Raw genomic sequence first — 72,089 nt, forward strand, 5'->3', positions numbered from 1 at the left:
TATTAAATATATGTCTACTGTTAGAAGGTTGATGAACAATAAATGATTAACCCTATTAGCATCTAAAATGGCCCCAAATCAGCTTCATCTTCTAGATTTCATAAGCTGGGCAGTCCTCTTCCTTTGTCTGAAAGCTAGACCTAGTAGCTCACTTCTAATGCACAGAGTATGACAGAAGTGATAGATATCCATTCTCTTGCTATATACCTTTTTAGTCTTATCGGCTGTCCTCTGGAGAGGTTCATGGGGCAAGTGAGTGTCCAACAGCCAGTGAGAACCTAAGGCCTCGAGTTTGCCTGGAAGTAGATGCTGTCCCAGTCAGCCTTGAGATGACTGCAGTCCCAGCCAGAACCTTGGACTGTAGCCTCATGGGATATCCTACACCAAAAGATCAAGTTCACCTATGTCTGAATCCCTGATCCACGGAAATTGGAAGGTCATATTCACCTTTTTTTTAATGTGGTATTTACAGACAATTTGTGATGCAGTAATAAATTAATAATGTATTAACTGAAATACATGAATAGTAAATGCTATATCACTTAGAAATTCAGGTGGGATTTGGAACCCCAATATTTTGATTCTCTTATATTAAAAAGTTTTGGCTCTGTAGGGTAGAACTGGAACCAAACTATCATTGTCTAATATTTTATATTAAAGAGTCTAAATATATTATTTGCTTTATTTTATTTCCAAGTTCTATTTTCCAGTCTTTATGGATTCTGAGTAAGATTTGATCCCAGTAGGAAATGGCAGAGAAGGGAAGAAATGAAGGATGTGGAGGTACCAATTATTAGACTAAATTGTGTGGGGAATGTCCCAAGAATAGTTTTAATCCTATCATACCTTGATAAATTCAGAGCCAAACTGAATATATTTGGGTGTAGTTATTTGAATAAGCAATTTAGAGATAATTTTGTACTGGTCAGCATGACCCAGCCACTGAAATGTTTTGATCCCCAGCATTACTTAATTTCATCTTCTTAAGAAAAAAAAAAGTAATAGGTTTGTAATAATAATGATACTCTGCTTTTTCTGAGTTCTTTGAAGCCAAAAGTGCCAATGAGCAATAGCCCCTCTTCAAATATAGAAACTTTGGGAGAGTGGTGCCACTTTGAGGAGTAAGGATATGCAGCACAAGGTGTGAGATCTGGTCAGAAAGGGGGTCTGCAGAATAGTGGAAGTGGGATAAAGATACGTGAATTCTCCCATGGGTCACATGTGGACCCCAGCAGAAAGTCCAAGTATGTCATTTTGAGAAGAACCATAAGACAAGATGATTTCTCTTCCCAGGTTATTTAATTTCAGCATAAGGATCTAGAGATGTACCGTTAGATTCAAAAAGTACCAAAAAAATAAATTAATAAATGAAGTGAGCCAATCTAAAGGAAGCATTATCTGTCAAAGAAGAAGATTCTTTAACAATTGAAATGAAACTTTGTTGGGGAGTCTGTATTATCTGTAACTGACCAAAACAACCCTTTGAAATATCAATATAATCAAGAATTTGGTACAAATATATTACCATTGAATTTGTTAGTATGATTTGAGAGTACTTTCTTGTTAAATCTTAACGTTTTAGTCATTCCCAATTTTATTTTGTCAGTTTTGATACCTTAACTCTTTTAGCTGATATAGATATGGTTAAGGTCACAGAGATTATTTTTAATAGCATAATGTAAAGCTTATTGAACCTCAGGCTTATTTTGTGTAAGAGTTCATAACCGAAGTGGAAAATTCATAAATTGATTATTTCCTGTAAATAAATGTTTACAGGAATAAGCCATCTGCAGACCAAAATAAATAAATAAATAAATAAAGCTTCAAACTACAAAGGGTCAATATCTGACCTTTTCTATACTAACATGGCTTTGAAGAATCAATATTTTTCATTTTCTTTACCTAAAAGAAAGCACTACGAAGCACCATGTTAGTACCCAGAGACATGCTGTCTGGATCTATTACTGTGGTTGTATTCCTAAAGTACACTTTCATATTAATAATTTAAAAAGCATTCTCAATATTTTTTTAGAAATACTTCTCTTTTAAGCAAGAAAAATAAAATCATGAAAATAATTAGATTTTCAGATAAAATAAGAACTCTGCCACAGCTGTAGAATATGAAACATTTGTTTAACAATTATAACAAGGAAATGTATAGGAATAGTGTACTCAGTTGCTACTGAATGATTGATGGACATTGCTTGAAAATATACTATTAGATATTCAGGAACAATTAGATTTAACCCACAAATTGAATCATCTTTGGAAAGAAACTGCTCCCAGTTTTAGGGAAACTTATCTGTCTTATCAAATGTCGTTCTTCTCACAGAGTCATCTTTCCAAAGTAAACAGGAATGGAAGGCTATGTGAACATTTTTCCTATTATGTAAGTCAATTCACTAGCATTGGAGAACCACTTGACACAATGTGATGATTAATTTAGAGTACAAAATGGTGTAGACACTATGATCCCATTTGTTAAATATTTGTATATAAATTTATATGTGTGTATTTTGGATAGGTGTGCACAAAATATTTACTCTTTGTGTCTGGTTTGCAACGCAGAATTTTATTTTACATTTTATGATTTTCGTTATAGTCTAAATTTTATACAATGAGTATATGTGTACACACACATACATAATTTTATTATAAAAGCCAATATGTTTTCAAGAATAAAAAAATAGCTTTCAGAAAGAGGCAGATTTAAAGCCAATTATAATTATCATGATAATCAAATGAAAAATATTATAATTTGTATTTTGACCATATTTTTCCAATATGTAATATTTAGTAATTTTAGTAAAATTTAGTAAATTTTCTGGATTTGGCAGAAGTCACAGATACATGACCTCTTCTATATTCTGCCTACAGTCTAGGTACTAATCAGATGATTAGCATTTCAATGGTATAGCAAAAGCAAGTTGATTAGATTTATCTCATATATATGAAACTAAGAAAACTAGGGAGATGCAATTTAATAACAAATACTACTTAAATGTGTGTAGTAATGTGGTTAACACAGATTCATTGTCTTTATTTACCACGCCTAAGCCATGAAATGTCCCAGAAGAAACAAAATTCTTTTTAAATAACATTTTTGAATATTTTTGATGCCTCCTAAATTATACATTCTTTATGAGGGCTTTGCTAAATTTTTAACATCTGGGAAATACTGATCATTTTACTTATTAACCATTATCTTGTTTTTTTCTTAGGTAGCATTTGAGCACATATTGAACACTGTAATTTATCAATTTTTAATATGTCCCCAAATGGTTTCAAAACAATAAATTATCCTGGCACAAACCAAATGGCTCCCTTATATCTCACTTTTCATCAGACTCTAAACTTCAGCAGCTCCTTTTCTTTCCCTTTCCCATTCTCGCAGTAGTGATGATAATAAAGGGAGAAGGAGACGAGAAAGGAAAAAGGCAGAAAAGGAAGAGGAAAAATATGGACAAGGAGGTGGAGGAGGAGAAATGGGAAGGAAAAGAGGAAGAAAAAGGAGGAAAAAGAATGAAGAGAAAAAGAGAAAGGAAAATAAAAAAATATTTAATGAAATATGCCTGACCTGATATCAGGCTATTTATAGAAAACATGTTGTTCAGTCCACATAATAGCCATGTGCAGATTGCATTCATTTTTGCATTTACCCGTGAGAAAATCAACATTCACAGAGAAGCTAAGTAACTTGGTAAAGTTCACACATATTAGCTAAAACTGCAATCAGAGCCTAGGTTTTCTGACTCCCAAATACTTAGCACTTTATTGCCTTGAATTTTGCCTTCTCTCCCCTCCACCCCTCCCTTACTTTCTGAACACCAACTTTCACTAATGTGAGCTACCCTCCGGGAGTAACACAGTCACAGGCTCACTCTCTATAAAATGACTCTTTCCTTCTATTCTGAATTTCCATTTTACACAGATGCTGGAAATATTTTGTTGTTTAAACTATAAAATATTTGTGCATTTTTGGACATATTTTAAGCAAAATAAATATTAAAACATATTCACTTTCAAATTCATTTTTACATTTTTCATGTTTACAAATAAACCTGACAATGTTTAACAGAGAATTTAATCTCCAATTAATGATGCAAGATAAAACGGTCAATTGAGGTAATTAATTCCCTGTGTAATTTATGTGAAAATTATTTTACTCTTCTGGGGGTCAAGTTTAAGGGAAACTTGATTAAATTCATTACCCATTCACTTAATTCTCTGAATTTCATATTTTAATGTGTAGTTTTTTTAAATTTTAGACAATTATGAAAAAGACAAATGTTGAATATAAAATCAATGCAAAATGAAGTCATAGAGGTAATTTAGCTGAAATGTTTTTGGTTTGAATTATCTCAATATTCATTTGAATAATGAATGTCTATATCAGACACTCAAACTGTGATAAATTTTTAATTTTGTATTTTATATTTTAAATGTTTAAGAAAAAATAGGCACATACATAGCTTGAGTTAATGTAATTAAATGTTAAATTTATTGTCTATAAAAGTTATTGATTTTTCACTGCATATATTAAAGTATTTCATTTTCTCACACTAACCATACCCTTTTATGGTATTTAACCAAGCTAATCCAAGAAACTAGAAGTAAAATGATTAAGTCAGTGGTATGCCATCAGCTTATTATATTTCAAGTCATCAAGTTCCTTTGAAGGAAAGAAACATCTATACTTTATAATAACAATATCTTACTTACATAGAGAATTCTACACTGAATTCTGACCTGTAATTATATTGATAATGTAACTATTACAGTTGTTGGCATATCCTTCTCCTAAGTGTTAGATTCATTTATTAACTTTGACATATCATATGTTATCTGACCTGCTTTTTATAAAATTTAATCTCCATAATTATTTATTAAATAAAACTAAAATTTATATTAAAATTCCATCAAGGCATTTTAGTTATTAATTAACAATAAAATAAAACTTGAAACAAAACTTATTTTAGCATGCTAGAATTTTAATTGTAGTTTACAATAAGTATAGAAAATAAATAATTATTTGCTTTCCAAATATGCCAGACTTGTTACTTAGACCTGATGCTATATTGAATAAAATAAATGGAAACCTTGAACCAAATCTATAATTAGCTGACGTCATGAAGTACTACATAATTATTTAACCATCATGAAACTATGCTTTGATTGCTTTTTTATTAAATCAATGTTCAGAATTTTGAAAATCAATGTGTTTAAAGTACATATCAATAATCAAAATCAAAGACAGTAATTCAGGGAAGAAAAACATTTGATCAAAGACTCAAACAATTTTCTTTTTTATTTTTTTTTTTATTTTTATTTATTTTTTTTTTTAATTTTTTTTTCAACGTTTTTTATTTATTTTTGGGACAGAGAGAGACAGAGCATGAACGGGGGAGGGGCAGAGAGAGAGGGAGACACAGAATTGGAAACAGGCTCCAGGCTCCGAGCCATCAGCCCAGAGCCTGACGCGGGGCTCGAACTCACGGACCGCGAGATCGTGACCTGGCTGAAGTCGGACGCTTAACCGACTGCGCCACCCAGGCGCCCCACAATTTTCTTTTTTATAAGCATTAGGTGCAAAAATTACAAACTAAAGCATTTCTTAAATTATATAAATGATCTTTTTCAGTTAGGTTCTCTGATACTTTTTATTGCTTTTTGTTGTGGTTTGGGCTACAAAATAATTACCTTCACAAATTTAACACAAATGACGTAAAATATATACATATGTGTTCCTATGACAAAATATATACATATGTGTTCCTATTTCTATATATATAAGTACTCAAACATGCTAATTGTTTGTTCAGATTTAGTAAGAACACAGTTTCATCTGATAAAAAATGCCACTTAGTTTTGGATAACATCATATCATTAACAAATTATTAAGAAAAGTCAATGATTTCACAATTTAATATTGCCAAAAATAGAAAAATCTCTAATAAATCAATGAATTTAAGTCTGAGACAGGCAACAACCAAGTTATTTTGGTTGTTTGAATTGGCTGCTGAAAACAGAGAGCCTTCTTTAGGTACTACCAGACAAATAAAAGCTTCTGTAATGCCATTAAAGCTTCACTTGGGAAGAGCTGAGCAGTGGGAGTGTAGGAATCACAGCAGGAAATTCAAAGCAGTCCAATTTATCCTGGTGCTTTAAAAATGGCATTGATCTGATGTAGCAGATGTGTTTCTTGGTTATTCTGGGCTCCTCCACTGTCAAAAGCTTCCCAAACTTAAATGAAAACTTTACCTTTCACATCAGGAGCCTTACTGTGATTGACCTTACCTACCTTTCCAGCACCTTTACTGGCACCAGAGTTTCTGGCCTTCCCTACTTTTGCTGCTTCTACTCCTCCTATGTGTTTTGAATTTCTTGCTCAAGGCTTTCAGAGTCTTCAGTGTTGTCTTTTTGTTATGCATTGAAGCTATCATGCCTATTTCCCCTGGTACTTCTAGAGATTCCTTAAGCATAGACTGCTACATCTAGCATTTGGAAGTGAAGGATGAAGCAAGGCAATAAGATCTAAGATTCACTGGTACACAGTTTCAAGTTGATAAGGTTCATCTCAAAGAAACTGCAAAGAGGATATATGTGTCTGGTGTTTTCCTTCTACTATGAAGAATGTTATCTAACCTCTGCTGTCCACTCCTCTTCCTGCCTCTTTCTCTCTAGAGCAACCTGACAGATTCACACTCTTCTCTTAACTCTCTGCTTGACTCAAATGTTATAAAACCACAGGTGCATCATAAGTGTTATTTTGGCCTTTTGTATTTATTTGTATTAGCATGTATATCACTCTTTAACAATTGCTAGTATATACTTCTGCCACCAGAAATATACCACCACATGATTTTGAGCTCTTAAAACAGGAAGTTTTCTCACTGGCACAAGTAATTATTAAAACACTATTAAATGAATGAATGGTCAAGTGAACAAGTAGGGGTAGAAATTTGTTTTGAAAATAAAAATCTATAAAAGTGATTGTGTCATTACCTTCTGCATTCCTTCATGTGTTTGTTATATATGATCAGTACATTTTATCCCTATAGAAGATTTATTTTAGTCAACAGTTATACTCATATGCTTTTATTATTGAGTCTTAAACAGATATTTTGAGTCTTTATTTTAGCAGAAATCACATAGTCCTGTTAATGTATATATATATATATATATATATATATATATATTCCATAATCATTCATTTACCACCCAACACAACTTTGCAGTTGGACCAGATTTAATTTTTACAAAATAAGAATTCAAAGAGTCAATATTTATTACTGCATTTATGAAGTACAACCCCATGTCCAGTGAAAAGAAATACAACCTCATTTTAAACCACTTCAGATTTGCAAAGGTCCTAAAGCAGCTCATGGTTCTACATCTCTTTTGTTTTACATAAGTACATGGAGCATGACAGTAAGCTAGACATCTGCAAAGATCAAAACAGCTAAATATGTAACAATACCACTTTGTTATTTGTATCAAATTATTAAGTTGATTGTTTAGCCTTTTAATGTCAATATCACCAGCTGTTAAAATGGACATTAACAAATCTACATTCTATGATTAATGTATCAAATGTGATTACATATATAAAGGCTAAAGTAAAGTAAAAAGCAAAATATAAATTATTTTTATTTCGCATCCAATTCTCACAGCAGTTATTTAGCTATTATTCATATTGTATGTTTTTCAGGTTTTACTTTCATTATTTATTGTGGCAGATTTTATTGTTGCTCCCCACTCTTATACCCACTTTCTTTGTAGAGACATTATACCTGGCGATTTATTACTCTGTGACAAGTAGTACCTTCTTTGTCATCCTACCCCTGATAGCAGTCTTGGGCATGTGACTTGCCTTGGCCACTTGAGCAAAAGTGACAGTGTGCCCTTCTCTAGCAGAAGCTTTAAGAGCCAATATGTTCATTTGTTGCCTTCTTGTTCTTTCCTCTTTGTCATAGGAACAGCATATCCTATTGGGAGCTGTTCCTGCAGTCTAGATCTTAGAATAAAGAAAACACAAGGAGCAGTAGTGCAACCCTTACATTTAACACGAGCAAGAAATAAGCCCTTTTGCTCTAAATCGTGGTGACACTATAATTTATCATCCAGACCAGGAATCGTTTGAGAATGAATGGTGTGCTATTGATGATTATACCAAGACTACAGATGTACTCATGGGCAATCCCGGGTGAACAGGAGGAATCTGTATCTTACCTACATGAATGGAATTTAAGGAGTTAAAAGTTCGACAGGGCATATAACAAAAATAATTAAGTATCATTCCCTATCTTCCTTACCATCCCATCCATTCCCTTATCATCTTTTGGTTCCCTCAACAGTATTTGTTAATATTATGTTAATACTGTAAATACTTTTCTGCCTTGTGTATATATATAAATGCAATTAATATGTACATTTATATTGTTGATTTTCATTTCTTGCATATTCTTCTCCCTCTGAAGTTCACTCTCATTTTTAACTTTTTGCAGATTTTTCTATGAAAACAGCACTAATTCAACTCCCAACTTTCATTCAGTTCTTTAAGTCCCCTCTCAGTATTCCAGTGCATCAAGAATTTGTTGATTTAATTTTCTTGAAGAACTTGAAAACTCTTGAAGAACTCCCAGAGGCTTCTGACTTTCTCTAGACCAACCTACGCCTGCTCTAAGTCTGGTATGCATTTGTCATCAATCATTTATCCCTTCACCAGTGTCGCATATATTCCTCAGTTTATTTCTTTCCGGGAGTGAAATCCTGTTTTCTGTAGGCTTGTATTTTTTTTTTTTTTTTTGCGGGGGGGGGGGAAGGTCTAGGTTTACTCTCTTGTTTTCGTTGAAGCATATCAAATAACTTCCAGGAAAATATAATGGGAGATAATTTTTGACATTTTACATTTCTGAAAATATCTTCATTCTGTCTTTAATCATTTGTTAGGTATCATTTTCTGTAAAAATGTTTTCAAAGTATTTTTTCACCGTGTTTGCTAGAAGTGTTATATTAATAACTTTAAAGCCATTATTTTTCCTTACATTTTGTATGTGGACCATCTCTTTCTTCCCTTCAGACGTTTGCAGAATCTTTGTCCCCAGGAATATAAAATTGCACAGGGCTCTGTGTCTGCGGATGTGTTTTCACTCATTGTACTGGCCTGCTGTTGTCCCTTTTAAATATTTATTTGATTTTTTTTCTCTCATCCACTTTTTCTCTTTTCTTTGGCTCAGTAAGTCCAAGTATAAGGCTTGCTCTGAAAGCTAGCTTGAGAATGAGGCTTGGATCCACAGTCAAACTCTGATGATTAATTGTCAACTATGCCTACACCAAAGAACTGCTATTCCCTAATAGGGGAGCCAGAACAGAGAGAGAGTATCTATTCACCTCATTGTTGGAAGAAGACAATCTGTGCCATGGCCTGTAGTTAGGTTTAGGCAACTTATGGAACGAATATCAAACTCCCAACACTAGCCCAGAGGATGTTTGACTCTGTCCATTAAGGTGAGCTATTACTCCATCTCTTCAGATGATTTATTAATGAAGAAGAGATCAGTATTATTTAATCCAATAATTTTCTCTTATGGGGAGAAATATGATGGTCCACATCCTTTAAAAGATGGTTATTATAAAAATCCATTCCATACAACTGATTTGAAGTTTGAAAAACACCACCAAAACAAAGAAATGTTTGTTAGGGATAGAAGATAAAAAAATAATTTGGTGAATAGGAAATAATAATTCCCTATAAAATAGGGATAGAAAATTAAAAAAATCATTTGAGGAATGGGGAATAATAATTAAACCAGAAATCTAGAGTAAAATGGATGCTGAATTTAATAACTAAGTTAACTACAAGGGGATATTTTTATAATATCATTCTCTGGTTTAAATAAAATATACTTTATGTTAGGGAAGATATAAGGAGAAACATATTTCCTGGTAGTCTAAGAGAATTTATCATTTGGCTTTTATATAATGGGAATTGACCCTCCTAATATAGTTCTTTGTCAGGTTGGAAAGGATATTAAGTGCATTTTTATGTGTTTTATCCTTATATAGGACCTTTATACAAGTTCCTTTGATGACAATTCCAACTGATCTCTTGCCATTGTAAAATGGTTCATGGAGTGAATAGCTTATTGAATTTATACAGAGACCATTTAAACTTTCACATGCTCACATGCACATCTTATGAATTAAAAAAAAGATGTGTTTATTTTTATTATGTGGATAGATAAATCAAAGGTAAAAATTTCCATCCCATTCTTCTATTCTTTTGGTCTTAGTCACTATGTAAGAATCTATAATTCCCCAGATGTTGTTCTCAATGTCTCAATGTACTTAGCAAGTATTTAGTTTACCCTCCAATTGTGCCAAACATTTTCCTAGGTAATAAAGATATAGCAGTAGAAAACAAATAAACGTAGATGTCATGAGGCTTATATACTATGGTTAGTTAGATAACAGGGAAATAAATTTTAAGTATTTGTGTATCTATGTGGAAGAAAATTAAAGCAGAGTAAAGGTAATAATTATGCAGGAGGAGTGAGTTAATATGGGATTACTATTTACATTATTTGGTCAGAGTTCCTTTTCACCAATACAGTTATGAAAACAATGTAGGATGGAGCTATATGGATAAAAGAGAAGAATATTTAAGTCAGATTCGACAGTAAGTGTAACCCCCCCCCCCCAAGTGGGGCATTGCTTGTCACAGGCAAAGATCAACAAGAAAGATGATGCCCCTGAAACTCAGAGAGGATATGAGTGGTGGGGATGAGGTGAGAAGTCAAAGGGCTCAACCATTTGATATCATCTAATCCTCTTTTGAGACTCTGCCTTTTACTGCTCGTGATGTGAGAAGTATACTGAAGATCTTTGAGAAGAGTCATAAAATGATCTGCTTTAACAACTTTATGGAACCACTCAGAATGATATGTTGAGAATAGAGTGTAGAAAAAGCAAGCACTGAGACAGGGAGATCAATTAGGTAGATACTGCAATAATCCAAATTCAGAATGATGGTAGCTAAGATCATGGTGGCAACTGTTAAAGAGTGAGAAATGGACATATGTGTGTGTGTGTATCTATGAAACGTGATGTGGCAGGATATGTTCATTGACTGGATGTGAGGTGTGTGAGAAACAGGTATCCCCAAGTTTGTGATGTAAGCAGTTGCAACAATAGAATGCTATTCGCTGCTTTAGAAAATACTGTGGGACGGTTGCAGGGGGATGGGGGGAGGAAATTAAGATTCTGAATTAACGTCTAAGATGCCTTTTAAATGTCCAGATGGAAATGTAAGGGAAACAGTGTGATATATGTGTCCTGAATGCAGGGGAAAAGTGAATGGGCTTTCAGAAATCAACTTTATGAAGAATTCCAAAAGATAACCACAAAAAGAATACAAGATGCCCTGGAGTGTCAAAACTGACAGTGTCTCCACTGTGGTTGTGCAGGTGAGTTATTAGTAGTCATGTCAAAGCATAGCAGATAACAAGGCCAAAAAAGGGGAAAATAAGTGACAAAGCAGGACTACTAGGTTCAGTAGGGACATAGAAAGATGAGGGCCAAGATCTTGTCACTTGGCAAGTGGGAAGGGACTAATTGGAAACGTGACCTTTCCAAAGACTTCCATTCTAGATGATTGGTATTCGGTCTAACAGCACTTTGACACAATTTATAATTTAAAAAATGTAAAATAACCCCAAATATTCCAGACTATGTGATAGACAAGATAAATTTAGTATAACCCAGGAACGCAAGCGTTTTATGATATGTAAAGAAGTGTCTGTGTCTCCATGCCATCACAGAATAATCAGGCTTGATTCGGAACAGGTGTAAGAACCTGTAGGCAATTACTGGAAATGTTAAGGAAGAGTGATATTAAATACTGGACTTTTTGAGTAGCTAATCTGCTCAGAGCAGTTGAGCTTTGCCTAGTTAATATCACTACATGAATAATCATGACGATAGGACATAATGAGTTACCATTTAAATAGGAAATCACTGTTTAGTCATGATGGCATAAACCTATAGATCATATGTTTTTGGGCCATGGAATCAGCAGGAATGTTTCTCCTAAAGACCAGATTAAAAGTAAAATTTCTTCTTCAAGCCATATGAGATTTTGGAATTGAGGAGGTCAGCACAGAAGCTTCTACAAGCATTCTCTTATTACAAAAGAATTTTTTCTGAAAGGTTGCCTGGCCAGAGGAAGAAAGAAGTTTTCGGCTATTGGGAATCTCGGAAACACAATAAATATACAATTAATTGTATTCAATACTACTATTGTTCTGGTTGCTGTTCTATAATGATAGAAAAGACTTTCATTGGTTTAAAGGACTTATGGGAAAATTTAGATAGTTGATATAATTTTTGATGGAAGTGCTATACGGACACATGATATAAGAAATCTGGTTTGACCATTCCAAGAACTCTGGAGAGCTTAGTGGGAGAGTAAAACTTTCCTTTCCTTCTTCAGGATGAGCTTGCTCTACATTCAATCATATACTCAATCATTCACATATTCAAAAGATGTTTATTACACAGCAGCTAAGTGGCAATTACTAAGTTAAACAATTAGATTTTTAGAGATCCTGAGGTTGAAACATATTAGAATGTAATTCCCCCAGGGGACTCTGGACAGTGAACAAAGGAGAGTTAGTAATCTTGTGCAGAAACATGTATGATGACATAATTCTACCAGAGAAGATGCTTTAGTTCCTTCACAAGACTCATGGGCTTTCGACAACATAAGCAACAGTCAGCTGCATCCAAATACCACCACCCCCAACGTCTAGCCTTGATAATAAACAATGTCAATCAGATGATATTCAGATGAGCACAAATGTTTGTTTAACATTGCTAATAAAATAGCAAATATAAGACATTTTATTTTACTACTTTTCCAGGTCCTTTCCTTGGGAATAATATTTACATCCCAAATTTTATTTTCCCCTATGCTATAAATTCCCTTTACCTTCTTACTACATAGTAAACTCGGTATCTTAAAGTGCCCATCTTAGTGGTACATCCCTTGGCTCTCCCTTTCAGAATTTTGCTCTTGCATTATTATTTGTTTCTCCCTGAAAAACATGTTTTCTTCCTCAGAATGACTGCTTCAAATATTAGATCATGTAACTAAATTAAATCATTGTAAATGAAGTAATTTACTAATCTAGCTGATCACTAAGTCAGATGGAAACTTTAAAACGAATAAAATTATTATATATTCACAGCACCAATCCCAGAAGCTGTTAGTATGAACTTCTGGAGGAGGGGCTTAGGAAATTAGAACTAAAAAAGACATTCCCTAATGCAGCCTGTTCAATGAATTGATTTTAGTAAGCATGCACTTTACCACTGATGCCAAAGCAAGAGTGCCAGAGTGAAGCCGAAGGGCTTATGCTAAAGTGACTGGCTGGTTCAAACTAATTATGGGGAGCTAATTTCTCCAAATAAGTGAGGCATAATTCTCCCTCATGCTTCTGTTATTCCTTATGACTTCCTGCCAAGAATTTCTTTCTGATTCTTCTCATTTTTCTCTGTACTTCAGTTTCCAGTTCAAGCCTAACCCTTCCATGAAGTCTTTGAGAATTATACAGGCCATGGGAAATATGGCTGGCTTAACTTCTATTTGAGTTTTTTTTTTCTTTTTTACCTCCGTGAACCTTAGAAGAATTAATATACGAGTTGAAGAAATAGAGAAGAGATCATTAAACCTCTATAGACAAGAAAGAAGTAGTAATTATGGTGCAAAAGAAAGCAGAGGAGTGAGAGAGAGTGTGTGTAGAATAGAGCAGAGGAGTGTGAAACAGAATGTTAAATGTGTCAGAGAGCAGAGGAGGAATAAGAAAAGAATTTGTGAACAGCAGAATGAGAGAGGGTCAGGGGGCTTAGATCTCCACGAAAATGTTGTTGAAGATAAGGATGAAGAATACTCGATTTAAGTTTTTTGTTACATTTTCATGTTTTCCCTCTGTCTTCTCAAATATTGGTAAAGTTTCCTATGTACACGCACACATGTTTCCAGACATTCCTTTGAAGAAATCAAGGAGAATAGAGGACCGTGTTTTACTTCTGGGGCCACAGACTTGAGGAATAGTTATTATGGACATGCTGACAGACTCCCTTTTCTGTGATAGGATACCTATCAATTATTAAACCTTAGTTTACTACCAGTATAGGCACTTGGCTCATTAATGAAATATAAACCCCTATAATCTGCTTACAAGATCTCTCCATGCAACATGGAAAATGTTGGAATAATTGTGAACACATGTGTATGGAGGTGGGGGGGAGGGGGGGTTAGGGATTTCCCAGAATGCATAGGACTCTGTTGGCACCACACTTTCCATGATACAATGGATTATACCACCAGTTTCTGGAAATTTTCCAAGCCCTGGATGAGGACAGCTTACTGGGGCAAAATCCACGACTGGAAGCAATTTAAAAATACTCATATTTTCGCCATGGTTATAGGGAAGCAAGATTTTCTTTTTTTTTTTTTTTTTTTTTTAAACGTTTTTTTTTTTTTTTTTTAATTTTTATTTTTGGGACAGAGAGAGACAAAGCATGAACCAGGGAGGGGCAGAGAGAAAGGGAGACACAGAATCGGAAACAGGCTCCAGGCTCCGAGCCATCAGCCCAGAGCCTGACGCGGGGCTGGAACTCACGGACCGCGAGATCGTGACCTGGCTGAAGTCGGACCGACTGCGCCACCCAGGCGCCCCTAGAGGGAAGCAAGATTTTCTACACAAAATGCATCCTTGTGCTACCAAGAACTCAATAATACATGGATTTTTTTTTTTTTTTTTTGACTACTGAAAATGTGCCACTGCAGAGTCTGGAGTGTTTATGGGGGATGAGTCCTAGATGTTTGGAAGCCGAAATGCCCATAATTTAGTTATGGAGATTGAGAATCTGAAATTTCCAGATAAAATGCAACTCCATTATTTCATGGATTTTTTTTTTTTGAGATTTTAACATACCAAATTTTGGACAACTTATAATTGTTGTCATCCAGGAGCAGGTAGTTGTTATTACCTGCCCCCATCTTTCAAAAATTTTAGAATGGTGTCAGCTGTTTGGATAATAATCCTGGGGAATGTAGTGCAGCATTCTTTTAGGAAATGACAAATCATTAACGCTGATAATAAGAGGATAATTATGTGAGGAAAAAGTAAGCACACTGATGATCCCAATTCAAAAAGTTGTACTCTGAATATAAAGAAGTCATAGTTTTAGAATCAATCAATTATTTTTCTCACATTTTCTTTCTTATGCATGAAAGTGATATATAAGAGACATTTCAATAAGAATAAAAAAGAATCTAGGTGACATAAAAAATTGGGTCCACGTTAAATTGGCAGAGATTTGTCCTTCCCTTCCTTTTAGTGATACATGTAACAGTGGTGCACGTATTATGGATGCTATTTTAGCTACAACAGACTTCACAATTCTGAAAGTTTGGTCCTGGAGAAGTTAAAGAAGTTAAAGGCATTAAAGCCCAAATGGAAGTTAAAGCTTATCCAGAGATACTGAGGACAGAATGGGAAAGATTAATAACACCAACTTCAAAGAAAGCAGGAACTCATGCTTCAGAGCCTAAAGCTGTCAGGGCAATAATCTAATTTCCTAACATCTGTGTTGAGCAAGGCCCACATGCATTGCCCAGGGATTTAGCCTGATTTCCCATCAGGTATAATCCCTTACGCTGTATATTACGGCAGTAACAGCTATTTATCCCCCAATTACCGTAGGTCTACTGGAAACTCTCTCTGATGCATAGAAATTTTGTCTGGCACAGTGAACCCAGCTGTATAGAGGATTGCACTAGGGTTGAGATTTAGTGTGAAGAGCCAACAATCTATGGGGAAAGATGAGTAACATTCCCCTATGTACCTCAATATAATTCACCACCAAGATAGAACTATGAGTCAGAGGGGAAAGATGCAGAAAGGAACATTCTAGAGTGAACCAGTTCTTCCTCTTCTATTTACCTCAGCATCTATTCCAAATTTAGGACATCTAAAGCTAGGCAGTCATGTAAAGAGGCCTTCACACGACTGGAAAGCAAACACCTAAGGGAAAGAGATAATATTGTATAGCATAAAGTAATACATAGTATAGAGCCACATATAACATAGAACATATAACACATAACAGGCATCCCCTCTGTAGGGTAGAAAATACTTAGCTCTTATTTAATTATTGTCCCTTGGCCACATGGGAAAAATATCTTCATTGTTCAACAAACACTATTTGATACATTGTATCAACCATACTTAGAAAACTGAGGAGAATGTCTCTCTTGTTTTTCTTGTTTTTCATTTTTTTTTAAGGATTTTATTTGTAAGTAATCTCTGTACCAGACATGGGGCTCAAACAACCCTGAGATCAAGGGTCACATGCTATACCAACTGAGCCAGCCAGCCACCCACCCCTGAGGAGAAGATCTTTCAATGACACAATGTTCCAGCTACATAATAAATGTACTTTGTCATGACAATGTTATATTTGGGGAGCAAACAGCTTTTTTAGAGTCCACAAAGTTTTACTATTGGAAAACAGAGTTGGTTGAAAAAATACTAAACTTTAATAATGATTATATGATTTTAATAATTATAAAATATAATTATAGTAACTATAAAAACGATTATTTCATTCACTAGCATTATAGTTCCATTTTGGAAAGAAGTTTTTTCAAGGATATATTAGGAAAATACTCTAAAGTACATGTGAGACTAAGAAGACAGGTTGGAAGCAGATAGATGATCAATAGCTTTAAATTAAAACAAACACTAAAACAAAATAAAACTTGGTGATGGAGATAAGCAGAGAGAAAAAGGGGAATGAGGAACACAATAGATAAAAGAAACAAGGGATGCCTGGCTGGCTAGGTTAGTAGGGTGTGTGACTCTTGATCTTAGGCTTGTGAATTCAAGCCCATGTTGGCTCTGGAAATTACTTAAAAATAAAATCTTAAAATTCATCAATAAATAAAGGAACAGGGGAACCTAGTTGGTTGGGCAGCCAGTCTTGATTTGGGCTTGGTCATGGCCTCACAGTTCCTGAGTTTGAGCCCCATCCCGTGTTGGACTCTGGGCTCACAGTGTTGAGCCTGCTTAGGATTCTGTCTCCCTCTCTCTCTGCCCCTTCCCTGTTTGCTCTCTCTCTCTCTCTCTCTCTCTCTCAAAATAAATAAAAAAATAAAACTTAAAAAAAAAAGAACAAATACAGTGGTATCAAAAAATTGTGAATAGTGGCTAATGAACTTTGAAAGAATTTTCAATATTTAAAATGTATGGCTTGGTGTTTTTGTGGAAACACCCATAACTGATTTTTCTAGACCTATAATGAGATCAATTATATAAGCTGGTTTTATTTTTTTTTTATTTGCTTGCTTGTTATTTTAGTGATGGTATAAAAATCAAATAAAGTAGGCCATATATCACATCTAGGACAGTGTGACCCAAAACAGGAGGAAACTACTGGGAAGGGAGGTAAGATGATCCATAAAGCTATAGAAGCCAGAAGTCAACAGGAAGGAAGTAGCCCTTATGAGAAGGAAGCATGCAGATCTCAAATGTAATTTGAAGAGGGCACTTCAGTTGATACCTATCTTATCCTGAAATAGTAATAATATTACCAAATATGAGTTAGAGGAAATCATAGATTCTACATCAAGTGTGTAATTTTCTAGATTTCAGGTGATTTAAGCTTTTCTTTTTTTTTTTTATTTTTAAAGCAATTGCACTTTTTTTAATACTGCATTTTTTGGTTTTAGTTGAAACAATGTATATTTTTAGGATTTTACGGTAAAACTTTACACTCATACTTTACACAAATTACAAAGTTCTGCTTCAACTCTTTTTTTTTTAATTTAGCCCATGTACAGTACAAGTATATGCAAAACTTCTTTACATTGTACACACTTTTTTTTTAATCAATGGAGATACAAAATTCTGGCTTGTAATTTTAGACAAAGACAAGAAGCTTCAAACTAGACACAAAGGGTTAAAATTAATTCTCAGATATAAGTCTGTACTTTCTTTTTGTATTTCTCTGAGATGTGATTATGAAATTCCTAAGGGATTTAATTTTTTCTGCAGATACATTTTTTAATAAAAGGAATTCTGAGAAATTCTCTGAATACAATCCAGCAGAATCGACATGTAACTATGTATGTATTTATACAATAAATACAAATAAATGCCCAGTTTATTTAATAGTGCTTCTTACATTATGAAACTATTTTTGAGGTTTGAAGCAATAATTATTTTTTTGTAATTTTCCCTATTCCAAATTTAATTCCATTTATTATGAGGTTTAACATAATTTGGGAAATTTATTCTTGTAACATTTTCCCAGAACATTAACTATTATCTGTTGAAAATCTTTGACCTTCTGATGAATTCACCATCTTATTGTCTAATAGAAGTATCACAAACGTCAAGTCTTCTTATTTTAATATTTTAAAACTTTAAAAATAGAGATCATAATTCTATCTACAGAAACCTAGACAATTTTCAATAGCGAAAATTATTCTATTTTACACATTCTTTTCATCAGTCATCTCAAGTTTGACAGAGAGACAAAACAAATGAAAATAAAATTTTATGAAATTATAGTAAAATTATTCTAATGTCTCATCGCAAAAAGGAATCATTGAAAGTCATTTAAAAGCAATTCAGTCACACCTACTGTTTTTCTAATGGAGGATATGCTATAGTGTTGATAAGAATAAAAAGTTTAAGTGATCAAACAATTTTCAAACATGGTTTTCTCTTCTTCTGAGGTTCATACATTTCTCTTTCCCCTTGTTGATGAGTTAAATTACATCTCTTTATTCACTTTCTCTTTTTTGGCAACATAGAATAAACCCATCTTTTCCAAGTGAAACCGAAATCTCAAGACTGACAATCCATTACGTACCAGTTAGTAGCAGGATTCTAAAATTTATCAAGTTGAAAGATATTCCTTTAAGGTCAATGTTTAGAAACAGTTTATGAATACGTACGAGTGTGAGGAAGTGTGGAGCTTCTAGCACAGTTCTGGAACTAGGCACAGAGATTCTTCCTTAGTTGTTTGGTTTATGTTTATAATTAAAGTCAGGCCCTTTAATGTTTGTTTGTTTGTTTGTTTGTCTTTGTTTGTTTATTATCTAGCAGTAGAGCAAAATCATATTGAAGACATTTGCCAGAATTAAGCAGATCAAATTTTGCAGTTCATGAAAGGGTAAATATTTTGAGGTAATAAAAGACTCCACTCATCAAAAGGTACCTTTTGAAATATCTATAGAATTATAAAAAGAGACACCTAAACACTTGGCCTCAGAGAACTTGACTTCAAGTTCTCCACCACTTACAAGTTTGTGATACTTGTGATATTCAGCATTGACTTATTTTGACACGGGAAGATGACCAACCATCCAAGTACCTGCAGGATCTAAGGATATTCAAAAAGGTGCAGATTTGGTGTGTGCTTAGAGGATACTGTGGCCTGAGAGCAAATACAAGAGGAACATCCCAGCTTTCTGGCCTGAATGGTCATAGAGCTCTGTGAATCTGAAAAAGGACTGAAACTTCTAAGGCCCATAATCTCTGAGTTTGACTCAGAGCTCAATCCTCTACAGTTCTTTAACCTCTTCAGGGAAGAAAATAAGTAATTTTCTAACCAGTCTTACTCATATGTAGAATAATAAAAGATTGTTTATATAATGGGGGGAAAAAGAAAAGAAAATGGAAATCATTTTATTCAATGAAAGATTAACAAACACTTGAGAGAAGAATGTATAATGTTCACAGAAACATATAATCATAAAGATAAGAGAGATAATCCAACAACTTCAATAAAAGAATTGAAAGTATAAGAAAAGAACTCCAAGTAAGAAATTTAATAATTATGAGATGATAGAAATGTAAATAAATGTAAATGCATCTGATCTAATTCTGTCTGGGTTCGGTTGTCCTTAGCATAGTAAGGAATATTTTCTTTTACCTCATAATAGGCTCTCTATTCTCAGAGCTGCTTAATGAAGTTCCTCATGTTTTAATAATAGTTAAGAGCTTGGAATAGCCCAAATACCACCTTGATCATCAAACATTATTAAGTGCTCATGGCTGTACTCAAATGGCTGGAACCCAGGAACATTTCACATAGTTCAGAGTACAAAGCAGAAGAAACCCATAAATAGGGAAATTTGTGTTGTAATACATATCCAAAGTGTCTCATCTGCAATTCCAGTATCCAAAGAATTCTAATCACCAAAAGGTTTTTTCATATAGTGACAAAATAAGACCTACTTTATATATGAATATTTATTGATGTTTTTGTTTAAATTAAATAGTCATATTTTATATTCATATATATATGTATATATATGAAGTATTAACATGTCTGATTAGGTGGTGCCATCCCGAACTCCATTAGATGTTACATAATACAAGATACATGCAAAATGTTACCTTTAAAAAATTCAGACAAAATCCCAATTCTAGAATACATCTGGCCCCTGGGATTTGAATAAGGAATTGTACACCTGATTATATCTCATAAATACTTATTTCTCTAGTTCTTCTTTTTAAGTCATCTGATTCATATTAGGGAATATATTCCTTAATATGTGGTTATTTCAATTTCAAGTAAACGAATCAAATTAAATCATAAATGAAATATCTCAATGAATATTTATGCATATAATAAATTTTTAATTTTATCTTTTGGTTTCCTCCTGCCAGTTGAAGAGAAGCTCCTCTAGGTTAGTTTCTAATAATTTGATTTTTTTTCTTTATCTCCAAAATCATGTGCCCAAGTGAAAAATTACAATGTAACCATTATCTAATTCTAAATAATTTTAATCCCAAGTGATATTTTAAAAGTCTTTTCTGCTAATTGTTTTAACTAAAATAAGAAAATATTATATATATTTGCATATGCTTATTTAAATATCTTAGGAATGTGCTTTGTACACAACATAGAAGTCTATAAACATAAAGCTATGGAGACTATTATTACGGTATTGAGTTTATATAAAGCAACAAACTTGCACTCCTTTGTTTTGCATTCCACAAAACAATATTTTACGAGAAATTTTGAAAGGAATCAGGTACCCTTAATGACAACTAAGAATGCTCTCATTTCAAAGGAATTTTTTAAAATCATAGAATACAACCAGAAAACTAGAGTGAAGTAATGTGAACCATTCAAGTTTAGAGACCATCTTTTAGGAAGAACATTACTTTATTGCTTTCCAGAAATATGTAGCTTGATTGATTATGTTATCGTTAGTAACAAGAAAATTGTCACCTTCATACTATATTGGCCTGTTTTGTATGTTTGGCTGATGAATTAAAGTATAAAACCTGAGTTATCACTTCTATTTCAGGTTGGCACCTCAGTCCCGTGTTTATGAATTACAAATTTGAATTCAGTGTCACAATTACAGTGGACATAGCTAAAACAAGTGGAAAATGAGCGTTGACTTAATTCTCTCAAAAATACCAGGTCAGAAAAATTGACACAGATGTGGCTGTGCTGCTGCATATTTTTAGTATTCTCTTTATTGTCTCCTGTTCAATGAGACATCTGCTTCATTTTCCAAACTAGTAAAAAGTCTTCAAGCCCTAATAGACTCCACACTGAGTTTTATGGATCGTATTAGTTGAGTTCTTCTTTCCCTTTATTCATCTGAGGAACATCTTTCTCATAAATCAGTGTCTAACTAGACAATTCGGCAGGATGATTGTTGAAATTCTTGTTTATAAATCTCTCAGACTTTTATTTGAAGTGATTCTTTTCTTTCTAAATTTAAAACTACTTGTACAAGAAAACATCCGTTTGCCAGAATAATAGAATATTAAAAAGAGCAAACTCTTTAAAACTGAAGAATCATTTATAATTGTCATAGTTCAATCAATTGGCATGCATAGGAGCACTTATATGTGTGTTTGACATTTTAAGTGCATGTGAAAATAGGGACATCTACATGAAAATATAAACTGTATAACTGTTTATGAATGCTAACTTTCTACAATGACTGTTGTGGAATTATGGAGTTTGACTTATCATATTATACTAGATTATAATAAATTAAGTAACTTATGGGTTGATATTACTTTGGAAAACACATAATAACCACAAAGCTTTGAAAGGTTATACCAACAAAATGAAAAAGGATGAAGAATAAACAGCCATTACAAGATTGTATCTCTCTCTATGTGTACAGATATATATATAGAGAGAGATGTGTGTGTTTATACATACATATTACCTATTTAACAAGCAATAAAACAGAACAATAAAAAGTATTCAAACTTACAATAAAGCTTTCCTGAAATGTCCAAAGACCTTATTCTATCATTAAAAGGTCACATCCTTGAATATAATTTTTTTAAATGGAGATTTTGTCATATCCAGTGAATATAAGGAAATTTTTCTGGATAAATAAGATAACCTTTACAAGTGTCTGCATAGGTCTCTTACAAAGGAAAAAGAAAATTAAACTCACTTCATCCGCCCTCTCATTGTGAGAACTAAGTAGATTTATTTAAAGAATGGGGCAAACATCATTTCCCATGAAATTCTCTATTTCAAAGAAGCCAGGAAGTTTTGGAGGGATTGACCTCTCCCCTAGTTACCGGTGGCATTGATACCAGTTCCTTGCCTTTATGATTAGGTCAGTGGTGGGCATGTACACTGAACTGGCTGATAACCAGTCCTATAGCTGATATTCTCCTGGGCACCGTGATTGTTTTGACCTTGTGAACTATGTTGATAAATCAGAGAGATGTTCAAGATTTTTATATAGTGGCTGAGATAATAAACAATAAACAGGTTTGCTTTGGACAGTGTAATGTAAATATGTAAAATATGAAAGTTGTAGAATAAGGTGATAACAAAATTAAAACTAAAGCATCACCAAGAGCACCACAGTTTATTTGAAAAAAGTATACAAAACAATAAAAACTTTTAAAAATCATGTCAAACATAAGGCAAAGTAAGGTTCCCCTCCCCATATTTTAGATTATTGGATCTCATGTACTATTGAGAGTACTATTGAGTACTAATTGTACTATTTGTACTAGTAGAGTCAGAGAATAGACAGAGGGACTTCTATATTTATCAATCATTGGATTAATTTTCATTACCAAACATGTATTGCTTAATAATAATTTTAAATAAAAATTTAATTAGTGCACATTTTTATTTAAGGGGCAAAATTCTTTCTTGAATTTACATCTTTATTTCTCAACATCAGGAGAAACTTTCACAGATACTTTTAAGAGGCCAGACTCTGCAGGAACCCCACTGGTGTTTAAACAACACATAGGATCTGGTAATGCTGTACCTCTAGTTTAATCTTTCTGTGCCTTAACTTACTCGAAAATGGACAAAAATGGTACCTGCTATGGTCTGAGTGTTTGTGTCCCCTCAATATTCATATGTTAAAATCCTAAGTATAAAAGGTGATGGTATTAATAGGTAGAGCCTTTGAGAGGTGATTAAAGCATGAGAGTGGAGCTCTCCTGAATAGGTAAGTACTCATATAAAAGAGGCTCTCGAGAGATCCTTAAACCCTTCACCATGTGAGAACCAACTAGAAGTCTATGACCTGGAACAGGGCCCTTACTTGACATGCTGGCACCCTAATTTCAGACTTGCAGCTGGCAGAACTGTGAACAATAAATGTCTGCTCTTTGTAAGCCGCCCAATCTGTGGTGTGTGACTATAGCAGACTCAACAGACTAAGACACTGTCCATCCCACTATGACCATGTGATGGTTAAATAAATATCGTGATATATCTATCACCCTTAAAAGATCCTTGACCCATAGGAATCATTCAATACATATTATTGATATAATTATTTATGTTATTACAATTCATTTTATTATTTATTATTCATTAGCAGTAGTATCTCCATAATGCTCCCTAAAATGTGTCATTATAATGATCACTCTTTGTATCAACATATTCATCAGGATTTGAAGGTTTTGTCTCTAAGATTACTAGACACTTAAAATATTTTTTTAAAAACATATACTGATACTTTTTCTAATAATCAAATTTTTTTTTTAATTTTTGTCAGCACAGCTCTGTATAGGTTTCACGTAACCTATTCAGTGCTATTATTAAGTATTGGCTTTGCCTGTTCTTGAAGAAAGTATACCTGGCATTCACATTTGTGCTCTTATTAATGTAGAATTAAATCACAAATGTGTTAGTATAGAAAACCACAATTTGAAAATACTAGATAGTGGATGGATAATTTTTTTCAATTTTTTATCTCAAATTTTGGTAGAGGGCAATTAACTTAGAAACATTTTTTTTTTCTGTCTAAACAGTGCAGAATTTATTACCCCAGTGTTTTGAAAACATGTTATAGTTCAGATATAAAAGAAAAGCTATAAGATCTTCTCTGCTTTCAAGCCTGGCTCACTAACATTGGAATGTGGTAGTTTGGGACTCAGATAACCATGGTTACTATGTGTTTCAAACTGACTTGACATGTAAGTGCATAGTTCTTGTTTAGAAAACCTATACCGGCATACAAACTAAAAAGAAAACAAAAACCAAAAAACTTAAGATTAAGCATACATGCCTGGTAAAAATATTAATAGATATTTTCTACATTTATATCTATACTTTTATAATAAATATGTAAAATCTGTAATATCTCTTCCTTTTCATATGTACATGAAAGAGAAAAATGTAAAGAGAAAAAAAATAAGAGAAATAAGATTTGAAAAAATCAAATGGTTCGATAGTCATAATTTATGCCACACAAAGTTTTGAAACAAACTTTATTATAATGCTAATTTGCTATATTTTACAATACCATTTTAGCTATAATGCAAGCGTGGGCTTATGAAAATTGAATTATCTGAACTTTTTGGATTTGGGCAGCCAGAGTTTCCGATCTCAGCATTTCCTAGGTGACCTCTCGGTTTAATATTTGTAAAATACAGGTATATAAATGTATGTATAAAACACAATATGTGGTTAAAATGTGAAGTCACTATCCCAGGGTCTAAATCCAAGTTTTGGTATGTGATTTACTAGTTGCACCACTTTACTCATGTTGCTTAACCTTTGTAGCCTCATTTTCTAAATCTGTAAAATGAGGCTATTAGAAGTACTTACAGGGTTTGCTTTTCTGGGAATTAACTGAACACATAAGTAACATACCTAAAAGTGCCTTGCATTTTAGGGCCTCCTGGGTGGCTCAGTCAGTTAAGTGTCTGACTCTTCATTTCGGCTCAGGTCGTGTTCTCACACGGTTCTTGGATACCAGCTTCACGTTGGACTCTGTGCTAACAGCGTGGAGCCTGCTTGGGACTCTCTCTCCATCTCTCTCTGCCCCTCCCCTGCTCATGTTCTCTCTCTGTGTCTCAAAATAAATAAACTTCTAAAGAGTGCCTTATAAAGTAAGCAGTCAGTAACGGCTATTGTTGTTATAAAAACTGATACAGAGATAGATAAATAAATAAGTAAATATTCAAAGGATTTACTTTTTATATTGTGACATAGGTTGTCTTGTTTAGGACAGTGGAGTAATGGATAAAGGGATGGGGCAAGGAAGCTAGAGGCAGACAGAAAGAAAAAAAAGAAAGTTAAAAAAAAAAACAACTGCCTACCAGGGTTGCACATAAAATATAAGACACCCAGTTAAGTTGGAATTTCAGATAAACAAGGAATAATATTTTAGTATAATTATGCAACATCTAATATTTGGGACATAAGAATACTAAAACTGTATTTTTGTTTTTCTGAAATTTAAATTTAACTGGAAATCCTATATTTACTTTTTTAAACTGTGATAAATCTGACAACCCTGTGCCAGCCAGGGAAAAATCGAACAACATGTATAAGATAATCCAGTGTATATCAAATAGTATATCTACATATATACATTTTGTGTACCAGTATAAGGTCCTGAAAAAAATCTTTATGTAATAATCTGTAGGGATTTACCTTATATTTGATCACAAAAACGGTTTATTGTGATTATAATATTCTATTATAGTCAAATCAAACATAAAACTATATTATGTGTATGTACACTTATGCATCTTTCTTACAACATAGTAGGTTTAAAGAAAGAGAAATATTCTCTGAGGTACAAAATCCATTCATAAAATGAATCTCAGAATTGAAGTTGCATTAGTTTACAGAGTGGGATTGGGAAGAATTGTATTAAGTGTGAGATTCCCTGGAGCTTGTCATTCAGATCCAGTAATAAGGTATTTAATGAGTGCTGGGTCAAAACATGCACTTAGCTATGGGAATTTGGTAATGTAAGCATAGTTGATTTAATGTGTTGCCCACATTCCTCTTTACATTTACAATGTAAACTTCCTCTTTACATTGAAAAAAGTAGAGACTAATGCAATAATACAATTTGGGTTCCTTTTTAAACTCAAGATGTAGCAAGGAGAATTAATTCACTTAATTAGCATCTGGTAAACACTCAAGAATTTCACCTACTTGCCATTTATTCATTTGTGTGTGTGTGTGTGTGTGTGTCGAAAGGTGCAGACGTCCCATCTGTGATAGCGTTTATTTAGGAATACGATGTTTTGTTTTGTTTTGTTTTGTTTTCTATTTTATCTGCATTATTTTTCAAAAGGAATTAAGATATAAATGCTTCTTAAAGACAATAATGCGATATATTAAGGATACGCATGCTTATTAAGGATGATATTATTAGAACATAAAAGCTTATTAAATTGTTTGCACCTAACTTTTTAATAAATAGAACTATTTTTTTCCCTAGGGGTATTGTGAAAAAGAAATACTGAGACACCCCCCCCTCCCCATAAACTGAGAAAGTTTGAGAAACTTTGCTATAAATTCTTACAGAATACTATTTGGTCCATAAAATAAATATTTACCATTATTCAAATTGACCCAGAGTTATAATCTGAAGTCTTTCAAGACCAACTTTAAATAAAGCCCTGGTGAACCACCTACAACTTTTATATGAGTAATTCAGAAATTGTCCTGAGATTAGAAGTTCATTAAATTTTTATTTGTTTAAGGCTTTTTTTTTTAAGTTTATTTATTTATTTTGAGAGAGACAGAGACAGCGCGAGTGGGAGAGGAACAGACCTACTGGACTCTCAGGAGACAGAGAATCCCAAGCAGCTCCCCACTGTCATTACAGAGCCCAGCGGGGGGGCTTGAACCTACAAAACTGGGAGATCATGACCTGAGCCGAAACCAAGAGTTGGATGCTTAGCCAGCTGAGCCACCTGGGCTACCCATTACATTTTTATCTTTGAAGAATACAGGACTTACAGTTTTCTGGAAGCTTTTCGTTTACTAAATTCTTACTCTATAATTCATTGTAATTTCTGCTCTTTTCTCAGACTTCCCTTCTCTTTAATATAAAAAGTTAATACAAATCAAATCAGTAAAGGTTAAAAAAAATCTAATTTACTTACATAATATTTGACTGCTGCCATTAATAATTCCACTGGATCTACTGTAAGTTTAGAACAGTAAGATAATTATTCTAATTGCATGAGCAACTTTAATTGTTAGTGTCTCTTCTTAGAGCAATTATATGGAAAAGCTAGATCAGACAATCAAAACAATTAAAATGGCTGATGTAATTGTTAAAAAATAGAAATTAGTCTTCCAAACTTTAAGCAAGGATTAATTTATGTTTCAAGATATTTTTAAAAAGAGTCTTCTATATGAAAATGCATAGGGACAAAAAATTGTAAAAAAGGACTGCTTTTTTCTGTCTCATCATGAAAGATATAAACTATCCTAGTTTTCATACACAAAGATGAAGCTAGTGACCCATAATAAATAAAGCACAAGGTTTGAATTATTTTTCTAAAGTAGTCATCATTTTGCAGATGCAATCTCACACTTTAATTTAGTCCTCATTGCAGTTAATGATACACAACAGTGGTGACTTATTGAGGTGAGAAGTCAATCTGTGGTCACTTAAATGGAACTGAGCTAACTATACGATCTGTAACTATAACCTCATTAGTATCCTGCCCTGATAAATTAACCAAATGCAGAAAATATGTAATTATCAGCATCATCAATATGTTAACGAAAACAGTGAGTATTTACTGAATATTTCTGAGATAGTACACATCTACCAAAATGAATGAATGAATGAATAAATAAATAAATAAATAAATAAATAAATAACATTTGCAAATCACTCCTACAATCACTTTGCCTATAGGATGCCCTCTAGCTGCTTTATGTTAATGTTTCTTAGTCTAGCATAATTTGGACATATGTGATGGGAAATTAGGCTCTATTTAATAAAAAAGTTATGTACTCAGTAAGTCCAGGACTTTATCATAGGTCTCCTGTCTTTTCTGATTTGAATCTCTCAGCCTATCCACTGTTATCTTGGTTTTAATAAACAGACTTATTCAAGTTTCAGAATAGATGAAAAATAGAGTAAAAATACAGAGAAATGTTATTTTAAGGTCAGCAAGATCTCATAGAATCTAAGAAACAAAAGATAACAGTGCTTGCTCTTCCAGAGGAACAAAGTCAGGAATACCAGGTGAATGTCCTTGCCCATCCGACTCAGGAATCCATCTCTACCCCTCTTTTCTAGCACTTCTGCTTTCTTCAGTGACTGTCTTCTCTTCTCAGTTTCCTCAAGCTCCTCTCACAAATTTAGATTACAGCTGTTTTTTTGTTTGTTTGCTTGATTTTTAAATTGGAGTGTGAGGTAATTCCATTCTCTTCACATTAAAGTTTTAGCTGAACTAATGGATGCCCTGGGGCTTAGCTTTCCCTAGTCCAATAAGGTCCATTAGGGTCATCATGTGGTCATTGGGCCGCAGGTAGAAGTTCCCCCAGCACTAAGCTATGGACTGGCATAAATTTCTGCTGATTCAGCGCTTAGAAATGTTTCATTCAAGCTAGGATATTCTGTTTCACTGAAGAATATCTGCAGATATTCTGCCTTGTGTAGCCAAAAAATAATTGGTATCTATCTGCTCTTCAGACAAAATTTAGTCCACAAAAATTGCAGATATGTGTCTTGTAGACTTTATAGGCCTAACTGCAGTTTTAGCATCAAGTTGGAATTCAGGTAGTGTGTTTCTAGGTAAAATGAGGTGAATGAATATTTTTGAATGTTTTTCTAATGATGCAAATTTTATTGAAATCTACTTGCATAATTTAAACTCAGGTTTGGAAACCATTTGAATAATTAATTGCACATTTTTATCAGCATTACCAGCATAGAGCCAGCTCCAACAAACATGGAAATGTTGCTCTTAGAACTATCTTTCTAAACTACTACTTTGTCTTGAGTTTCTTTTAAGTAGAATATCAGCATTAGAAACACATTTTCAATTATTTGTAGACTCATCACATAAGCAGAAGTCAAATTATGAATATAAAGTAGCATAAAATGGTATCTAGAAATCTTTAGATAACTTAGTTTGTGAGTACCCAGTGAATCAATAAGACTTTAAAATAATTAAGTTTCAGTTGTAAGTAAACAATAATAGAAAACAGAAGTGTATTTGTATGCAGAAGATGAGTAAAGATAAGCAAATAGCTGTACTTGTTAAACTAATCTGTGTGTTTACAGAGACACTTTTTAAAGGGAATTTTGACAGCATGTATTCTGTATAAGAAGCCACTAATGGTAGAGAACAATTTCAGAAAACATATTTTCCACAGAATAGGTTTCAAGAGATGTTTATAAGCCGATAAATGATCTCAGACTACTAGAGGTATTGATGATAATGAAATCAAGTGTAAAATGTGAGCAGGGATTTCTTGTGTTCTCAATCATTTTTCCTAAGGTAATAATTAAATAGAAAGCATATTCCTTTCTATTACATTAGTGAATGCATTTTACTCTTATTGTACCCCAAAGATGTTAGAATTGGCTGTGTAGGTATGCACAAACTAAAACAACTACGGCTGGTTAACAATCACCCGGATACATAAAACTGTAATTTATGATGAAATTGTTTCTCACAGTTCTGAGATGGAGCAACTCTCTGTATTATCAAACATCCAGGAGTTTAAAGGTTTGGCTACTGAGTTCCATAGTGACAATCTCTTCGTTCAAAATGTATGTCTTACCAGTAGAGAATTTTAGATAAAGTAATTGAGGGTTCTATGTACATAATATTCATATCTGAATTTAGGGAACGTGCTAATTTCTCCTTCATCTTTTTTTAGTTGTATTACCCTAGCTTTTTGAAATTAGTTTAACAATTGGTTCATTACTTTTTCATTTAATTTCAGTAAATAATCCTCACATGATACCTCTCAAATGGATGCAAAGAGAAAGACAGTGGTTGAAGAAATTAAAAAGTATATGTAAGTAGATTTCAACATTTTTGGAATCTCAAAGAATATATGGGAATTCTGTGTACTACTCTTACAACTTTTCTGTGATTCTGAATTTACATCAAAATAAGAAGTTAGAGGTAAAAAGTCCCTTTATTTAAAGAGATTGGCAACTACCCCTTCCCTTCCCATACACCTGTACTTCACCACCACCACCACCATGAAAGCTTCAGCCTGTGCTTCGTCCCTTGGATTTTCAGTTTTCCGTCTTGTGCAGAAAACCGATGGATTTTCCTTAGTCCCCTGACAGGTCAGCTGTACTATGTGAGTGTGTTTCCAGTATTTTTGGGAAATTTTCTTGTGGCTTTATAGCTAAAGGATTTCCAGCTTATATGATTTCCTTTAATACAGAAGTGGAGAGTGTCTCACATTTTTTAACGAATGTGTTATCCCCTCAAAATAACTCCATAGATCATTATTATATTTACTTTAGTGATTCCCTTTTTCTTCTTGACTATGTTACCTCTGGGTAAGTTCTTCTGTTTCAAATGTTTGTTTTGTATATGAAACGTTTTTGTTTTTTCTTTTTTCTTTTCAATTAGAGTCTACATTGAATGGTGCTGGCAACTGGAGAGTTACCTGGGTCACAGACATTAAACAATATTTTTCTCTGTCATATTTCTAGTCAATACCTAGTTCATAGGGTATACTATGTAAAGCATAAATAAAAGAGAAAATTAAAAGAATGAATGCATAAAATTAATGGACTTAATATAATAGTAATATAAAGATTTTTTGTATCTTGTTTAGTATATAAAGTTGGGAACGTAAGATTATTGAGGTATGAAATTCACAATGAGGAGTCAGTCATGGTAAATTATCAAAAAATGAAGAAAATCATTGGACAAGTGTTTTCCAGTTAAAAGATTTAGATACAAGAACAAGAAGGTAGAGGAGCTCATGAAGACAAATAGGGAAAATTGCAGTTGAGAGTAGTCTTTCTTCAGAATTTTTTTGATTGTCACTTTTGTTTAAACCTAGTTAATTTGAGATATTTGTGTGGCACTTACCTCAATGCATGAATAAAGCAAGGGTTCAAAAAACATTTTCATCATTATATTTATTAGCTACCTCCAGCTATTGCTCTGGATTCCACAGTACCTCTTCGTACCTCTAAAATGAACCTCTTTTAGTGAGTTTGTTTCTCTTCCTTTCAATCAGTAATGTCTCCAACAAGATAGAATTCTCTTTTTCTCAGAAGGAGACTGATTTCATAAATCAATGATGGCTTTGGAATTTAAGTTCACAGGGCTTTGTGCAGGCACCTGTCCTCCCCAAATTGATAATCAAGATCTTCAATGACAAGCAGAATGAAAATTACCAAAATATTACTCTTCCTGAAAATCCCCTCATTAAAATATATATATGTATATTCATTTGCTTCTTCATGAACTTTGTACCCACGTATTGCTTGTTGCCTTTAATTATTTCCATTCTTTATTGTCCCCACACTGTGTTATCAGCAACGTGAAGACCAGAGTATTATTCAAATTTGAATCTATAACATGTAGCATAATCCTTGGTATATTGTAAGACATCAGATGTAAATTGGGAAATGAATGAAGTTATCTGGTGATGTGGAATTGAAATGAGCTACATTTATTCATACATACCTATTCTTTATAATACAAAATATTTCTTTGTAATACACACTGCCAGGTGCTAGAGATAATGTTTTGATCAACACACTCTTCTGTGGGTAACATTTTAGTAAGGACACAGAGATTATATATCTAATTGCAGCATTTATTATTTAGTTACAATTACAAAAAAAAAGTGCTGTGACTGAGAACTAAGAGTGCAGTGTAAAAGTAAACAAAGAGATATATAGTCTAGGTGGTCACTGCTTCTTTGAAGAACTATCTCAGATATTTCATATATAACTAGGAATTCAGTAGCCAATGCATGGAGAAGGAAACTAGTGGACATAAGGAATAGCATTTGCTGGAGCCCTGGGCCAGCAGACATTCCAATATGTCCTGGAAGTGAAGGATGACTGGTGTGGTAGAGATCAGATAAAGAGTGACACCAAAGGAAACATGTGGGTCAGTTACATTAGAATTTTGTGGAGCAGACTTAAATACATGGGCTGGTTATAAAAAGATTTAGGAGATAAAACCAAATGGCTGCAGTGAATAAATTGGAAGGAAGCAAAGGTAGATACTGTGAGAGCAGTTCAGAAGTCAATGTGATAGTCCAGGCAAGAAAAAATGATAATTTGGTCTCAAGTTATCCCAAAGAGATGGAGGGAAATGGATGCCTTTCAGAAATATTTAGAGATAAAATGAGCTATTTTATCTCTATAATAGAGATAAAATCTTTAGAGAAATTGGTTTTTAGGGTCATAAAAAACAAACAAACCAAAAATAGGTGGGGGGAGGGAAAGGAACTAGATCTGTCCAAAAGAAAAACAGACTTCATAAATACACTATTTGTGTATTTACTATTAGCTATTGTATTTACATGGTCAAACTAACAATAATTTCCAATTGATTTAAAAGATACTTAATTGCCAATCTTACTCCCCATCCTTATAAGACTGACTTCTGCATCTTTATTGGAATAAAAAGGAATGTGGAAGGCAAAAATTCATTTGAGATTCTTTATAAACTTTGAGTACCATGGGGCTGAGTTTTTTCAAACTCTTTTGGATAAAATCTTTATGTGACATTTATTATTTATGTTCCTGGTTCATCAGACATAAATCAACCATGTTTCCTTGTCCTATGTTTACAGAAAGACTACCAGTTCCCAGCCTTCTTCCACTTGGACAGAGCCATGCCACTGAGGTCTAGTGTGAGTAGAAATTGCATACCTCTCGTAAAACACACTAAGTAAGCCTCCATATACTCTCTTCATGTATGTGTCAACCAGCTGAATGCAGAGGATACCTGAGAGGCACACTGGGATGAGAGAACCACAGAAGTGAACTATTATGCTATTTGACTCCCTTGAGTATGATTTTTCTGTGGAGCCTCCAAACTCACATGATATTGTTATAAACAAAATTCTATTAATTTGAACCACTGAGATTTGGGGGTGTTTGTTACAGAAGTTGACTAACATAATATACAATGCTTTTTTATTTATTTAACAAGAAATATATATGCATATGTGCCAAGGAATTCTCTGAAGCACTTCATAAATAGTAAATCATTTAGTCCTTACAACAACCCCATAAAATAAGTAATATTATTATTCGCGTTATACAAAAGAGGAAACAAAACATAAGTTTATACAGCTAACAAATAACAGAGCCAATATTTACACACACACATACACACACACACACTCTACTGTTAACTATAATACCTATGTTTAATTGAGTATTCTTTTAAAAATGTTTATTTGAGAAACTACGGTTTGGTTTTTCCAAAAGTTTTAAACTCAAACTTTGGTTTTTCCACACCCCTGATGAGGTTAGGACTGTTATATCAAGGCTAATTTGATGGAGAAACCAAAAAGTACATTTGGCCTAAATTTCACATTCAAAAAAGAACCTTAAATGTAATGTTGTTACATTTAAGTCATTATATTTTGTGTGTTTTATGGTTGAGCTAGTCAAATGTACAATATTAACATTTTTTTGTGACTCTGGTTTTACACTTTGTTTTCTTTCAAATTACCAGGGAGCCTTAATAATTGGAAGTGGCCCAGGCAGGCTCTTAGTGTCTAAGGGCCCTGTTTTGCACACTCACTGGTAAGTATTAAAAATATATATAGTTGTATACCCTATGGAGCTCTGAATGAAGTCAACACATCTCACTGAGTATCTAAAAGCTTGTAGAACTTTGAGTTATAGGAATGTTCCATGGTACTACCAGGTAAGCCTCCCATGAAGCTGTAATAGGCAGGGAGAGGCTGAATAAGCTAATCTCTTGTCTTGAAATGAATTTCAAAAACCTTTGATGTTTACCTAATTTGGTTAAAAAATACATGGTTTAATCTCCATATCTCGTACGAAATTGCTAGACCACATCTAACTAGAAGTTGTGTTATTGACAAAGAAGATACTTGCCTACGGAGGGCACCTGTGCCATGGGATCTGCAACTTTAACTTGGCTCTGTTGAAAATAAAAGAAAGATCTATGGCTAATGAAATGTCAAAAATGTAACATCTCTAAGGGTTTGGCTCATCCCTTCAGTGTGCACCAGAGAGTAGGCACTGCTATTAAACTAAAGTCCCTACACAAGCTGAGAATTTTGACTTGGGAAGAATATTTGGCTTTCTTTCTCTATCTTTCTGTGGGTCATTTTTTTCATCCTTTCGTAAACTAAAATAATTTCTTCCTTTAAGGAATAATTGTATTCATGAGACTTGAGATTAGAGTGACACAGTTCTTATGTTGTGCTGTCATTTTATCCATCTACATAAATAACATGCATATGCGATTTCTGTCAGATAGCTGATATGGTCCTCAGTGGCACTAGTTTAATTGCATATGCTTGTGTTTATTTTTGCCTGTCATAATTTATTAACTTTAATTATCCAAATTCTTCTTCCATATACAGAACTATTTCTGGTTCAGTTTAAACTCCATTTATCATTTTATTGGTTTTCTATAGAGATCTAATCAGGGAAAATAATTAATGTTTTCTTAAAAATGTCTTGAGTGGTATAGGGGAGAAAAAAATCTTTCCTCTACCCATGTTAGGTCTCAGCTGGGGCTCTGTAACAAAAGACTAACAAACGAAAATCATACAAATTTATTTAATATAGATTTTACATGACACGGGAGTCTTCATTAAGGAAGTGAAAGTTCAAAGAAGTGGCAAAACCTAAGTGCTTATATATTAAGCTGAACAAAGAGAAGCAATTGTGGAAAATTAACCAAAATATATGGCGACACTAAAGAAAGATAAAAGTCGTTTTTTGACAATATCTGTACAGAATTTTCTCAGCCTGGGCTCCCCATCTCTTAGGACGTTCTTCTTCTCTGTTAAAGAGAGGACATCTTTCATGTGGAAGTTTCCTCTCTTGCCTTCAGGAAGGAAAGAGGAGGCCCAATGTTTTGTACTTGCTGTTTTGCAAGTGCCTTTAGATCAAAATAACCTTCATACCAAAGTGGCGTATTTTGGAGTGCCATATACTAACACCCTTCAGCAGCATGATAAAACAGACCAATATATGAGGTTCAATGATCAAGATTTGAGTTCTAAATTCGTTTCACTAATGTTGAATATTGAGTATTGAAAATTTCCTTAAAATGTTTTGAGCCTTAGTTTCCCCATATGTTAAAGGTAAGAATCACTAGTGAAACTCCCATTATAATGTAAATGAAGTAACAATTTATGTGAAAGCACATAAAAACACTAAAGTTCAAGGTAAATGTTAGTTTTTGTGTTTTTTTTAAGTTTATTTATAAATTAATAAATAATGAGGGACGCCTGGGTGGCTCAGTCAGGTAGGCATCTGACATTGGCTCAGGTCATGATCTCATGGTTCTGGAGTTCCAGCCCCGCATCCAGCTCTGTGCTGACAGTGCAGAGCCTGGAGCCTACTTCAGATGCTGGGTCTCCCTCTCTCTCTGCCTCTCCCCCGCTCACACACTCTCTCTCAAAAATGAATAAACATTGAAAAGAAATTAAAAAATAACTATTGAATGTGCATAATAATACAGTAGAGATTTTCAGTGTCTTCTCTAAAATTTCATTGATTTGTTTATGCTACTCTAAGGAAAACATTACAAGGCAAGGATAAATGAAAGATAAGGAAATATACATGGCACTGTTTAATTTTTAATGTTAGAAATTTCAAGTTAGAAGAGAAAACTATTTCTTTGAACATTCGATTCATTATATGCAGTATTCATTTAAAAATCTACATCACTGAACAAGACAACTTTATATTAGGTGTTAATATCTGACTCAAAAAACTCTTGTTTTGTAACAGGTTGATTTGTTATGATTTATTTCTTAATGACAGAGAAAATTTTTGCTGAATTTCCTTGGTATTCATTTGTATTTGTTATTTTCTTAGAGAGTTTTAGCACAAGGCTCCACACTAATTATCTGGAGTAATGCAGATGGAACATACCTCAAATTAGCAGAAAACTCAGTGTGGAAAGTGTTGCCACACTATTTTTCTTGTGAGAAAAATCTTTTCAGTAGGCACACACTCTGGTATCTGTTGATGACCAAGGTTTTTTGAAAGAGAAAATAACTTCATGAAATGAATAGGAGAAAAGAGACCATAATGGTATAAATTATTACGATACTTAAAAATTTGAAATTAGCCAAATTGTGAAATAAGGGTGTAAGGACCTACTACTTCTACATCCTCCTATCCCACTGAGTAATCCAATAGCTGTTTAAAGGTTTCTGTTATTTCTATGATTTTCTTTTGACACATTTTAAATGTCATTAGTGCTATATTTTAAAAATCACCCTTCATCATTTTTATTTATTAAGGCTTTCACAGTTTTGAATGTGATTTATTAAGTTCTTTCCAAAAGAATGTGTCTGAATTTCCCAATGAAAAATGAATATATTATAAACTTTATTTTACCAAAAGTTATAACGTTGCTATAAAATTGTTGAAATATATAATGTTTTCAGGTAGGCTAAATCGATCCTGAAAATATACACTGCCATCTTCAGAGTATTTAACACCAACCATAGGGGTACCTGGGTGGCTCAGTCGGTTAGGCGTCTGACTTTGGCTCAGGTCATGATCTCACATTCCGGGAGTTCGAGCCCCACGTTGGGCTCCATGCTGACAGCTCATAGCCTGGAACCTGCTTTGGATTCTGTGTCTCCCTCTCTCTCTGCCCTCCCCTGCTCATGCTCTGCCTCTCTCATTCTTAAAAATAAATAAGTATTAAAAAATTTAAAAAAAACAACCATTGTTGATAGTGCTGCTATAAACATGGGGGTGCATGTGTCCCTTTGAAACAACATACCTGTATCCCGTGGATAAATGCCTAGTAGTGTAATTGCTGGGTCGTAGGGTAGTTCTATTTTTAGTTTTTTGAGGAACCTCCATACTGTTTTCCAGAGTGGCTGCACCAGCTTGCATTGCCACCAACAATGCAAAAAAGATCCTCTTTCTTCGCATCCTCGCCAACATCTGTTGTTGCCTGAGTTGTTAATGTTAGCCATTCTGACAGGTGTGAGGTGGTATCTCATTGTGGTTTTCATTTGTATTTCCCTGATGATGAGTGGTGTTGAGCATTTTTTCATGCGTCAGTTGGCCATCTGGATGTCTTCCTTGGAGAAGTGTCTATTCATGTCTTTTGCCCATTTCTTCACTGGATTATTTGTGTTTTCTGTGTCCATAGGTGGGTGAATGGATAAAGAAAATGTGGTGTATATATACAATGGAGTATTACTCGGCAATCAAAAAGAATGAAATCTTGCCATTTGCAACTATGTGGATGGAACTAGAGGGTATTATGCTAAGTGAAATTAGTCAATCAGATAAAGACAAAAATCATATGAATTCACTCAAATGGGGACTTTAAAAGACAAAACATGAACATTAGGGAGGGGAAAAAAATAATATAAAAACAGGGAGGGGGACAAAACAGAAAAGACTCATAAATATGGAGAACAAACTGAGGGTCGTTGGAAGGGTTGTGGGAGGGGGAGATGGGCTAAATGGGTAAGGGGCATTAAGGAATCTACTCCTGAAATCATTGTTTCACTATATGCTAACTAATTTGGATGTAAATTTAAAAATAAATAAACAAACAAACAAACCACCCATACAGAATCAGTCTGAAAAGATTATTTTTTTAATGATCAAATATGTTTATTTTCTGACTCTTTTATAAATACATTTGGAATCACACACTCAAGTATTATGTGTTTTTTTCACAGAATCATGGATCATGTTTAACTTTTGTGTCAGTTACATGTAACAATAACTGTGGAGTCAAGTAATAATTGGGAAATTTCTCCAGCAACTCATAAAATTATATTTGTGTCTTACTTGCAAGCATTGAGGGGTGACAGGTTGAGAAGGTTAAGATCTTTCTGGAGTGGCATCAGAGGTTGTTTAAATTGCAATTACAGTTTATAGTGCAGCTGTTAAAATCCACCAAACGAAATTTTCAAAATGACCTTTTCCATTTATCTAAGGAATTTTGCCAAATGTTTAATTTGTAGACATCTCACTTGGGCCCTTTTCCAAATATACATCTTTGAATGAATTATCTCATCTTTAGCCTTCACACATAAAATTGAATGTCTATGTAGGTGACCTATAATATCAGTGGAGTTCACTCTGCTTCATATTGGTGATGCTTTCAGACATGTAACTTTCATTTAAATAAGGTAAAATAGTTACTAACTCTCCTGAAAAAAAGAGAACATCTTGGAGAATTAATTTTTTAATGTCAATTGAAGTTCCCATACAAGTATTATGAATTTAATTTCTGAAATCTGTGTGTAAGATTGGGAAAAAATGTGGAAATGTCAACATCAGTGCACTTATCTGACCCATGCAAATATCAAGTGATAGATGAAGAGAATACATTAAGGTGTCTTTAATAATTCTTACTTACCCATATCTATATTAATTATATTTTCAACCTCTAAGAAGGAAACATTACGTATTTAATTTTCTCATTGAATCAGATAGTTAAAATTAGCCAAACGAGAGAATACTATTTGAAAATGGATTTGGCTGTGGCTTGTCTTGCTATCAAAATGGGCTAGTTTTAAATTATAGCAAGTAAACTGGACAAAGGTAAGCAATGTGGTTAATTTAATTAGCCACTTCTCTTTTAAATCAGGAAAAGGTGATAAATACCTGAAAGACCTCTGATGATTCTCATAGGTAAAGTGGCCTTGTCAGTGTTACCCTAAATGTTCAGGATAATCAGGACTCTATTTTCTCACTAGCTACACTGCCAGAATATTTGAAGGCTAAAAGCTTAAGTGTAGAATCTAAAATTAAATAGACCATGATGTACAAATGAGCATGTGTATTTTGTAGTAGTAAAAATAAAGTCTTAGAGGGTCTCAATTTGAATCTGGGATCTATTACCTAGGAGCTATGAGACCTTAGAAGAATTACTTAACATTTCTAAGCTTAGATTTCTTCATCTAGAAAGTGGGAATAATAATTGTACCTGCCTGTCAAAGTTTTATGTAGGATAATAGCAAATAACCAAGAACAAACTTTCAGCACAGAGATTAGCAATTTATCAGCACTTGGTAAATGATAGTTGTTGTGACAGTTAAACAAAATTAATATTCAAACAAAATTAATATAACAGCCAACAGTCTTCCAAAGCACAAGAATATACACACAGGCACGCACACACACACACACAGACACACACACACGCAGAGACTAGTTTGACTCCCAAAAGAAGCATATATGTCCAGTATCCATACGAGTAGTCAAAGTAACCCAATATATATTAGGTTATTATAATTGTATTAGTCTCAAGGCCAATTGTCTGAATTAAGGAATGGAAGTTGCTGTCCTTGGAAAAGAGGGAGAGACACATGTGAGAAGTAAATGTGGGGTGAAAAGAAATAAAGCATCATAATACAAATCTTACTAGACCACAGTCACTATCCTTGAATTTTGTATGTATTATCTTAGTTAATAATCAAACCCAGAATTTAATTACCATTATGATTTCCTTTTACAAATGAAGAAATTAGGCAAGCCAATTATTCTACCTTTAGTGAATATTTAGCTAACGTGGAAGATGGAATTTGACCCCAGGTCTGCCTGCCTCTGACCTGACTCATACTTTTTACAGCCCTGTAATATAGCCTCTTGTAAACAGAATTTAAGCCATGTATCGGGATATACTGTGATTGCAGAAATGATAACATACATCATTAGACTGAGAAAGGAGACTCATCTAAGCAACTGAGAAGAAGGTGAGGAAAACCATATCCCTGTAGTTAAGGCCTGCTTGGGCTTTGCAGAGCCTGAACTAAATTTGCATCCCAGCTCTAACATTTCCTCTTGTGTAAAATTGTTCTGGGACTTTCACCTCTCTAAATCTTGGGTACCTTTTGTTTAAAATGTAAGCAATAAGGCAGCTTTTAGTACCAAAATAATAATAATAATAATAATAATAATAATAATAATAATTGCTTTAAAACATTTACCACAGATTCTAATGAATAGTTATGTGGATATATCATTGTTATTATTGTTACATTGGTTAAATAACAAGGGTACTATGACCTAAAAGATTAGGTACACATTGTTAAAGATGAAGAACAAAATACCTTTGTGATCATAGAAGGAATTTACATAGACAAATGAAGTCTTGGGTACAAAATTAGCAGCCAAAAGGGCCTGAGTCCTGGAGTCAGATCAGGATTTCAATTCTAACCTGCCACTTACAAGTCCTATGATCTTGTCCAAATTAATTAGTCTATTTAAGCTTCATTTTTTTACATCTATAAATGATATTAGTAATAGCAGTGTGGAATAATCTGTTACTAGATTGATTTAGATTATAATGTTATAATTGATAACAATCTAGTCTAAATGTCCTTCACATATGTCTAAATTTAATTCCTTTAGTTTATAAAAACTGATTTCACTCTTTATTAGGTTACAAAAACCCAGATAGTATTAATTGCTAATTGTAAGTATGTTTCTTTGAAACCACTCAGTATATGTTAGCTGTTCCAATAGCTGTAAGATGAGAAAGTTGTACTTCTACTAACCTGTTACATGGAAGTTTAAAAATATAATCTTGCTATGAAAGTTGTTTTCATGCCAAATAGCTAATAATTTTATTGTTATTTTTTGGTCAATTTTTGTAAATTCAGAGAAGATGAAATCTTCCTTATTTGACTTTTAAAAATCCCAGACTGCAATATCTTTTACAGAAGGAAAAATATGGAGTGCAACTTCAAATACTAGTAAGATTTTAGAGCTATATATAGAGGAAAAAAATACCAAAATTATTATACACCAAAGCACTCTGGTAATAATCCTTCTAGGTCTAGTCAAGACATTGTTTGGCACTGGAGTACAGAAGGTGATTTATTATAGATATCAATTTTATTTTCTGATATGGCCTTTATTGAAATTTTCCCTAGTATTTCTCCCTTTATGGAAATGCTCCTTCCTCTCAGGAAAGCTATGAAGAAATTGCTGACTGTTTGTCATGTAAAATACTTATATTATTTCATTCTGTTGTCTATGAAAAAGTTCTTTATACAACCTAAAATTTAACCCTGAATTTTTACAGCACAGAGAAGCCTTGGAAATGAAATAGAAATGAAAATATAGTATTTTCAATTGTATTGGGGGAAAAAATAAAGATCCAAGCCGAAACCACAAAGGTCTTTTATAGCCACACACAAACAGAGGGGAAAAGAGAAAGAATGTATTCAGTCCCCAAACTGAAGACAAGGATAAGGAAGTATTACGACTTTCAACTCTCATTTGCGGTGCTTCTACCTCAAAGCATCATCACATATCATAAGTTCATGTTCTGCAACAGTAATGATGCAGTTTCAAATATAATGATAGAGGAAAGTGAGCCATAGGAAAAAGCAGCAGGAAATTGTTGTGCCGAAATCTAACTTCTTTTAGGAAAAGGATTTAATGGGAATCTCACTGTGCATAAAAACAAGTTATTTAGACATAGGTAAATTGACATTTCAGTCATTTCAACTCTTTGTGGCTTGGGCACGGATATTATCTCATGTGTGAATTGAGTCCTCACAGCTTCTTGCCTAATTATATATTGGGATATATGATTAAAATGAGTCCATGTACTAAATCATACACACAGTGACCCAAAAGTACTTAGACTAGTTTCCACCTATTTTGGCAGCTTCAGATAACAACTTTAATTTTTTTTTTTTTTGCAGAGTGGAAAAGAATGAAATAAAAGAAACAACTATCATCCAATATGTTAACCTCAAGTATGAGAAAATTAATATTTATAATGAATAAAGAACAAATATATTTGTGTGAGTATGACTTGACAAAACATACCACAAACATATAATATAGTTAAATATGCATGTAATAGTGAAAGAAATTAAAACAAAACAATCTTAGAATATAAATCTTATTTTAAAAATGTATTAAAAATTATGTAGTATGTAATGTTGATGAGAATGTGATGAAGCTAGCACATTTAAACATAGGAGGTGATGTTGTAAATTTTTGCAGCTATTTTGGAAAATATTCTGGCAATATGTGTGAAAGAAAATCATGATACTCATATTTTTGATATTAGAATTTATCTGGAACAGTGTGAGAAAAAAAGGACCTAAAGTTTTTATAGAGCCATGTCTATAATACTGAAGCTATCTCTAATAAAACATTTCTAAAAACCTGACCAAAAAAGTGAAACCATGACTCCAGTAATGTTATGGCGGTTTAAATTTTGAAATGCTAGTTTAATAAAAGTATCATGTAAGCCTTTCAAATAGTATCCATTAAGAGTATGTAGAAAGTTATAATAATAACGAACATTATAAAAAATTTACTATTTATAAAGTGATTTCATTTATTGCATCTGACCCTGAGGCAAGTAGTCAAAGAGAATAGTCAAAGGGAACATAATGTAGAAGATAAGAGTGTGGGTCTTAGAAATATACAGGTATTATTCCAACCCCAGCTTATAAACCATGTAACTTTTGGCATATTTTTCATCCTCTCTCTGGTTCTTAGTTTGTTATCTGTAGGAATGAGAATAATAATTAGACGTACTCCTATGGAATTCTTCAGAAGATTTAGATAAGGCATTAAGTTATAGAAAACTTATTATTCCATTGTTCAGATAATAAAACTGGCCACCAGAAAAACATGTATTGTCTAATATAATTTATTTACTAAGTTTTAGCATCAGAATTTGATTTCAGGTAACCAGATAACACATCTGTCAAAAATATGATATGCTATTTTTGTCTGTGCATAGTATGTATTTTGCTGCCTCAGCAAGAGAATATAATCTACTAAAAAAAGCAAAGAAAAGAAAAGAAGAAAGAAAACTTGAGTCATATACATGTTTTATTTCTTCCATCCCCTATTAGTGTGCAATGGACGTAATATGAGTAAATAACCTTAAAGGAATGATGTTCCTTAAATGAGTAATTCCCTTGGCACAGGTCTAACAAGATGACCGAGATCATTTAAAGTGCCCCAGTTTGAATTTCCTCAACTTACTTCACTTCGGTACAAAAGTTTTTGTATTCTTTGGCCCTGCATCGTTATTTCTTGGAAAGATACATCTGCCACCAGTTTCCTGGTGATTCATTGCATTGCCTCCAAACTAAAAGCATTATCATTCTTTCAGTCATCTGGTCTAATGACATGGCTTATGATACAATAAAAATGGGAGATACAATATTTCAGCTACATGAAATTTACATGAAATTTAGTTGCATGCAGGAAAAAAAACTGTGATTAGCAATCAAGTGATTGCTAATTTAAGGTTACGGGCTTATACGTCAACTTCTAATGTTATTATTATTATTTGGTGCTATAAAAATTTGAGAGAAAAAGAAGAATGGGAAAAGGAAAACAATGCTGGTAAGGAAATTATCCCCCTGCCCCAACTGCCTATATATTTTGTTGTACTATAAAACATATATTTTTGCATAATAAAAATCATAGGGCTGGATATACGATTTATTTTAACCATATGCTTGCCTGTGTCCTATAGGTGTTGTCCACTTTACCTTTTTCTACATAATTTTCAAAATTAGTGGATGTTTTATGCATAAAAGTTTATGGAATGTTTTAAATTCGTGGGTTCTTTTTGTCACTTTTCTGGAATTGTTGCAATACATTATAGAAGTAATCATTGTAGGATAATTACAAGTGATTCACTTTAGTGTCGGTGAGAGAAAGGTTATATCTATTTTAGGTAGACCCCAATAATTTATTTCACAACCATAACAATAAAATTGAAGTGAATTTGTGATAATCCATTTAAATTGTTAAGAATAACAGTATTTGTGAATTGCCTTATCTGCATTTGGTTCATTGTGTGTGGGAAGATATCATCACTAATGGAAGAGTCTGCTTTAGACATAATATGACTTTTCCTAGAAAAAAGATCATGAAGAAAAAGAAACACTTTATATGGAACCTATGTAAGTAGTAGAAAAGAATAATTCTCAAACTTAAAAATTTATTTTAGTCACACTATGGCCTAATGATGCCCAATTTTTGTACATGCATTGCAATTTTTCTTCCACAATCTGTGTAATATTAAGTACACAATTCCTGAGAAAATTACCCTTTACAGAGCTCCACCACAAAATACAGGAGGAAAACAAAAAAATGTTCAACTGTACTTCAATTTCGTAACACATGGGTATATACAGTCTTAGGTTTTTGTCTAAGGTCAAACACAATAACTGTATTTATCAGTTGAATACCGTATTCTATGTAGAACATGTTGTCAAATGGATCTTTGAATCCTTCTTCATCCTACTAACTCTAATAAGTGTGTAATATCCTTTTCAGATCATTAATTATTCATGAATATATTATTAATTTATAAACATGATTTCCCTTTGATAAATTTAGTTTCTCTTTGACACGTTCTATTCTAGAGCTTAGCGGCGGTAATCTTTTTTAACATATGTTATATAATTGTATCTTACCTGCCATTCTGATGCCTCTTCTCAAAGAATCTGTTTTCACTGTCACTATTGGCTGAACAATGAGCCACAGCACAACCCCACAGGTTGGCCACACTAAAATGTACTAAGAGTGTATAAGAGGTTGGGCCAATCTGATTATCTCAGCTAAAACTTTGAAAAAAAGACTCAGGAACAGTCACTAGGAGATAGATAGACACATACATACATACATACATACATACGTATGTACATACATACATGATAAGTAGATATGAATAGTCCCATGATCTAGCATCTGCAAGCTGGAGACCATAAAAGCTAGTGGCATAATTCAGTTTATGCCTGAAAATCTAAGAATTATGGGAGATGATGATATAAATTCCAGTCCAAAAGCAGAAGACCAATGTCCCACCTCAAATAAGCAAGAAAGAAAACAGTTCTCCTTTCGTCTGCTTTTTGTTATATTGAGACCATCAAGAGATTTGATGATGCCACTCTCAGACACTCCCAGAAATAATGTTTAATCTGGAGACTGTGGCTCAGTCAAGCTGACACATGAAATGAACAATGATACAGAGAGAAACAATGGGCACAGAGAAACAGAAGAGAGAACAAATATTTTCTGTGTCCCTATATTGTATTACTACATTTCATATGATTTGTTTAATAAAATTAATTACATATCTGCCTGAAAAATGCATTTTAGGCTTTTATCTTCATGACTCCAAGCAAAAACATCACCTTAGAATAGAGAGTTTTCTGATGACATTTTAATGGTGCTCTAAGTTAGTATACAATTTGGCTAAGCACATCTGGAGAGATCTTATTGTTAGCCCTCAACAAACCATTCTAATATGAAGTACTTTGTCATGGTTCATTTGGTTTTGTTGTATACACTCACACAGAGGGTGTGAATTCACTAGTAGAGATCCTTTGAAAGAGATCCTACACAAACTTTGCAAAGAGAATAGTGTCTAAGCATTTAGACCCCCAACCTTTCAATAGGCCTACATAATTATTTTTAGGCCTAAGGAAAAAGTCAATTTCTGGTTCATATGTGGCTGATATGGAGGAAAGTCCCAAGTAAAAGAAAATCCAGCTTCCAATAAATCATACATATGGCCAGAAAGAACAGTGCATTTACTACCAGCATAATAGTCTATACGTCTCCAATTAATGGCCCAATGAACTGGAAAAATGCACTTGACTTCTCCATGAAGCCAGATAAAAATATCTACTTCACAGGGCTGTTGTTGAATATTAAATGTGGTGATATAAATAAAATGATTTTCAAATTACAAATAAGTTCAAAGAAGTATCATTTCTTGTATATTTTCATGAGCAATTTCTTGTTCATGACCAGGTACACATACTTCATTTGTGCAGTTGCTAATATAAACTCCATTACCCACTTTACCTTGGTTTATACCATAATACTGCATGTACCTAATTCAGTTTATCTCTCCAAGGAATGGAAAAGTGCATTCTGCTTGCTTCCTGTCAAAAAAGGTAGAGTTTATTCTTCCTACTGAGAGTTTACTGGGCTTGTAGTGGAGTACTAAGGTGGTTCTGGCCCCCATAAATATAGACTATTTGAATTTTATAACCTCTATATTACTGAATAAGTAGCTAAAATATCATTAACACTAATTATCTAACTTAATCTCTATAATTGAAATTATTAACTAGAGATTATTGTTTAGAAATTATTGCAATATATATTTTAATAGACTTCAGTTCATTACTGAAAATAGCATATTTGTAAATGTATGAGTTTGCTTATATAAACATATGACCTGTAGACTTAGAAATTTTGGAACACAAAATGTTAATGCCACATAGACTTATATAAAATTATGTATATACACATAGACTCCTATGTTTACATATACATAAAATATATAATCCATATATAACATTGAAATAAATATATGGTTTATTGATCAAATACCCAGGCATAATATGGAAATATTGCCTAAGTGAAATTAATTTCACCTCATTAATGAAATAGCAAATGAAATTAAACACCAAATGTAATGCCCAAGGAAAACTGTGCGTAGAGAGACATACAGGAACTATGAAGTTTTTTAGCCATTTGAACAATTTAGACATTGTTTTAAGGAAGCTAAAAGATTACTGTTTGATAAATTTGCTTCTTTATGTTCACTGTAACATGGAAGCAAATATGTTAAGAACAGTAGTGGAGTAATTCCAAGGGTCTTCAGGAATATCTGGATTGCCACTCAATGTAGATATCTTGTCTTAAAAAAAAAATTTTTTTTAAATACAAAACCTCCTGAAGTCTATAAATCATAAACAAAAGCTGTTGTGCAGAAATAATACAAATTATGGATAGAAGCAGCAGAAATTGAACTAATTTCATAGAATAAGTTTTGAAGTAATGTAATTTTGCTTCTATATTCCATCAATAAACAATACAGTGTAGTACATTAAATTATACTGGTATAGTTCCTCTATTATATTTTCAGTTTATTTAAAAATAGACAAATAACAGAAGTAAAATCATCAAAGCGTCCTTTTTTTTCCCCCTGTAGGTTTCAGTCACATATACTGTTCCTTTGCTTTTAGTTGATTCCTATCATAGAGTTGTTCTACAACATAGGATTTCCTCATCGTAGCCTAGGTGAAACCTAGCCTTGATGAAACATTTATAGTTCACCAGTGCTTTTTGTCCAGGCAGTGTTTTCTTTAAGACTTTTGAAATACTGCCAATTGTTAAATCATTTTTATAGCAAATGCAGACTGAACATATACTACAAGTTTCTGAAAATCCCATAAAAAATTAAAGTCAATTAGTGACCCCAGTAATTGTGCACTGACCTTTAGAGTACAATAAACCTGTATTTGGCTTGCTTATAAAAAATGGAATAATACTTTCTAAAGACCCATGCCCAGTAGCAGTAACAATGAAATACCTGTGGTAGTTATGAGAGAAAACAAAAATAGGAATTAGGAAAAGATTCAATTTTTCCTGAAAGAAAATGCTAACGATGGGCCACACCTTGACAATAAGGTCATGTGTTGAAAGAGGGAAATAGGGGCGCCTGGGTGGCGCAGTCGGTTAAGCGTCCGACTTCAACCAGGTCACGATCTCGCGGTCCGTGAGTTCGAGCCCCGCGTCAGGCTCTGGGCTGATGGCTCGGAGCCTGGAGCCTGTTTCCGATTCTGTCTCTCCCTCTCTCTCTGCCCCTCTCCCGCCCGTTCATGCTCTGTCTCTCTCTGTCCCAAAAATAAATAAAAAACATTAAAAAAAATTTAAAAAAAAAAAAAAAAAAAAAAAAGAAAGAGGGAAATATGTTAGAGTAGTAAGAAAACCTTTCATTTAAGTGCTATGCAATTCAGGTTCACGTAGAGTTGGAAGGAAAATAAATCTTCCAATCTTAGACGTGCCAAACACAGAAATTAATGGTAGTCTCAAAATATTATGTGTGTTGGTTTCCTATTGCTACTATAATAATTACTGCAAACTTAGTGTCTTAAAACAACACCAATTTATTATCTTCACATTCGGGAGGTCATAAGTCTACCAGGTGTTGGTAGGACTGTATTCTTTCTGGAAGCTCCAGGAGGAAATCAATTTCCTTGTTTTTCTAGCTTCTGGAAATGCCCACATTCCTAAGCTTGTGGCCCCTTCCTCCATCTTCAAGGCCAACAGTATAGCATCTTCTCTTATCTCCAACCTCTGCTTCCATCTTCAAATCTTCTTGTCTGACTCTGTTTTTCCAACCTCCCTCTTAGTTTTTTTAAACCTCATTTATTTATTTTGTGAGAGAGAGGGAGAGAGAAAATGAGTGGAGGAGGGACAGAGAGAAAGGGAAAGAGAGAAAATACCAAGCAGGCTCTGCGCTCCCCACTTAGCCCAACGCCGTGGCTCAGTCTCATGTTGGTGAGATGATGACCTGAGCCAAAATCAAGAGTCAGACCCTGAACCAACTGAGTCACCCAAACCCCCTTTTCTAAGAACCCATAATTATGTTGGCCCCACCTGGATGGATAATCTAGGATAATCTTATTGTCATAAGATCCTTAATTGAATCACATTAATAAAATTATGTAAAGTAACATATTCACAGGTTCCAGGGATTAGGACATAAGCGTTTTTGGAGGGGCCGTTATTCAGCCCATGAATATATATACATACATTCAATTAAGAGAATTACCTTTCCTTACTTTCCAGCAGACTAAAGCCCTTGGAAATCTAGGTTCTATAATGGGCTACAAGTCAGCCTGTTTAATTTGTTTCATTTAATCAAAGAACTCTGAACAAAAACCCTTTGCTTCTATTTAAAATTGTGCTATGTTCAGATCAAGAACATGCAATTTATTTACTACTAAAGGAAAACAGTCTCAACTTTCAAACTCAATTTTCTTCAAGTCTATATTATGCAAATACAAGCTGAGGGTTTCTTGAACATTTGGATTCTGCTGCCTTTAGTAGTTTTCTTTCCTCTCTCTTAACTATTGTGTACAAAATTCAACTCCCTCGTCCAATTTTCACAAGAATCCCACTCAAGTGTTTCTAAACTTGAGTTGTAATTGACAGGACCCAACACCCACCTCAAGGCCTAAGGTATCCAATTTCTCTCAAAGTCTTTTATTTTTATTCTCATGTACCTATCCATGCCTTCCCAGGAGCAACACAAACCTCTCCCCTGCCCTGTGCATAGCAGTTTACAGGATATTTTTCCATCAAATCTAACAGAGGTTATCAAAAGTTGTTGTTGTTTTTTATTACAAAGTTAGCCATGTTCACTAAACTTTTTTCCATGACATTTCACATAATATGTTCAGTTTATTTAGTAAGAAAAAAGGCAGATGAAGAAAACAGAAAATACTGCCTGTTTCTTCAGTTTGTAGACTTTGAATGTAACACTAAACATAGTAAATGCTAGCAGGGGTGTTAATATTTGTGATCCAGGGTGTCTCAGAGAAAATTCAAGGCTCTGGTAATTATTCTGAGTTATTGGGAGAGGGATTTTGAAATTACCTGTTTTTAGAGAGCTCCACAAATAGGAACTTTCAGCCATGAACTATATTGGCAAAAATATAGAACATCATTTAATATTTTCTGCACTGTTAAATATTTAATGGTTTCAATCACAACAAAGAAATTAGAGAACTTTTAAAAGTTTTTTAGTAATAACAGCTAAGAATCTTCTTTAGCCTAAATTCTGGTAATTTAACCAGAATTACTGAAATAATCAACCAAAATACTGTTTTTTTGACTTTCAAAAAGTACATTACAGTCATTTTATATGATGTATATTAACTTCTTGTTACAAATGCCTTTGAGAATGAGAGTGTCTCTAAATATAAGAAATGTCTTTATTTTTTTCCTTTCATTTAATTTTATTATCCAATATCTGAATTATAGTATATTGGCAAAACTAATATTAAACAGTTTGTTTCACTGGTCTAGAAATAAGTGATGAAACACTTCCATAACGTTGAAGTATTTGAGTTATGGATTTGCCGTGGCAGGCATGATGATTGGCTATACAAAGATTGGGTGCCCCTGGGCCTCCTTCGTTATAACATTGTAAAATGCTAACACATTAACCTTTCGCTACTCTTTGTAACTAGGATAGCCAAGGATCCAGTTTTAAAAGGAAAAAGCATAACCAGAAATTGCTTGGTGGGGCTCCCAGAAATCACTTGAAAAGTGGATGGAATCAGGGGACCACCTCCCACCCCCTGCCATTTACTTTCCCCACTTTTTTTTTTTTTTTTGCCTGGATTGGAGATCACATCTCTGGAAGTAGAATGGCCAGCTTTACACCGTAAAAATTAAAGTCACATGCCAAAGATAGCAGAATAAGAAAAGGAAAAGACTTAGATCCTAAGAAGTGAATCTACTGTATTAAAACTGAATTTTCTACATCTGTCTTCTTTTCGTGAGAGAAATTAACCCAATACTGCTTAAAGTTGGTACTTTGAGTTTTATTTTGCTTTCATTAGAATGAATAATTTTGGTTTTAATTTATTCTTTTGTGGCCTTCTTTCCAAATTATATATGTGTGTATATGTGTTCAGATACTCGCATGTTTACATCAGTTTATGTTCTTGTGAGAGAAGAATAAAAAGGTTTTTGCATTTATAATTTCTGTGATAACTTTCTAAAAAGAAAGTCACAAGCCAAGTTACATGTAAAGTCATAAAAAGAAATACATCACTCAACTTGAAGTTACCTGTAAAGACAGCATCCCTGAATGTTTTCCTCATGCTCACTTCTGTGGGCTCTGAGCTACTTCATCTGAAATCCTAGTGCTAAAATGAAATCTAAAACACTGCCCTGGACAAAGGTAATTGTTTTAAAAGCATGGCCTACATTTTCTACTTGAGTTCAATACCACAGATGGAAGTATGAACTGAGTTCAACAAAATTTAGTAAATGATTTTTTTTTCATTTCATCTGCACTTGTGTATAGGACTAAACTTAGAGTCTCACAGTCATTTACATTTATTCAGACCATTTAGTAAGAAATGTCAAGAAAGTACACTTTATGATTCAGCTGCAGCAATTACTAAGGCAATTGGCTTTTGAATCTTTAGGTAGCGTTCTGCATTTGAACCCACACAGCATCCTGCAATAGAGTCTTATATTACAGGTATTTTAAGATCCTCAAGTGTTACTATTTCTTGAAGAACTTATTCCTTGTAAACTCAAAAGGGACACTTTACCACATCAAATTTTACTAGTTCCAGTGCTACTATTTCACTATGGGTGGAGGGGAGGGTATTCTTCTACTGGAGAACTGGGATCTAGCTGTAGAAGCAACTTCTTTAAACTTTACACCCTCACAGTCCAATCTTGTGAAAATTGCTTTCCACCTTCCACAGGAATTCACACATTTTACCATGGCTATATTTCACAGAGTCTGTGCTCTCCTTTTCCGGTGATTCAATAAAAACAGTTTTCAGTGCCTCAGAGAAATATTGAACTCTTCTTCCCTCAAATTTCTCCATCCAATTTGAAGTTTTACAAAAGAGGGTGTCTTCAATAACATTCTCTTTGATATGACCTATTCTTCATAGCCGTTCTGATGCTAAGACAGGTTTGTCAAGCCATGTCTACCCACTCATATCATTTGTGACAACAGAGAAGTCCACACTAAAATAAATTAAAGTATGATAGCCACAGTAATTTGAAAACTTTCTCCTAACATGCTTTTTTAGGTTTAGACTTTGGCGTTTTATAATAATATAGTGTTCTTTCGGGTATGTTGTCAATTTTTGCTGCTCTCCTGGTTTCATCTTATCTGCAAATTAAATTATTGACAGGCTTTGTATAAAGTTCTTTGAAATATTTCATATTTTGAAATTGTTGGCAGTGATTATGCTGAGGCTACAGAAAGCAAATGCAAAGATGTTGGAATTCAGAGACCCTTATTTATCATTCAAGAAGTCAAAATCCATGTTTGCTTCTAGTTTGTTGTGTTTTGGAGGTAAGTAACTGTGCACGTTGATAGTTTTTAAATCACTTAATGGTTCCAAACATGCCTTTTTATTTTCTCAGAAATAAAGCCAAACTAGGTTATGCTCTTATGATTTCTGAGTGATCACATTCTTGAGACTTAGAATAATAGTGTCTATGATGCTGAATTAAAATTACATAAACTAAATGTAGGCTAAACTAAAAATCGTCATTTAGGCATATATTTTTGAAATTTTTAAGTTTATCACTGATACATAGATACACACACATATGCACATGTACACACACATATACATGTATGTGTACATGTGCATATGTGTGTGTATCTACAAATACACAACCACAATCATACAGATTAAATTTATTTTACCTGAAATGATATGCAAGCGGTGAGTTACAAGACAATGCTGTGTATCTTGCAGCAGCCTCTGATCCACAGACCAAGGCATCCATCTGTCCATCTCCCCAACCGATCTTGACTTTTTAAAAATATTTATTTATTTTGAGAGAGAGAGAGATAGAGTGTGAGCTGAAGAGAGGGTCAGAGGGAGAGGGAGAGAGAATCTTAAGCAGGCTTCATACTCAGCGTGGAGCCTAATGTGGGATTTGATCCCATGACCATGAGATCATGACCTGAGCAGAAATCAAGAATCGGAAACTTAATTGACTGAGCCACCCAGGTGACCCAACCCATCTTGACTTCAATGAAATTGTATTGACTGCTTAAAATATATACTGGAAATTTAAATCCTCTAGTAATTTTAAACCACCATCTGACACATACTGGTGTGAAAAAACATCACATATTATAAGGCCCTTTAATATAGTGGCTTCAAACAGATTCTAGAAAGAAGCCACCTGAGTTTGAGATGCAGATTTCTTGTTTACTGATTGTATGACATTGGACAAGATACTTCAGTTGACCTATCTCAGTGTCCTCATATGTAGACAAGAAACAATATACTTCTCCTTTAAGTAATCAGGAGGCTGTGCCCATTACTTTCACCCACAACCTTTTAGCCAGAGTTCAATCACATGGGCCCAGCTTAGCGCAAGCATTGTCTAGGAAACGTAATTTTATCCTAAGTCATGGGCCCCTATCTAAAAATTAGGGGTCACTGATACTAGGTTATTACCATCAGTCTATTCTCAATATTATATCAGAGAACGATTCTTTTAAACATTAGATCTTGCCTGTCATCTGTTCAAAACTTTGTAATAGTTCTAGGTAGAAACCAAAACTCATCAGAAATCATTCTGTATGATATCAAGACTTTCTCTTTGACCTGACAAAATTTTGAAACTGGGTCTTTGAGAGAAAAAAAGTATGTGTATACATACATATATTAAGTTATTAAAAAGCTTTCTACTATGAGGGACATGTAAAACAATTTCTTTATCAAGAATTCTGCATACTTATAACTCTAAATTGAATTGTCATTTCTTCCAAAGTCTACTATTTAACAATTCTGTTATCAAGGGTAGTGTCTCAAAGTCATGAATAAATGTTTAATTACTATCTGGTACAACAGAATAGTCACTTACATCATTGACAAGTATAATTCTGATATTAATCCTGGTTGATATTTTTGTTTACGTTCCAGAGTAAGACAAAAGTGAAACAAAGAAGACACATTCTATGTTTGAACTTCTCTCACTAGTCAATGGCAAGAGTGATTTCTTTGGTAACTTAGGTGATAGTTTTTGAATACTAGAAGAAAATGTTCTAAATGTTTTGTGCTATTCAAAACATAACAACTGCAGACACAGCATCATTTAAAGTTTTATCTTCATTACTGTATTTTCCTTATCATATTTTCTAAAAAAGGGACAATAATACTCTGGTTTCTCTTTAGATCGCATAAATCTTTCGCCTTTTACTAAAAAAGGGACAATAATCAATCAATAAGTCAATCACTGATTTATAGTATTTGACAATTTCTGTGTTGTAGACCCTACCAGCTAGGACCAATTTCATGACTCCAACATCTCTGAACATATCTGAGAAGAGATATTCAGTAACCCACCCTTACATACTGTTTTCACCCCACTGATACAATAGATGTAAAGAACTCCAAGAGTGTATACAGTAGTAAAATGTAGCTAAATATTTAGGAAATCATGAGTTTTAAATATTTCATTTTCTTTTAGTATAATTTATTAAGTATAAGAATGTATCATTGAAATTTTAAACTAGGAATACAGAAGTGATCACAAATTTCTGTGTCATCCCATTCTTATCTTGCACTTGAGCTTGGTCATTCTTTATATAAAGAAAAGGGTTTCTAAAGAGTTCTATGTTTCTGAAGAGTGCCCCTCAAGCATGATATAGCATCCATATTGTAGAATCATTTCAGTAACATGTCCATGCCAGGTGAAGTTGTCTTTCAATATTTAATATCTGTTAGATTTGATGAGTAGTTTGATGATCATTTTACACTAGCCAGCATCAAATAAATACAGTGTAGAGAATGTAAGCAAACCTGAGTGGCTCAACGTTTCAAATCTATTTCTCAAAACAAGATCATTTTTAGAGATCAAAATCACAGATGAACATGTATTCATTTTTAAAGGATGGTATTTCTCATGTTAGATTTATTGGCCTATAAGTCTCATAAGTCAGAATGAGGCACTCTTCTTTTGTTTTCAGCCTCAAGCAGAGTCTCACATTTTTCACTCTTCTGCTTCATAAACTCCAGCAGATTGGATTATAAATACTAACCTAGTGGGATCTGCTGGCAAATTCTGAAGTCTCTACTCACTTTTGGATTTCTGACTCTTTATTTCCAAGAACTTTAAACCCACTCCTGTCCTTTCATACCACAGGCTATGGGCAAAGTACTCTAGCAGTCACTAACCACTCATGCTTTCCTTCTCTGTCTTTTCCTCAGTGGTGCAGATCAAATACAGAGGTTATGCAAATGTCATGATTAATCATAAAGCACAAGAACTAGATAGAAATATAGGTACTTCCATTGCAAGAAGATTCTGAACTTGGAAAAGACCCAGTCGGTGTAATTTTGCGGGAGATTCTTTTGGTGGTAGAATTTGTTTTAATTTAACAGGAATTGGAGAATGAAAAGGAACTGGACCTTAGCAAATCAGTGAGATCAGAGCCAGTATGCTAGAAGGAATGAATAGTTTTGACATTTATTCTCTCTGTTTGGTATTAAGAAACCATGAGAAAGTCATAATTACCCTCTATATCAATTGTTTTGTTTTTAAAAAAGTTTAGAACTAGGTATTCTAGATAATTTCTTCCACTCTGTAATTTTATTAAAATATTTTTAGGTTAATATGAAAATGTGTACGAGTATGATTAGAAATAACTGGAAGTCTCTTGCCTTCCAGAAGAGTGCAGAAACTCAGTCCAGCCTTGTTGTTAAATAAGGAAATCTAATGCGAAGTTGTGCTCTGGTGACATTTTTATAACAAGAGAAATCCCTTAGAAAATTTTGACCAAGTAAAATTTGTTTTTGTAAGGTTCCTTATGTTCTTTTCAATGGCTTCCTTCCCAGATGACTTTATACTTTTGTTGAATTCAGCTAATAATTATTCATTCTAATGTTGTAGCCAGAAAGTGACTTCTCTGAGTAACTTACATATATGTAGCTTATAATTATTAATAAGGTAAGTGCTATTAACTTTGTTAATATAGAATGATCACCTTTTGCAGATAAGAAATCCCAAGATCAGAAACATTAGGAGAATACACATGCTTAAACAGCTTCTGAAGGCCAAAACTGGAAATGAACTCTAAGTTTTGTAACAACTGTAGTTGGTATTTCTCTTTCTTCTATAGCATGCTGCCTCTAGATTCAAAGTGCCTTTGATGGCTTTGATGCAGAGTAGGATGGATCCATGAACCGTATTACGGATTCTGGGTCTATACAGTGCTAAGTGGGAAGTGAGCTTCAGTGAGTTTTATGATGAAGGTTTGGGAAAACACAAGATGATAATTACAATTGCTCTAAGAATTACTAAGAGAGAAGATAAAACGGACTGAAAGTATAGGATCTCAGTTTAGGAATAAAAGCATCCACCCCATTTTAATGGGGATGATTAACTAGTATCAACCAAAAATAAAAAAAATTTAAAAAATCCTGGCTAGTTTAGAGACATAATTTATGTAGTTCTGGGCAATTCCCTAGAAATCCTTGTCCCTTGAGTCATATAAAAAGAAATAAATAGAAAAATGACTATTTAAAAATCTAAAAGTAAAAAATGAATACATTTGGATCTGATGTCAATGTATTTGAATAACTGGAGGGAAAATAATCATTATGTCAGACTTAGTTACTTTAAACTCTTTCCATGTCTGGTAATTTAGAAAAAAAAAAAGTGTGTGTGTGTGCGGGGGGGTGGGTGTGAGAGAGAGAGAGAGAGAGAGAGAGAGAGAGAGAGAGAGTATGGGTGTTATGTGCATCAATGCAGGTATGTATCTTCCCATGCCACCATTTAAAATTAAATTAATCATTAATATGGACAGAAAAAAAATCCAGAATAAAACAATTTATACATTTTATTATTTTTCTATCAGTGTATTTGATTAATTTAATTTTGTTAATCAAACATTCATCAACTATTAACTGTATAGCAGGGATTACATTATCTGGGCTAGAGTGGAGAAATAGATAAGGTCACTGTCACCATGAGGCTATCAGTCTTGTGGGGAACCAGATATTAATGAAATAATCGCACTTTTAAATGTAAAATTATAAATGGGTGGTAAAATTATACTAAACCCAAAGTAGCATGCATTTAAATAAAAATCAATTCAGAAAGCTCATGCTGCTTGCCCATATATGTACCTGTAATGCACCGTTGAACTTCTTAATCAGGTAGTGATATATAATTACAATTCTTAAACAAACATAGAATAACAACTGAACTTTCTGCTTAATACAGACTATGAAAGAGGAACCATACACCAGAGTGTCTAATGATTCTAAGTAAACCAGACCTTCTACAAAACTGTATTATGATATGGGAAAATTCTAAAACTTAGCTTGAGATTTTTTGTAGTTTTGATTGTAACTTAGATTTTTTTTTCACCTTGGCCTGAAAATAATGCAGCAAATGAAACCAAAGACATGTATCAATCCATGACCCAAATCAAAGATGTAACAATTATCTAGGAAAATAAATTGAGACATAGTGGTTAGGCTTTTTAATAACTATTTTAGTCAGATCTTGAAATATCTTTAATAGCTTCACTTAGGCATGGCCAGAAATGGTCTTTGGATTAATGATGTTCCTGATGTTCCTTGATGTTTCTTACTCCTTGAATTAATGAGATGGAACAAAGTGCTGGAGTCAGCAACAGAAGTAAATACTGTATATCAATTCAGCAGGAAAATCAACAAGTTTTCCTATAAGAAAGGAATGCTAGGAAGTTATTGTAGCTGTTTTGTGTTTTGTTATGTTAATGTTTTTTCCAGAGGCTTAGAAAATAGAATAACCATATTTTAGCTAATATTTCAGCAATCACAATATAGTTTATTTAATTCATCTGTATTGCTTTGTTTATTCTAATAGTTTTTGTTTTATCATTTGGGGACCTCATTTTTATGACATATGCACAATTAAAAATATTGGAAAAACAACTTTGAAAGAGACACTTGTCATCAAATTTGTATTGAATTAGATGGTAGACATTCAGTGGTATCTTGTTTAATGAAATCGTTTGCTCTCTTTGAAATCACATTTGGTGGACTCATACTTGATAAGGACATACATTTTGTAATGTTAAGGCCATATTGAATATTTTAAGTGGAATAAATCATCCTTGGTTATATATTATTTCTGTAATAAATTTTAATTAGTAAAAAAACCAGGAGCACCATGAAACAAACCTATTTTCATAGCATTTTATTCATGACAGAAGTTTAAAAAAGTTGGCCACATTTGACAAAAAATGCTTTTGTTCTCCTAACATTATATTTAAAAATAAGTTCTTCTATCTGATATATAAAAATAAGTAGGGGTGACTGGATGGCTCAGTCATTGAAGCATCTGACTTCAGCTCAGGTCATAATCTTGCAGTCCATGAGTTCAAGCCCCAAGTCCAGCTGTGCACTGACAGCTCCGAGCCTAAAGACTGTTTCAGAATCTGTGTCTCCCTCTCTCTCTGCCCCTCCCCTGCTCATGGTCTCTCTCCCTCTCTCTCTCTCTCTCTCTCTCAGAATAATAAATAAACATTTAAAAATGTTTAAAAAATAGGTAAATAACCATGCTTTCTTCAACATCAATCATAAGGATATTTCAGAAATAATGGTAGTTTTGAAAGACATATTATAATTCACAACTGTAAGGTCTACTTCAGTGTAAAGTGGGATTAATTTAATTTAATTCCAAAATGTTTTTACCTATAACATATACTCTGAGAAGAATATTATATTGCTACTCTAGTTCTATTAGCATTGTTTAAGGAATTATGTACTAGAGAACTGTGTACATAGCAAAAACTGGCCTTCTGGTCGGGAAATTGTTTCTGTGTTCATCCGAGGCATGCAGACTACAGTGTCCAGCCCCCTTTGTAGGTAGAATCATGTGATTAAGTGCTTGCCAATGAAATGTGACGTATACCACATTTGAAATTACTATGGGAGATGTTCATATAATCCTCCAAACCTTCTCTCTCCTTTTGTCTACAAGAGAGATACAGGAGATTCAGAAGCCAGAGGACTCCTGGGTTCTAGGGTAAGAGAGCGAAGATGCCTAGGTTTCTGAATGACCCCCTGGATCAAAACAAGCATCCATCTCCCACCCTTTTAATTCACATTTGACTCTGCAACAGACATAAAGTAAAGCTTTATTCTGATAAACCATTGAGATTTTGAGATTGTTACTGCAGGTAAAGTTGATCATACTAAGAAATACAGTGGAAACTATAAGTACATTCTGCGCAGGTCACATGTGATGGGAAAATTAAGTCCATGGGAGTCAGGCTCACATTTCTCTTACCAACCGCTACTGTGTGGCAATTGCTGCTAACTGAATTCCATATATATTTTCCTGTTTTCCCCTAGTAATATACATTTTTTTTTGTTAAATGTTGTCTAGACGCATCGTAAAATATTACATTCCCCAGCGTTCCTTTTCATTGGCTATAGCAATGAGTCTAAGTGTTTGTCAATTGATTTTGAACATAAAACACCTGTGTACCTTTTAGCTGTTCTTAAAAACCTTTCCTACAAAATCCAGTTAGAGCTACACATTTTTCTCTAAGGATAGATTCACTTGTATCTCAGTGGTTTGATTTGTAGTATTTTCATTTTGTCATTCAGCTCAAAACACTTTCTGATCACCATTGTGACTTTATTTTTCACCTGCCATTTTAAATTATATTTCTTTATTCCTAAACATATGATAAATTTATTTCTAGGTAATGGCAATGAATTTAGAAAATATACTCTATATAAATTCAGCCTTTTAAATTTTGCTGAAATATACTAGCATATGGTCATTTCTGTACAAAGCCCATAAGTGCTTTAAAAGAATGTTCGTTTTGCTGTTTGGCTTTGAATTCTATATATGTAAATTAATGTATATTATAATACACACAAATTAATATATATTAGCATACAGGGTGCCTAGCTGACTCAGTCAGAAGAGCACACAACTCTTAATCTCGAGGGTGTGAGCTCAAGCCCCACGCTGGGTATAGAGATTACTGATTAAAAAGAAAATAAACTTTAAAGAAAGGGGTGGGGGGCTACCTAGGTGGCTCAGTGGGTTAAGCGTCCAACTCTTGATTTCGGCTCAGGTCATGATCTCAGGGTTTGTGAGATCAAGCCCCACATTGGTCTTTATGCTGGTAGCACAGAGTCTGCTTGGGATTCTCTCTCTCTCTCTCTCTCTCTCTCTCTCTCTGCCCCTCTCCTGTTCCTGCATGCCCAAGTGCACACCCCTTTCTCTCTCAAAATAAATAAATAAACATTTAAAAATATACATATATTGGGACACCTGAGTAGCTCAGTCAGTTAAGTGTCTGACTTTGGCTCAGGTCATGATCTCATGGTCCGTGAGTTCGAGCCCTGCTGACAGCTCTGTGCTGACAGCTCAGATTGGAGCCTGCTTAGGATTCTGTGTCTCCCTCTCTCTCTGCCCTTCCCCCACTCATTCTCTCTCTCTCTCTCTCTCTCACTCTTTCTCTCTCTCTCCCTCTGTGAAAAATAAACATTAAAAAAAATTTAAAAATATACATATATTAACATATAATGATGTATGTAGATTAAGTAATTAATTCTGCTGTTGAAAGTTTATACATTGTTTTCAAATACATATCTACGTTTTATTGATAGCTAAAGCTCTCCAGTACAGTCCTGAGTTTGTCTATTTTTCCTTTCAGATCTTCCAATTTCACTTTATATATTTCGATACCATATTTTAAAATGTACATGTTTTTAATTGTGTTGTATTTTTCTGGGTTTCATTATTTATCAAAATAAAGGGTTACACTTTCTTTTTTTTAAGTTTTTATTTTTTTTGAGAAAGAGAGAGAGAGAGAATGACTGGGGTAGGGGCAGAGAGACAGGTAGATAGAATTCCAAGCAGGCTCCATGCTGTACACGCAGAGCCTCGTGTGGGGCGTGAGCTCACAAACTGTGAGACTGTGACCTGATCAAGAGTTGGAAACTCAACCAAGTGAGTCACCCAGGCATCCCTATAATGGTTACACTTTCATCTGTGATATATTTTTACTAACTTTTTGAATTCTATTTTGATAATCATATAACTTCATCAGTTTCCTTTGGTATTTCTGCATATTCTGTTTTCCAACCTCCCATTTTCTGTAATCTTACATTTTGTTTCTTACAAATAATACAGTGTTTGACTTCAGTTTTTCATACAGTCTAACAATCTTTGTATTTTCACTGTAATCTTCACTCCAATTATATTTAATTTAATTATCAAATATTTGAATTAAAACTACCATATGATTGGGTGCTTATGCATAGCTCTTGGGTATGTTGATCAATGTGTGTGTGTATGTGTGTGTGTGTGTGTGTGTGTGTGTGTGTGTTTTAAACAAATTTGTGAAGTTCTAGTTATAGACTACATTGTGTTCCACCAAAATTCTTAAGTAGAACAAGACTGGAGTATTTATAAGAGGAGATCCCAGGGATGCATGAGCACAGTGAAAAGGCCACGTGAGGATATGGCATGAAAATGATAATCTGCAAGCCAAGGAGACTTCAAAAGAATCAAACCTACTGGAACCTTGGTCACAGACTTCTACTCTACAGAACTGGGTGAGGTTTTTGTTGTTTAATCCACCTGATCTGTGGTATTTTGTTATGGCAGTCCCAGCAGACATAGTTCCACCCATTATCTCTTCAATTAATACGCTTGCTACCTTATCACTCCCTCTCTTTCTCCTTTTCAGGTCTTCCAGTTATACACATAGTGGATTTTCTTACAGTATCCTCTATGTCTATATTACCATGTGTTCTCGGCTTTCTATTTTTTAATTCTTTCAATATTCATTCAGTACAGTTTCTACTAACTTATATTCTAGTTTAGTCTTTTTTTTTAATTCAGCTTTATCTCATCTTCTCTTATATACATTTGTTTGGTTCTACTTTTTAATTACCCCTATAATTTTCACCTGATCATTTTTATTTTAATATTTTGAGTTTAATTAAATCATTAATATATCTTTCATGTTCTTGAATGTAGTAAATATTAATAATATCAACATCTGTGTCTGATAGTGCTGGTAGGTGTAGTCTCTTTGCACCATTGCAACTGTTCATTATTTCTTTTTTTTTTTTTTTTTAATTTTTTTTTCAACGTTTTTTATTTATTTTTGGGACAGAGAGAGACAGAGCATGAACGGGGGAGGGGCAGAGAGAGAGGGAGACACAGAATCGGAAACAGGCTCCAGGCTCCGAGCCATCAGCCCAGAGCCTGACGCGGGGCTCGAACTCACGGACCGCGAGATCGTGACCTGGCTGAAGTCGGACGCTTAACCGACTGCGCCACCCAGGCGCCCCTGTTCATTATTTCTATTGATTTTATATATTTTATCTTTTAAAGATGGCATGATTGTCTATATAGAAAATCCCAAAGAATCAACAACAACAACAACAGAAAGCTCCTGGAAATAATAAGCAAGTATGGCAAAGTCACAGGGTATATCAACATACAAGGGTCAGTTGGCTTTCTATATATTAGCAATGTTCAATTGGAATATGAAATTTAAAATTAACACCATTTATAATAGCGGTGAAGTTGACATACTTAGTTATATTTCTAACAAAATACGTATAGAGTCTGTATGTGTAAGCTATAAAACTTTGATAAAAGAAATCCAAGATCTAATAAATTGAAAGATATTCATGTTAATGGAGAGAAGACTCAATATTGTTAATGTGTCAATTCTTTCTGGACTGATATATAAATTATTGCAACTTCAGTCAAAATACCAGTAGCTATTTTCTACATATGGATAATACTACCAGATTTTATGATGTAATATAAAGCTACAGTAATATTGGCAGCATGGTGTCGGGAAAATAATAGACACATAGGTCAATGAAAGAGAAAAGAGAACCTAGAAAAAGAAAAAGAAAACAACATATAGTAATTAATAATAAAGTAACTAATTTATCACAAAGGAGCAAAATGAATTAATTGGAAAATTATATATTTTTTAAATCACTATGGACAAATCAGATGACCATATGCAAATAAAATAAAGCAAAAGTAGATACTTGGGTTTAATGTAGGATTTTTAGATATAACACCAAAAGTATAATCTGTGAAAGAAAAAAAAAGATAAATTGGACTTTATTGAAATAAAAACTTCTGCTCCATGAAAGACATTGTTAAGAGAATTAATATATTAGCCAGATGTGGGGGATAAGCTTAGGAATCCCAAGGGCTTACACCAATGGGTTAACAAGGCATAAAGAAATACAAAGTCATAAAAGGCTCACACCCGAGTTTGGGTAAATCAGAGGTGCCTAGATGGTTCAGTCGGGTAAGTGTCTGACTCTTGGTTTTCAACTCAGGTAATGATCTCATCGTTCCTGGATTTCGAGCCCCACATCGGGGCTCTGAGCTAACAGTGCAGAGCTTGCTCGGGATTTTGTCTCCTCTCTCTCTCTGCCCCTACCCTACTCATGCTCTCTCTCTCTCTGTCTCTGTCTCTCTGTGCAAGTGAAGAAAATTAAAAAAATGTTTTAAAAGATGTTTAAAGTCCTCACTTCCCCCTTCACACACAAAGTAACAGTGTGAGGTTATAGATTAATGGATGTCTAACTATTCTTATTATGGTAATCATTCCACAATATATATGTATATCAAATCATTATGCTGTACATCTTAAACTTACACAATGTTATTTGCCAATTGTATCTCCATAAAGCTGGAGGAAAAAAAGAGCCTTTAGTGATTGAGATATTGGTTAACAGGTGTTCATAGTAATCTTGTTAAGAGTTGATGAAGTATGAAGAGTAGGGAAAAATAGGCAGGTATGAATTTGAGGAGATGTAATACTATTTTATTAAGTGAATATTAGAGATTTAAAAAGGTAGTTTATTATTGATTGATTCCCAAGGCTTAAGGTGGGAATTCAGATCAGGGAACAAGAAAGAGGTCCAAATGTGAGGATAAAATTATGAATTTAGGTTTTGTATGCTGTTTTTTGAAATCCCTAAAGATTTCCCAAAAGTAGATACCCATCAGGTCAGTGGGCATTGTTTGTCAGGAAGTTCTCTGCTTAGTAATAGAGATGTCAAACTTGCCACAGTTCAGTTTCAGACAATATAATCCAATGTTGCTAATTTTTGTAGAAATAGATTTATTACACAGTATTTTAGATTGTATACCCAACTGATAAATTGCCTAATGGAGCAGACTTGGGGCTGAACTTCTAGGGACAAGCAGCTCAGCCATAATCAGGAAACTACTGAAAGAGGAAGCCACTTTTACCAAAGCTATTAACAAAACTACACTTTCTATGCCAGGGTTAAAAAGCTGCCGTTTTGATTACTGACTACAAAGCCATGCTCGTATAACTGCTACTGTGGCAGCAAAACAAATGCTTATTACCTAGCTTGCCTGCTGTGTTACTGTGGGTGGCAGGATGACCTCCCATATGTCTATACCCTACTCCTTGGAACCTGTGGGTATGCTACCTACCCTGACATAAGGGGTTGCGTTTAAAATTGACATGGGGATGGAGGTGGGGGTGGGGCGAGTGGGTGGCTCAGTGCGTTGAGCTTCCAACTGGATTCTGGCTCTGGTCATGATCTCGCAGTTCATGGTTTAGAGCCCTGAGTCAGGCTCTGCACTGACAGTGAGGAGACTGCTTGGGATTCTCTCTCTTTCTCTGTTTCTCTTCCTCCACCTCAAAGTAAATAAATAAACATTAAAAATAAAAAAGAGAGATTGAGATGGGTAGCTGCTATGGGTTATCCAGGTGGGCTCAACTGTAGGAGAAGGTCATCAAGAGGATATGACCACTGATTGACCCAGGGGCTGTGCTTGGGCAATCAGAGGCTTCTGGCCCCTCCTCTGTCTTTGGAATTTACATTCTGCCCACCATTCCCACACTGGGAGGTGATTCGAGAATTTAGCCTTGGAAAAGTTAAGTTGTTATTGAATCTATCTGGACATTATATGTGCTGAACCTAGTATAAGCCTCTATATAAACCTCTAAGATTCTGGCAGATGGGTGGAAAGATTTATTTTGTCTTTTGACTGCCCAGGACAAACCTCAGATGTAAGTTCCCTTGCTTATTAAAACTGCCACTCCCAGTCTGGATTGTCCTGACTCTTTCTTCAGTTTCTCCTTGCTCTCTGTTATGGGACCCAGTTTTGGATTTCACCCCAGAACTCCAAGTTTGTGAACCGCCAATCTAATCCCATAGGATCTTTACAAGTGGAGACACATTTTCAGCTGCAGTTAATCAGTGATTAAGCTTGAGAGGATTCAAATCACCTTGTTGGTTTTAAGGACTGAGGAAGGCGGCTATAAACACCAAGTAACATGACCGTTTCGAGAAGCTTTTTCTAGAGAAAACAGTTTCTCCACTGGTAACTTCGGGAGACATAGCCCTGCTGACACCTTGATTTTTCCCAGTGAGTCCTGTGTTCGACTTTCAACCTGGAGAATTCTAAGGTAAAAAAAAAATGGGGGGCGGGGGGTTGTGTGTATTTGAAAATGCTTTCAATTTTTTTAAATTTTAATTGTGTTAAAATAAATATAAAACTTACCATTTTAGCTATTTTTTTCTAGAAGTTTTTATGTTTTAGCATCTTAGCTATTTTTAAGTGTACTGTTCATTAGTGTTAACTATATTCACAGTATAATGCTTTTCAACCAATCTCCAGAACTCTTTTCATCTTACAAACTGAAACTCCATACCCATTAAACAACAATTCCCCATTCTCTCTCTCCCACCAACCCCCACAACAGTCATTGTACTTCTATGAATTTGACTAATTTAGATACCACAGGTAAGTCAAATCCTGTAGTATTGGTCTTTTGGTGACTGGCTCATTTCATTTAGCATTATGTGTTCAAGGTATATCCTTATTATAGCATATGTCAGAATGTTTCTTTTGTTTCGGCAAAATAATTTATTGTGTGCATATAGTATATTTTGTTGATTTGTTCATCAATGGATATTTGTGTTGCTTCTACTCATGGCTGTTGTGAATAATACTGCTATGAAATGTGTGTACAAATTAGCATTGGTTTAAGCTACTAACTTTGTAGAATTGTTTGCTAATATTTTATGGAGGGTTTTTAGATCTATGTTCATCAAGGTTATTGGCCTGTAATTTTCTTATATAGTCCTTGTCTGGTTTCTGGTATCAGGGTAATAATGCTGACTCTGTAAAATGGGTTTGGAGATGTTTCACTCCTCTTTTTTTTTTTTTTTTTTTTTTGAAGAATTTGAGAAGTATTCGTATTAATTTGTCTTCCACTAGTGTAATTTGCCATTGAATAGCTTTGCGGTCCTGAACTTAGGTTTGTTGGGAAATTTTTGATTACTGATGTTATCTCCTTAGTAGTGATAGATCTGTTCAGATTTTCAGTTATTTCATGATCTAGTTGTAGTAGATGGTATGTTTCTAGAAATTTATCCATTCTTTCTAGGTCTAAGCCATATTCATATATTCAACTGCATAAGAATTTGATAAGCATAGCTTTTAGCCTTTTAATATATATATATATAGTCCAGGAAGCTTATTAAAATAGTTTGGATGCTAATGTGCCACCCCAAAATAGGATCACAAAAGTTGTTGCTGTAAATGTGGTCTGTAACACCATGGATGTGCCTTAAGAGTAAACAGGAATTTCATTTGTTGTTCTTCGTGGATCCAAGAGAGAAAGCAATATTGCAAGTCGAGTTGTAGACAAGGACTCCATTCATGTGACTGAAGACAACTGTCAGAACAAAATAAAAAATAAGATAGGAGAACATTATGTGGAAGTCGAAAGCATGATTTTGATGAAGGTTCAAATAGCCTAAAGTGTCCACTGGCTTAGAGGAGCAGAGGAAGTTATCATTAGGAAGATAGAGGGACACTGGTGATGTTGGTCAGAGCAGTTCGTGGAATTTGTATAAACAAAAGAAATTGCAGTAGGGAGTGACTGAGGGATAGAAATTGTGGGGTTTTTTTCATAAATAATAGCATAGATTTTTAATTGTATATTTTTTCCTCATCAACATTTCTCTATATCTTGGGTAATTTCAAAACAAGATACACACTCGGCATACTAAAGGAAAATCCTAGGTAATCAGAAGTAAAATAACAACGAAAGCTGTGCAACACCCTGAGGAGAAATGTTAGTCTCCACATTTTCAAAAGGGCGGTATCTGGTAGAGGATAAAAAATCAATCCTAAACACTACTGGGAGAATCTTCCAGGTAATAATCCACTTGAAAAAGTTTGTTTTGTTTGCCCCTAAGGTAAGGAATGTCTCAAACGCCACTCTGACCCTCAGGTGCAGAAAGGATTTTTATAGGATTGTCTTTCAGGGAGTTTGCTGTAGGCATTTCCCAGAGTGCAGAAAGAACTTGAATTCATCACTGCAGTATTGTAGCAGAGAATAGAAAGAAAAATTATCTAAAGTGAAATAAATATAATTGTTGGCACTGTGTAGACAAGCAAAGTCCATGAATTTGAAGAATGGTCTTTTGGCAGTATCAAACAATAAGCTGACACGTATTTTGGTAATTTGTATTTCAGACTGCAGTGTATTCCTTGGGTACTATAAATAGGACTTTAATTTGTTAATCTTCATGGACTAAAAAAAGCAATATGGTAAGGTGAGCAGAGGAGAAGCACCCCGTTCATGTGACTAAAGAGAATTGCTAGAATTAAAAATAAATCTTTTTTGTGTATATATCTGTTCAATGAATCCTATGTTCTATTCATGTATATAGATAGCTGCAAGAGAATAACCGTACGTGACAAATATTCCCACAGCCCAAATTGAGGTGGTAGATCATTCAGGGCATGAAAAGGAGGGGCCTAGAATCCTTTTTGTGCCACCTGGTCCCAAATGCCTGAGGTTGTAAAAGCATTGTATTAGAGAAGAGAATTTCAGGGCTCCTGGGTGGCTCAGTCTGTTGAGCGTCCAAGTTTGGCTCAGGTCATGATCTCACACCTCCTGAATTCATGTCCACCGCCCCCCCTCACCTCAGTCTCTGTGTCTCCCTCTTTACCTGCCCCTCCCCTGACATGTCAGCCTCTCTTGACATCATGGAAGAAGGGTGGCAGTTTCTCATCTGTTATGTCTGGCCTAATGAGAATAGACAGTACCAGACTTAAATTCTCTTCTCACTTATGTTTGAATGATTTCAGAATTTTGATTACCATACTGGACAGGAAATACCTACAGAACTGAAACTTGTTTTTAGCTAAAATAACCTGGGGGGCTCTTAGGAGTGAGCAAATAAGATTTGGGGCTCCGCTCTTTGAACGTATTTTATGTACACGAGGCTTTTTTTTTTTTTCCCTTTGCTAAGAACCTGTGCATATGCAGAGAAAAAGCCCTTGACCTGCTCTGTTCTCTCAGACTTTTATAAATCTGTTAGCGTTACATTCTCCAGCTGCTTGCTTTTTTGATTGACTTGTTATTGTGAACATCTTCCCTTTCCATTGTTTGTATGTTTGCTAATTGAAGGAGGTTCCTCATTAACACAGCTCTTTAAACATACGTGTATGTAATTCTAGGAGATGTTCTTGCTGAGTCATTGTCTGAGCTAATCAGCCCCCTCTCTGCAGGTGGAGCACCCACATGCCTCTAATCCTAAACCCTACTTTAGGAAAACTAACCCGATGAGCAACAAAAACTACACATCAGACCAATAAATGATTTATACTTCTTCATTTGACATGGCGGTTTGTCTTTCTTTACTATAGAACTAAAAGGAAGGGCTGCCCTTGACAATATTGCTTCGTGTTTTTTTTTTTATTAGATTTTATTTTCTGACTGAAAAGAAAAATAAAAGACTGCTGATTGTGACATTGTAAGTCATATGAAGACATTTGCTTCAATAGAAGAAATTTGCTTTTTAAGCATTTTATAACATACAGTATTAAACTGTCAAGATCCCGTCACCTAATAGTATATTTTGTTCAGTTCACCATTTACGTCTGTATTGGGAATGCACATTCAACAGTATTGCCAGGTAGGGCACACACAAAAAAATGATGGTGTCACTTTGGAAACGGAAGTGTCCATTAAATTTGCTGTGGAATTTGTTATATTGTGTGCAGGAAGCCATAATTACTGTTGTAGTCTTATATTTGGAATACTGATTCAGTATTTAGGCAGCTTCAATGCACATTTATAGTTTTTAAGTGTTAAGGAAGGCACTATCTACTGTAACATGCAAATGTGGAAAGTTGATTTCAGTTTGTGTTGGCCAATATTTACCCATTCTCAAATTTGTGCAATGGAACTGGAACCTGTACCCTTTTGTATATTGATGAGGGTCTTTAATTCACTAATGTCATGCCAAACCATGTCTAAAGAACAAGTCTGATAATTACTGCATAATGAAGGTTTGGAATTAGTTCCACTCCTACCACCTCTTGTCAGGAGTTTCTTCTCTTGGATTGTTACCTGCTTTACTCTCCTTATTTTCACTAGAGGAAGGGGAGTCCACATTAAGACAAAAGTGAGGAGACCAACCGGGAAGAGAATGAAAGATTTTTTTTTGACATTTACTACTGATGCTTTGGGGGTGATAGTGGTGTTCACGGGTCTGGAACTGACAACCAAAAAAGAAATCTAGGCAGGAAGAGCTGCCTAGAGGCTAACTATTGTCAGGCTAAGATTGTTTTTCCCCCAGCAAAGCATTAGCATTAACACAGTAGGGAGTTCCTGGAGAAAGGTTTTACTCTGCCTTTTATTATTATTATTTTTTTTAATTTTATTGTGAAATTGGTTTCCATACAACACCCAGTGCTCATCTCAACAATTGGCCTCCTCAGTGTGCATGACCCACTTTCCCCTCTCCCCCATCCCCCATCAACCCTCAGTTTGTTCTCAGTCCTTAAGAGTCACTCATGGTTTGCCTCCCTCCCTCTCTGTAAGTTTTCTCCCCCTTCCCCTCCCCCATGGTCTTTAAGTTTCTCAAAATCTACATAAGAGTGAAGACATATGGTATCCGACTTTATCTGTATGACTTATTTCGCTTAGCATAACACTCTCCAGTTCCATCCACATTGCTACAAAAGGCCATATTTCATTCTTTCTCATTGCCAAGTAGTATTCCATTGTATATATAAACCTGATGCGTAGGGGCACATGTACCCCAATGTTGAGAGGAAATTTAGTTCTACGTGCCATTTCCTTCTACCTTTGTTTCCCACATCACTAAGGAGGCATAATGTTAGGGCTCCAGGTAACAGAGTCTATAGGTTCCTGGAGATTAGGCTATCAGTAAGAATGCCTTTTTCTTGTGATGAACTAAGATAGTTGGAATAGATGGAGACTCAAGCCTGGAGTGCCCAAGGAATATCAAACATATCCCACCTGGGGGTGTGGTCTGGGGATGTTTGGGGCCTGTCAGCTTGCCTTATGTTCCCTCATCAACTACCACTTAAAGCTCAATACTGTTACCAAAAGTGAACTATATTACTGTTGACGATGCTACTTGATTTTCTTACAAGAATGTACATTTCACACGCCCACATCCCAAAGAAGTTCTTTTCTAACATCAATGCCATGAAATCTGTGATTACACCCCGACTCCAAAGTAAACCCTCAGTTCTATGAGCCACCTGTAGAAGTCAGACTATGTGGCCGAATACTGCTTCCATGTGTTACACCATGGAAGGATGCCATATTTGGGTAAATCTAGTGCAGCAACCTTTCCCAAAATAAGAATACGTTGTTCTCTCTTAAATGTTTGATGTACTGGAGGTCCATGTTTTGGAAGAAACAGTGTATCCGAACACTTGAAACATTTGCACAAAACCCAGGTGCTGACCCTGGAAGAGGCAGGGGAACTGAGAAGGCTGCAGACTCAAGTCCTCTCCTCTTTTCCCTGCAAAAGCCTCTTGAGCTTCATAATACGCCAAATTTTCGGCTTGCATTTGGATTGTTTTTCTCATTCTGCTCTCTTTGTCCAAATTTCTGTTTTTCTTCCCTGCCCTTCCCTCTTGAGTCTTAAATTCCCCCTACTGAAGCTTAGGTACAGCTCTTATTTTTCTTACTAGTCTTCAGTCTCAAGTTCAAGGCCTACATCTTAGCTCTTTGTCTCCCAAATGTTTAGCAAACAATAACTGTATAAGAAACATTCATACTTTCTGGATGTCAATATAATAGTTTTGGAGTTACCTGCATTATAATTTTACTGGAAGTGATTTTAGCCTCCGAATCCTCACTAAACTTACATCTTGGGGTGCCTTGGTGGCCGAGTCAGTTAAGATCCCCACCGTTAGTTTGGGCTCAGGTCATGATCTCCTGGTCCATAAGTTCGAGCCCCATGTCTGGCTCTGTGCTGACAGCACGGAGGCTGCTTGGGATTCTCTCTCTCTCCGTCTCTCTCTCTGCCCCTCCCCAACTCACACTGTCTCTGTCTCTCTGAAAATAAATGAACCGAACATAACTATTGGTGAAAGCACCATGACTATGGTTGATCTAAGAGTGAGGGGAGCTGGGATTGGAGACCAGCATGATTAGTTCTGCTCTTTATTTGAAAGCCCTAAAAGGGTCCCTGCAGAACTCTAAATCTGCTGGGACTTGAGTCTGAGAATCATTGTTACAAGGTAGTAACTTGCCTATATAGTAAGCATTAATGTGTTGTGAGAGTACAGGGAAACAAAAGACTGTAGATGCCATGTGAGGAATAATAGGATGGAGGAGAAAATAATTCAAGAATGAGACCTAAATAGAGTATCAGTGGGTTTTGGTCCAAATTCTAGTACAAAGATTTAGGCTGGATCATCTATACAAACTCTTGAGGAATAGCACATAACTTGAGAAATCCAAATAATTGGGGAATGCATTTTTATTTGGAAAATGCTCTTTTATGAAGAAAATGTATGAAAATTTTGTGCTGCATTGTGTTATAAAAACTAGAACACAGGGGCACTAAGTGGCTCAGTCGGTTAAGCCTCTGACCTCGGCTCAGGTCGTGATCTCATTCATGGTTCATGAGTTTGAGTCCCACATTGGGCTCTCTGCCGTCCATGCAGAGCCTGTTTAAGGCCTCTGCTTTGGATTCTC

The 72,089-nt window shown here is 34.3% G+C and overlaps 1 long non-coding RNA gene across 1 annotated transcript; it reads left to right on the forward strand.

Moving 5' to 3' along the window:
* Positions 1-4,262: 4,262 nt before the first annotated feature.
* On the forward strand, positions 4,263-43,969 carry LOC131510542 (uncharacterized). The gene is made up of 8 exons (XR_009261087.1): positions 4,263-4,326; positions 8,508-8,691; positions 11,348-11,468; positions 30,274-30,348; positions 33,115-33,174; positions 34,008-34,078; positions 40,101-40,224; positions 42,187-43,969. It is a non-coding gene; the product is annotated as an uncharacterized LOC131510542 (long non-coding RNA).
* The last annotated feature ends 28,120 nt before the right edge of the window (positions 43,970-72,089 follow it).

Source organism: Neofelis nebulosa, chromosome 1 (assembly GCF_028018385.1).
Source record: "Neofelis nebulosa isolate mNeoNeb1 chromosome 1, mNeoNeb1.pri, whole genome shotgun sequence".
Lineage (NCBI taxonomy): Eukaryota > Metazoa > Chordata > Mammalia > Carnivora > Felidae > Neofelis > Neofelis nebulosa.